At 35.8% G+C, this 72089-nt stretch overlaps 1 protein-coding gene across 1 annotated transcript; it reads left to right on the forward strand.

Annotated features, from left to right (window-relative positions):
• Positions 1-8848: 8848 nt before the first annotated feature.
• On the forward strand, positions 8849-36959 carry LOC132295399 (DExH-box ATP-dependent RNA helicase DExH5, mitochondrial-like). Its single transcript, XM_059793670.1, has 19 exons — positions 8849-9464; positions 10427-10581; positions 10677-10764; positions 11076-11321; positions 14220-14315; positions 14953-15141; positions 15254-15413; positions 15489-15619; positions 24726-24893; positions 24985-25257; positions 27217-27411; positions 30438-30641; positions 30832-30901; positions 30996-31144; positions 34389-34694; positions 35043-35102; positions 35358-35510; positions 35629-35739; positions 35961-36959. Exons 1-19 carry the CDS (start codon positions 9060-9062, stop codon positions 36420-36422), a joined length of 3621 nt encoding a protein of 1206 aa, XP_059649653.1. The 5' UTR covers positions 8849-9059; the 3' UTR covers positions 36423-36959.
• The last annotated feature ends 35130 nt before the right edge of the window (positions 36960-72089 follow it).

The raw sequence follows: 72089 nt of genomic DNA on the forward strand, positions 1-72089 counted from the left end.
GCATATTTAATTAATGCATTTATTGAGTTGCTTATATCTATGGGAATACAAGGTAAGGTTAGCTAGCTGAACAATGATTATGTTTAGCATTTCTTGCTGAACTTGTGAGCTCACCCCATTATCACATTTCAGGTGCTCGTAGAGTGGGAACGTGATGGAGACACATAACGGGGACGAATTTTAGCTCGTTGCTCATTAATTTATTTTAGCTCGGTTTTCCTTTATTATGATTAATGTAATAAAGTTAATGTTTTATGAAACTTTATGGAGTTAATTCAGTGGTCATAGATGTTTTGTTATGTTAGAGGGAATTTCACCTCTATCTATGGATTTGATTTATGTTTGTCAGACACTCATGTTTAATAGATTGGATGATGGAGATTCATTATAATTATATGTTATAATGGATGCATGTCGAGAATTGGTGGAAGTTGTACATCAGATTTTACATACAAGACAAAGAGTTTTTGTGTTAAAATTTGGGGTGTGACAGACATATTTTAAGACATTTCAAAATAGATGAACAAAAATTTTGGGACGAATGAGTACCTTTTTAGTATTATTTCATTTATTTAGGATATTTGTCAAAATTTTGTTGGGCCACATCACCTGTAAGAGGTCCATTCTTATAGGACAATACTTATCTACTCACTAGTGAGTTGGTGATCTCCCTAGTAAAGCTAATGTGTCCAATCACAAATAGTCAAGAACCTAGCAATGGTTAGTAGTTAGGGGGGGAGGGGAATCGAACTTTGGACCTTTAGGGTGTGGGACACTAAAGGTCTGACCCTTTACCACTCGGGCAATACCGTCACACCTCTAGAATAAATACACATACTACACTTTATATGGCCTAAGGCCTATGTAGCACGGACACGGGACACGATACGACACGGATATGTCGGCACGTCAAATTTTTAAAACGTAAGACACGGGTACGGCGTGGACACGGCTACATAATAATATAAATTTTTATTATTATACATCTATTCAATAATAGTATTATAAAACTTTAATTCATTTATAATTTATGTACTGAGGGTTGCTCTGAAATGAAATTATGTCATTATTGTAATAATTTTTATATCATATATACCAATTTTACTACTTTGTCATGATAGTATTCATATTATTTTCAAGATTACTGGGTAAACTTTTGTTAGAAATGTCTGAGAAGTGTCGACAAAGTGTTCGCAAAGTGTCAATGGAGTGTCCAGGAAGTGTCCGCGAAGTATCCGAAATAATAAAATTAATTTTTATTTATGGACACGTATATGAAGTGTCGGACACGTATCCGAGGAGTATCGGTGTTCGACACCAGTACGATAAGGGGATGGCTCCTTCGTAGAAATATTCGTGCTTCCTAGCTTAAGACAAATTATGCAACGACCAAAATTCGAAGGACTGAATCACTAATAGGGTTTTAACCCGAGGACACTCAGGGCAAAATGGTCATTATGCACCTCATTATGCATTAGGGGTCATAATGAGTCGTACTGATCGTCTTTAATTACATCAGATCATAAAAGAATAATAATGATAACTTCGGGACCCTAAGATTGACAATGACAAAATGGTCATTTTAGGTTAGAACTATAGGATGAGACCCATACCATTGGAAAAATGACTCAAAAACATGCAATTTAGACTAAAAAAGACTCCGTTCGGGTTTGAAATGAGCGAGTTATGTTTATTTGAGGTTCGGTTTGAAAAGTGTAAGAAAAATGGGGAAAATGGCTAAAGCGGTGGGCTTTGTCCGGACGTTGGGGTGTTACATCCCAGCGCGCACAAGGTGCCGCACGCTGTCGCCCAACGTGACAAGCTACGTCCGAGCATAGGGATCTACTTCCAGTCGTAAAATCCTCAACTTACTGTGCTACAGTAATTAAAAAAAAAAAAAATTTAATTTTAGCAACATGGATAACCGGTCGTAGGTTCTTACATCCAATTGTAGAACCTAAAAATGCATTTTTTTTGACCCTTTGGAAAAGACTCCTTTTACAACCAAACATTGTCACTTATGTAGTTAATATATTCCAATTACAATCAAATTGTGATAACCCTGTGGGCGGGTGCGAGACACTGACAGGCTATCACATTGGCGAGTTACGGGTGCACAATCCCACATCGCCTGGGAAAGGGAAAGGTGAAGTGCTTATATGTAGGTGTGTTACTCCGATTGGTATAAGGCTGTTTGGGGTAAAGCCCAAGAGCAAAACCGTGCGGGCTCAGGCTCAAAGCAAACAATATCATACCATGTAGTGGAGTTGGTCGTTACAAATGATATCAGAGCCCGACACCGCTGAAAGTGTGTCGACAGGGACATCGGGCCTCCAAGGGGGGTGGATTGTGATGACCCTGTGGGCGGGTGTGCCGTGGGCAGATGCAAGACACTAACAGGCTACCACATTGGCGAGCTACGGGTGCACAATCCCACATTGCCTGGGAAAGGGAAAGATAAAGTGCTTATATGTAGATGTGTCACTCCAATTGGTATGAGGCCTTTTGGGGTAAAGTTTAAGAGCAAAACCGTGCGGGTTTGGGCCCAAAGCGGACAATATCATATCATGTGGTCGAGTGGGTCGTTACACAAATTTGTCCAAAACCCAACCATATAATAATCAAATGTCACGTGTAAATGTTCTATATATATATAAGTGAAATAACAATTTAGGATATAAAATAATAAACGTAGCTCATTCCCATTGTATATACAAAATATGCCAAATGGCTAAAAAGAATAAGGTCACAAGTTTTAGACACTTAAGGTCTTGATTACAATGCCTTTTACAATAATAAATGAATTATAGTCATGTTACAAAATCTGGGACATTATAGCAATTCAATTTTACAATATAGTTTATTTAATGTGTGATATTATTAATTTTTTTATTAGTTCATGACTAGTTTGTGTATTTAATACAACAAACAAGAATTGACTAGTCCAACTATGTCGATACTCCCGATAATCATGAGAAAAAAGATATATGCTAGTGTCTAAGACGCGTATAACAATGAATGGGTTGAATAAGAAAAGATTTTTCGATAACTTGAAGAAATTTAATGAAAAATATTATGGATAAACTAAGCTAGTACATTAAGCTAAAAGTGACAAGCTAATTAAAGCTAGCAACTATAAAGTATAATTTAGTTAAAAGGTAAAATGTTACTGAGGTACAAGCTAGTTAGCAATGGAGTAAAAGTTATACAACTATAAGCTAAAACGATTATTGAGGTGCACAACATCAAAGAGGTAGATTAAGATATGTTAGCTGGTTCTATTCCTAACTTGGTAGAAAAAACAAGAGTATGATGAGTGGCCATTTTAGCTATAAGCTACTCCCTCTGTACCAAAAAGAATGTCTCTTTTGGGACAGGGGTAGTATTTAAGTTATACATCATATCTAATCCTGTAGGAGGGAAGAATACTACTTGTTAAGTAGTAGTTTTTTTGAAGAATATTCTTCAAAATAAATTCCTTTACTACCAAGGTAGACTACTTAGATAAGTGTGTACTAAAGTTAAGAGCTACTAGAAATGATAACTGAACAAACTTAAATTCAAGCTAGTGGTAATAGCTGAGAAGTGAGTGCTTACTATGATTGAGTTATTTGCTTAATAATAAGTGAATTATTTGCTTAAATGATTGAGTTATGTGATATGTGACACATGAAATATTATGACATGTTAATATGACTGACTTAACATGAACCTAAACATGAATAACTCAATTCATAAATACGAGTAATGTAAAAGTAAATTTTAATTAGAGCTTATTATTATTAGTATCTCTGGCATTAATTTACATTAACATTTGTGACAATTATAAGAATAAGCTAGAGATAAAGTGAGAATATATGCATTATAGACTGTTATACATGTTTGTTGAGAAACAAATATATAGAACCTTGAAAAAGGTAGATGAGGTGAAATATTTAGTATATGGTATCTCAAGAGTTAGAAAACCATAATAAATACGTCATAAATAAAATTTTAGGATTATCCCAATGTTGTGGGGGAATATTATCCATAGATGAAATTTGTTACGAGTTATCTCGTCAGATAAGAAATACTTATAAATGTGGGGATTATTAATCCTAAGAGATTTTGGATATGACCAAAAATCATTTATAATATTGGTTATAACAGTACTGCATCTTGCTTCTTGTGAGGAAAATATTTAATGGGACAAGTTCATTGTTCCAAGTTAAAAGTTAAGTGTGCAAGCTTATAAGTCCTTAAATGGATTAAAGCTAATACCGAAATAATGACATAAATGTAATGCATAAGTCATTGTATGCCTTAAAATATTATACTAATTAGTATATTTGATATGGAAGATTTAACGTCTGATAACATAGTATACTCAATAGACTGAGATTGAGATAATACTAGTTATGATAACAAAAGTCTAACTAACTTTTATAGATATAAATCTCAAATACAAATACTTGTCAAAGTATATCACTGGTTGAGATTGCAAGGCATCTTAATAACTGTGATTAATTGCACACTTTCAATCCAGGATATGATCACTGAAAAGCAATAAATTGGGTAGTTAAGATATACCCTAAGTCTATTATCATATAGATCGAGGTATCTAACTAAATTGGAGGTATAACAGTGATGCAATCTAGATGTGGGATATTAAAGACTTTAGATCCAATAGTGGATATGTCTTTAATATTAATGGTGTAGTTATATGTTTTTTTAGAGAATCAAAGGTAGAAATTTTGAATAAATCAAATAGAAAAATTAATAGACTCCACCTAGAGGACATTTCAAAGTAAATCTACACTTGTGCCACTAAAGAAAATGATATTGCTAATAATAAGCAATTTTATGGCAAAAAGTATACAATTGCTCTCGACTAGTGAAATCTCTGCAGAGTATAATATTTCTACATACAACTTTGTAGCCATATATAAAATTGAGGATTGTACTAGAGAGTAATTGTACAGATCATAGAGAGGAATGGGGTTAAAGCCGAAAACTAATGAATCATCTTAATGAAAACCCAACTTAGCTGACTGGAGATCCCAAGATCTAGGTTCAAAGGGACAACAGAAATTCTGAATGACTCACCAGAAGCACTGGAAAGATAGGAATCTTCTACCCATTTCTATGATAAGATAGTGTTACCTACATAGAGAATTAGAATAAGCTACACTTTTAATGACTATTATACCTTGAAAATTCAAGTGGAGGTATGGTAGAATACTTTTAATAAGAAGTTACCTATATGAGTGTGAAGTGTGGCCACTTCTATTAGAACTATAAATGCTAAGTTTTCTGGAGCACTCATGAATGCCAGGAGTTGTTCGGGGCCAAAATGAACACAATAATGAGAACCAACTTTGTGAGGAAGGGCATTGTGTGTTTGCTATTGTCTTGGTTTACATCAATGGTTGAACAGTTCCAGACATCACGTTCATTAGTTAACCAGTAAATCCGAGAGTAATACACTAGGGAAGGTTTAATGCCAAAAACTATCCCGATGTAGTAACTTTCCGTCTATATTCTCTCTAGTGTATGCATGATCATCTTTTGCATTTAAGAAGCTAATTTTCATTCATGTGGGGGATTGTTAGAATTTGTGAATGAAAATTATTTCATAAGTCATCAACTGATGCCTTGGACTGAACATGTGTGATCACTGATTAGTTGTTCGATGAAAAGATGTAACTCAAAACCAATAGATATAACCTATTGAATGTGAACCATTGCAACCTATTGCAGTGGGTGTGTCTGGTGATGAATAGACACATATAAATGGTTGTGTTCAATAATGAAGAGACACACCCAATCCGAAAAAAGGCACTTCTATTTTTATAAATACCCCCTTGGGCTGCCATTTGCAATTCGTTTAATTCATTTTCTGGTGTAATTGGCAAATTTCGATGTCAAAACAAGTCATGATCGAGTTGTAATTTCAAGTTACCATATCAAGATCGATATCGGATGCGGAATTGAAAGGTTGTTTGAAGATGGTAAATTGAGATCATCGAAACAGGAAAGAAAAACACTTTTAGGAAGTCATTTCCCACTTACATAATACCTCCATGGTATGAGTTTCAAAGTTACCAAAAACAGAGTTTTCCAAGTTCTATTTGAATTCTGTCAAGTGGGAATCGGTACCAACATTTGGGAGCCCGTTCAAGAAGCTTTCCTTCTAAGAAAACCATTATGTCCATTGGGAACTAGTTCCACACATTGGTTACCGGTACCACTGCTATTTCAGAATAAGGTAACTTCATCTTATTCTGTTTCAAACTTCCTAGTTGGTTTAGAATAATACCAAAGTCCTCTGCACAAATTTTCCTTTGTTTTATGAAGGATTAAGTCTTTGAAAATTATATATAAACCCTTATATACATCTAGGTTTAGTACGACTTTTGCTTTACAACTTCATATTTCATAAAAGCCTTAGGAACATTATTTTTGCAAAAAATCCAAGTTGATTTCTCTATTAGTCTTTCTAGAACATACACATAAACACAAGAGTGAGTTTAGAGTGTTGTTCAAATCATAATCGTGATTAGAGTCTTGCATCTACAACGATAAGAAAAAAACAGATCTACTTCTACATCGAATTAAGATACTGAAGAATAGAAGTAAAAGTGATCACACTTTGAAAGGGTCAAAGCATTCGAGGAGTGTTATTTGATTTACCTGCAACCCTTCTACAGAGATCAAGAATAATCCTGAGGTTAAGTGCTATTGGATGAGACGTCGCAAAGTCAAGGATTGTCTGCGATTGGTTTTTGGTAGAACGATAGGGTGTGAGCCTGAGTCAAAATTCAATGTACTTTGTTTCAAACATAGTTGATCAGTTTACTTTGGACTGCATAGTCCACGAGGTTTTTCCCAAGCAAATGATTGGTCTATTTTACCAATTGGGGTTTCCTCGCTAACAATACTAGTGTCATTTCGAAGTAAAGATTAGAAAGACACAGATCTATTTTTAAAAAATACAAAACTTTCTAAATATTCTGTTGCGTATCACTCACATTTTCTTCTCTCTCCCTCTCTAGACTTGAACTCAACTTAAGTGAGTTCAAACCATAGGTCAAGTGGTTCAAGTCACTTAGACCTAATCCAATTTCATCGAGCCATATTAAGATTGGTTCGAACCATTTGGTTCGGATTACATCCAATTTAGCATTTATATAGTATAGATGCATTTTTAAGTCAGAGAGAGTATGACATAGAGGAGGTTCGCCGTATTCACGAGTTTGTAATGCTGCTACTGGTGGATGTAGATCGTTATATCCTGAGAGACAAGCGCCACAGAATTCGTGAGCACCATGCGGGGCGTAAATTGTCTTAAAGATATAATATTCAATACTAGCATCAGTACATGTTCTTTATTTATTATTATTTTATTAATGTGTTTTTACATCATTCATTCATACATATTATTTGATACACCGGATAAGTCGGAGAAATTAAAAGGCTTGGTAGGAGTCGAACACTGGCCAATTGTATGTCAGCCCCGAACCCTTACCATCACTGCGAAGCCCCCGGGGGCATATCATTATGCATTGATTATGAAGTTATTGTTTTGTTTGAGACAAAATCTGCGGTACTTGCTTATAAAGTCGACATTAACACAAATTCAAAAGTGATAAAAAGGCCAAGCCAAACCAAATCTGAAGGTGAACAAATTGGTGTTAGAAGGATTCTGAAGTGAAGAAGTAGTGCATAACTGGGATTGATGGACATCAATTTCACTATGTAGTTGTTAGATGTATCAACTGGAGGGCTACTGAAGAGATCTTTTCAAGTACGCTGAAGTAAGGCAATTGAATTGAAACTGAATGTGGCGTAAATCAATTGGTCGTGAAACATTTATTCAAGACTTGTTGTCTAACTAAGTTAGGGGTAAACTGATGCTCATCGTGTTAAATTAGGTTAATTGTATTCTTTTTCTTCACAATAAATTTCTTGACCAAACTAAGTCCCGTGGTTTTTTGATCTACCATTGGGGCAAGGTTTTACACCTATAAATCTGGTGTACAAACTCTAAATTTTATTTATATTTGTTGCACTTTATTATTGCTTTAAATGTTTTGAATGATTATAATTATTATATATCAAACGTGTATATCAAGATAAATTAATCATCTGAATGTGCATTTGAGCAAATAAACAGATTTATTTTATCTCAGACTTGGTAAATATATTTAATATATGTCCAAACTCTTTTATTTAAAAAGTGTTTATACATGTGTTTGTCTAATATGGTCTTTGACATTTCAAAATGATTATGAAAAAATCAAAATTGGATTTGGTAATAGAAGCCCTCAATAAAAATTTACAAATAGGTTAAGAGATATAGATCATTTTAACAAATGATATATCTTGTTGCCCTTAATTGTTTAATTATCGCGTCAATTTTTCAAAAGGCTAGAATACAAAGGTTGAGCTATTTACCCCATTTCGATCAACTGTGATATAACAGTTTGCATGCTAAGTTTTTGTTTGTGACAGGCTACAATTATTTTTATAGTAAAAATACTGTTCTTGTTATAACCAAAATTAAAACACTAAAAAATTATTTCTTCTTATTTTGATATTTATTCATGATCCAAAATTATAACAATAACGCAACAAGCCTAAAATATGATTTTCAAAGCTTCCTATGTTTTTTGTTTTCAAAACACTCATGTAATAAAAACAGTTAAACCCATGTCAAACGGACCAAGTGATTTGTTTGGATCAGATTCGTGGATCAAACCTCCCCATGCACGTGGCTTCACGTGTCGATTTGCGCGTTGAACGAACATTTCGTTTCAGAACTACAGTAGAGATCATCCCACTGTCCTCACGAGCAACAGTACTTAGAAGACTTTTCTGCGTATCTTTCTATTCATTTCTCCTGCGTATCTTTCTATTCATTTCTTCCTTTGCCTTCAAAACCCTCCCTCCAAACACCCAAAATCACAGGAATCGCCCAAAAGCAACCTGAAAACCACCATTTCCGCCCCCGCCGCCACCACAGTCGCCGCCGTCTCCGCCGCTTGCATGAGGCTCGTAGCATCAGAAACGACCCTTGCATGAACGCCACTTTCCTTCAATTCCCTATCTACATTTCGTACCCCAAAACTCTAGTAACATCGAGAAACCACCGTTCTACAGCAATGAAGGATCGGCCTCCGTCATCGTACGGCTCGGTCTACGTGCCACCGCACCACCGTCTGCGCTCCGTCATCACTTCCTCTGCTTCCCCCAATCTCTCCTCTGCTCCTGTGGACTCCAAGACTGTCAACAATCACAACAACAAGTTAGGAAACCCTAAAGTCAACAATCCATACCCTTACATGTCCCATCACCAATACCAGTACCAACACCAGCAGCATCAGCAACAGCAGCAGAAGAAGAATTCACAGTTCGATTCTGCAGTATCCGACGATTTATCTGAAGAAGGTTCCGATCGTGAAATTGAGCCGTTCTCCCATCCAGTGAGTGTTATATGTGTGTGTGTATATATATATATATATATTATTTGTTTATTTAAAATTAAGCTCTTCTTTGGGACTTCACAGTGAAATTATTTTTGAATTGGTTATGTTGAAGCGATATCTTCCTTGTTTTGAAGTCTGAAATATGAGTGGAGTGGATCAAAATGGGCTGTCTATGCACAGACTTACATATTATATTCAAGCAAACAAATATTCTGTCTCTCTCTCTTGGTAGCATTCATGTTCTGTCGTAAAATTGGAGAAGATGTCTATTATAGTGCACTATAAATAGTTTCGGTGAAAGGCTGTAGCCTATCTCCTATACCTCCCAAAGTGGAAGGTGAGGGTTGCAGTCCTCGTAGGGGCAAATGGTTTCTTGCCAAGGAAAAAGAAAAAAAGGTTTTGGTGGAATTAGTTTTATGGGTAGCAGTGCTAACAACCCACTAATGGTAATATTGCTTTAACTCTATTATATGAAGCATTTGTGCTATTCACTCAATCTAGGAGACTGGATTATAACCAAGATTTGTTTTTTTTTTTTTTTTTACCATCTCTCAGACCCATGTTGTTTCTGGTTTTCAATTGCCCTTAGAAACGTTCGACTCAAACCACGTGACTTCTTTTAATTGGGGCAGTTGCTAATCGTTTTGAAATGTTCAAGTTACATTAATGATCTTATCCCCATTTTTCATTACCTTCAACTTGTTATGAATGTTTCATCCTCAATTTTTGTGTTCCTTTGTCTTGCTGCCTATCTGTCCAAAAATGTATGCTTTGTGTAAGCATTAGTACTGCATTGAGAGGATTTAACTTTTTGTTTGCGTCTATGAATGAATTTGGAAATGTTTGCTTTCTGTAAGCATCTCATATCTGATTGATACCTAAATATTTGAGTAAATGTTTGTACGTGCTTGTTCGGGTACTGGTTGACTATTGTTTAAACTTTGTACTACTATCTCCAGGGTGCTTCAACGTCTGAGAACATTGATGGGTGGAAATGGAAGCTAAATACGCTTTTACACAACAAGGATAAGCAGGAATTGGTGTCAAGGGAGAAAAAGGACAGGCGTGATTTTGAGGAAATAGCAGCTTTGGCAGGCAGGATGAGTTTATATAGGTAATCTTCAACTTAAGGAATGGATATACTCATGTTTGTGTTGTATTTTCTACTGACTACCAAAGTGATATTTGAATTGTAATTATATGTGGCAGCCGTCTATATGTAAAAGTTGTCGTCGTCAGTAAGGTGCCACTGCCAAACTACAGATTCGATCTGGATGATAAGCGTCCCCAGAGGGAGGTACTTTCTTGTGATTCTATTTAGTTGACACACTCCATAAGGGCAAGTGTATCTTAAGATTCTGTTCAGTTTATGCTTTCAGACTGTTTTACATAGAATTTGATTCACATATAATACTAGGAATTCCCACTTTAGTTTTATTGTATTCTTTTGTTAAGTTGGCTGCTAAAGTGCCTCCGTCATTGGCACATGATAATTTTTTCCCATTACTTACCTTGTAAGTTTCTCTTGAAGAACTTGATATTCATGCACATTTACTGAATTCTATGCTGTTCGTTATTTCCAGCTAAGGAAGTTAACTTGATTGACAGGTGATTTTACCTCCTGGTTTGCAAAGGAGAGTTCATGACTATCTTGGGGAGTACCTTTCTCAAAAGTCAGGAAGCATGGACAGTTTTCGAAGCGTTGATTTTTCGAGATCAAGCAGTAATGGTAGTATTGCAACTGATGAGGGGCTCTTCGAGCAACCAGAGCCACTGCCACACAGTAAGGTTGCCATGGAGAGAATCATCTGTCGAAGAAGTTTGCAATTGCGCAATCAGCAACAAGCATGGCAGGTTCAAATTACCTTGACATATATAGAACATAATCCTGTTTTGCAGTTATCTCAATGCAGTTCGTTTGCTATGTCCTTGTGTCAAAACTTGTAGATGAGCCTTTTTTAGGCATCTTTCCCATTTTTGCATGTAAGCCTTCTCAAGGTCAAGCTTACACAAAACACCTGGGACTCCACTACACAGTCTTGAGTTCACACACTCGCCAGCAATAAGAACAGGATCCAAAATCTGACAGCCTCCAACAAAAGAGTTTTGAGAATCCGCATTGACCTCATCCAAAACCTCAAAAGCGTTTTGAGAATCCGAGATGACCTCATCCAAAACCTCCCTCAATCTCAAGACAAGGACCTTAGCTATTAGTTTATAGATCACCAACTAATAGGTCTAAAGTCCCTAACATCGAATGCATGTCCTCCCCCTAGGGGTGCACACGGTTCGGTTCTGCACGGTTCCATCTGGAATCGGAACCGATCCCAACAGTTCTTTAAAAATGGAACCGGAACTAGAACCGTTGAATATGGAACCGGGCCAGAACCGAACCGTGAACGGTTCCAAAACTATTTTTCTTCCTGCAATTCCCAAACTGATTTGAGCCATACTTAAAACAAAATTCAATAGCAAAAAAATAAAAATTTGGAGCCAGTTAGAAGCCCTAGCCACGGTGAATTTGTCTTTAGCAATCTCTCGTCTCATGCTTGAGGCGAAGGTCAGTCTTGCAGATACCTAAGGGGAAAGATCCAGGTGTAGGACTGCTCACAAGGAAAGGAAAAGCGATTCCCATCTTGCATCTACTAAAAGAAAATGAAAGCCTCATATTCACATTGAAAACCTGATGAGCACACAACTTCAAAAGAGAATTCTTGCTTTGCAATGCAATAGCACAACAGTAGGGCTCCCGTCGAACCAGTCTCAGATCAGATGAGAGGTTGAGATGAGAGATTGAGATGGTGAGAGGCGTGTCTCTGTGATACAGAAGAAGATGAGACTTGAGAGGAGGGGAGGCGGCCTGATGCAAGATTGAGAGGTTAGGTTTAGGTTTAAAGTTTACAACTTTTTTTTTTTTTCTTCTGCTGTACACTTTAGTCTTTACATTGGTTTAAATTTTTAATGGTTTTCAAGATAAGGTGGACCACATGGTTTGTCAGTCTTTGTCTCCTAATTTTAGTGCTATGGACCACGTGGTGTTGTATGTAATTAACTAATTTTATATACAATTCAATATATAATCAAATATATATATATGCGGTTCGGTTCTTCCCCGTTCCCACGGGTCTGGAACCGGAACCGTTGGCAACGGTTCCAGATTTTTGGAACCGGGACCGGAACCGGAACCGGAACCGGAACCGTGAGAACCGGAACCAAAGCCCTGGTTCCGGTTCGGTTCCACAGTTCTTTTGTGCACCCCTACCTCCCCCCCACTCCCCCTCTCAGCAATGAAAGTGGCGTTCGAACTTTTCTTGAAGCGGCCCTAGGAGGGAGATGCATGAAAAGTTCCCATCACCTTTCCCCTAACCACCTCCCAAGGAGGAAAGTCATAGAGAAATCATCGCCTTCAGCACTTCCTCTTTAGAAAATGGCGTTTCCAACCTGTCACTATACGTTCCAGAAATCGAATTGAACTGGAGCCCCCCAAGCAAAGGTCTCGAACTCAATGTCTGTGTGAACAAATTCTGATAAAAAGAGGCAATCTCCCTACCAACCTCCTCATCCTTGCACAACAACTCCCCATCCACCCGAATCTTCCCAATATGATTACCCCTTCAATGGGCATTTCAAAGTCTATGGAAGAACTTCGTGTTTCTATCCCCCTTCTTGAGCCACAAGGCTCTAGTGTTGGAATTCCCTCTCCGCAGTAAGTAGATTCTGAAAAAATCTCTTCCAAAATGGCAATTTCCGCAATCTGCGCTTGGTACTTTACCCTCCTATGCCTAATAGTCTCCAGAAGGTCGCTCAATCCCTCCAATTGATCAATCTCTGCAATCTCAGAAAAGCTCGGTTCTTCCTCCATTTCAGGTTCCCGAACTCCTTATTCGATTACTTAATTAAACGCTTGATCTTTCTTTGAAGTCCTACATTATAATCCCTTTTTGTCTAGGTTGGGGTTGGGGAGCATCCTCCAAATTGTTTAGGGGACACAATTCCTCTCAGTTTTCTTCCTGAAGCTGGCATCTGAATTCCACTTCTAGTTGTATAAACAAATCAAAATTCCTAAATGAAATGCTCATGGCCGTGGCCATGAGCGACCACTCTTCATCCAACCTATAAGAAGCGATCAATTGCCTCTACTAACAACTTCTTTGAACCTATGACTTGAGCTTCCCGGAGTTGTTGCAGAATTTATATGTAATTTAATGCCGGCTGGCTTCAATTAGAAAAAAGACAGTGGTCCCTTAGTGATTCCTTATGACGCCCCTAAATCTTAATTGCACTGGCTTTTCATGAGAAGTAATATAAAAGGGATACAGTTTAGGGCTCAAAACTAATACGTTTTTTCAAATGACGTGTTTAGAATTGTTTTGGTGGGTTGCACTAAGTAGGTAAATTAGCTCAACATTTATTAACGTCTATTAGTTGTGTTCTTTTTGCTATTTAATTTTTTGTACTCTTCGGGGGAATTTTTTATTTTTTATTGGTTTTGGTAGCTTGATTAAGGTTGGGTTTACTTCACTTGTTTATAAACAGTGGGACATAGGTGGACTTCTCTTTTTTGAGATGTGTACTTATTTTATGAATGATTTATGCTGTACACTCATCTCACTTAATTTTATTTTTATTCCATGTTAGCTACTTTTGTGGCTTTTCTTTATTTTCATGCAAATGTTTACAATATCTCGTCTTGATTCTAAACTTTCAAAACTTAATGGTATAAATGTTTTGATAATCATTGATTTGTGATAGGAATCTCCAGAAGGTAGAAAGATGCTGGAATTTCGTAGAAGTCTCCCTGTTTATAAAGAGAAGGATGCATTATTAGTGGCCATTTCACAGAATCAGGTTTTTCAGGATTTTAGGATCTTGCTTTGTTTTGTTGATTGACTGTCTTGCTCAAACATGCTGTAAAAGTTACTTTTATTTGAAGTGATAGGTAGAAATTTATTCTCATGAGAAGAAAATAATACACACACATATTTGTTTTCTAATTAAAAGTTAATGCTAATCAATTTTTTAATGAAGATTCTTTATGCTCTGAAGGATATTGAGTCTGCTTTTATCATTTCACTCTCAATGGATAACTTAATTTCTTTGGGTTTTCCATGCTTTAAAATTTTCTAAGGGAGCTGTTATTTATGAAATAATGTGAAACTCACTTTCTTTGGAGCTCAACACTTAATAATGATGTAGTAATTTATTTACTGTGTCTCACGGTCTCACCATTGCTTATAGGAATAAATGCAACATTTTCATTTTCCTGGAGAAAAAAGATGAACCTGAAATATAATTGAAGATGTAATCCCCCCTACGTATTTTGTTGGCCCTAAATTCCAGCAAGTTTTGTGACTTTACTACAATAAATTATACACAAGTATATAATACTTAGAAAGACGAACTCAGTTGTTTTATTATTTTTTTTCTTCCTCTTGCAATTTATTTGCCGCAATTTTATAATAGATAGAATTTTGTATTTTTACAGGTTGTTATCATCTCAGGTGAAACTGGTTGTGGGAAGACCACACAGATACCCCAATTCATTTTGGAATCTGAGATTGAATCAGTTTGTGGAGCCCAATGTAGTATTATATGTACTCAGCCTAGACGAATATCTGCTATGTCTGTCTCTGAAAGAGTTGCTGCAGAGAGGGGAGAGAAATTGGGTGAAACAGTGAGTTATTTCTCTGAAAACGATTACATTAGCACACTTACTTCCACCATGCTTCAGTGGTTTTATCCGGAATGAAGTAATATTTCTTTGTTTTTTGGTTTATCACTATAAGGTTGGATATAAAGTTCGGCTGGAAGGTATGAAAGGAAGGGATACCCACCTTCTCTTCTGCACCACGGGTATCTTGTTGAGAAAATTATTGGGTGATAGAAATTTGAAGGGTGTAACTCATGTTATTGTGGATGAGATTCATGAGCGTGGAATGAATGAAGGTAAGATGTTGTCTTTATGGAGGCTATATCCTTGGAAATATGTTGATTTCTGACTTTCATGCACATTTGGTTCAGATTTTCTGCTTATTGTCCTAAAGGATCTCCTTCCTCGTCGGCCAGAGTTGAGGGTGATCTTGATGAGTGCAACCTTAGATGCAGAGCTTTTCTCATCCTATTTTGGTGGGGCCCCGATGGTCCATGTTCCGGTGAGATGCTAGTTAATAGTATTATTTCTATCCCCAGATGATTTCAGTCACCTGCTTCCATAATTGTCTTTTATATTTTGGCTGTTCCACCTGCCTCGTTTTCAATAGTTCTTTACCAGTAATTGGCATTGTCACAGTTGAAATGAACGTTATAGTTAACTTGGCTCCAAGTTGTGGTTCTCCATATCTGGTTTTTGATGGATGCCATAGATTTTTTATAATATGATACTTGCTGATGGTGTCACTGTTCTGATTCACCTTATGCTTGTTACTACATATCATATTCTATTGTACTCGATACCAATTCAGATGTGAATTTTGTTTTAGAAGTTTATCTGCTTCTTATATTGTTTTATGAGAAATTTCTTTTCTAACTTAAGTACTTATTAGGCCTCCTTTAGTAATTTTGTGGTTTTCTTTAAGCCTTATTTTGGTTTGTTCCATGTTTCCTTTCTCAGTGCATCTATAGGATAATGATTGGATTTGGTAATTGTTGGGAAAATGGGATTTCAAAACTTTTGGAAGCATGATTTAAACCCAAAGTCAATGTTTATGTGTAGAGACCCATTTGTATAGGAACATGGATGATGAATACATGCATAAGGATATAGAGCCTTATACCTATGAGATTTGAAATCTCAAACCCACCAACTCTATAGAGATGTAGGAACTTCAAGCTTTAATCCACAAGTCTCCTTTCCTCCTTGCTCCAATGGTTTACTTGCCTTCAAGAATCACTCCTATTACATTGATCATGTAAAATATTTATTGGATAAAATAATATATAGATATATATATATATTTTGATAAGTAAAAATATATTAGAAAAGCGTTCAAAAGGGAAATGTGTTCCTAATACAAGAAGAAAAAAGATCTAAGGACCAATAATATCCAAAAGATCAAAGAAATCATCAATCGAGGAGCATGCGCTTCCTCTTACATAACTGAACAGAGAACGAAGAATATGAATTTTTAGATTAGCTAAAGACAATTCTTTTCCTTCAAAGGTTTTGTTATTCCTCTCGCGCCATAAACACCACCAGACACAGTGTGGAACAATCCTCCAATAATCACGAGCTTGTTCTTTAACAGGACATCTTCTCAAAGCATTAATCAATTGTGAGGAGTGCTTAGGCATTAACCAAAAAACGCCAAACATGCAAAAAATAAAACTCCAACAATCATACGCCACAGGACAATGCAAAAGAATATGATCCACAGATTCACTATTTGCTTTACATAAGCAACACCAATTAACAATGATGTTGCCTCTCTTTCTCAAATTGTCCAATGTCAAAATCTTTCCCAATGTGGCAGTCCAAATGAAGAATGCGATTCTAAGAGGAGCTTTAGAACGCCAAACAGACTTCCATGGGAAATCGTGACCAACGAAGTTGGATAAACACAAGAACATGGATTGGACACCATACCTACCATAAGCTAAAGGAACCCATAAAATATCATCATATCCTCTGCCAACATCCTTCTGCGTATACAACGTATCAAAAAAAACACAAGCTTCCTCCATTTCCTAGTCCTAAAAGGGGCGCCTAAAATGCACATCCCATGTAACTCCATTGTTATCAAGTTGATAACAATCAATTACGTAGACATGCTTATTGTCTGCAATACTGTAAAGTTTAGAAAAGGAGTGAGACAGCAGCTGATCTCCGCACCAAAGGTCCTCCCAAAAACGGACATGTCTGCCATTACGAACTTTGAATCTAATGTGTGAGGAGAAAACATCCCAGCCCTTCCGAATGAATTTTCACTCACCAACGCCTCCCGTAATAGTGACTGGGAGAGAGGACCAGCCCCCATTCTCCTCACTAAAACGACACGTGACAACTCTTCTCCACTGGCGATGGCGTTCCTTTCCAAATCTCCATAACCACTTTCCCAAGAGAGCACGATTAAAAAGGACCATTTTTCGAATGCCTAACCCGCCTAACCTCAACGGTTGGCAGACTTGATCCCAATTAACGAGATAATACTTAAACTCCTCTCCCTTTCCACCCCAAAGAAAATCCCTCTGAATTTTTTTAATCCTTTCAGCAACAGAGCATGGAATTTGAAACAAAGATAAGAAGTAGGTAGGAAGGGACGAGAGATTACTCTTAATGAGTGTGACTCCCCCCCCGGTCGATAGATACTGTTTTTTCCAACTTGCTAATCTTTTCTCATATCTATTAATCATTGGGGTCCCAATTCCCAACTCACGTAGAAGAAACTCCCAAAGGCAATCCAAAGTAAGGAAGAGGAAAAACACCAACTCCACACCCTAGGACAGCAGCTAAGGAGGAAATATCTGGAACATCCCCCACTGGAACAAGCACACTCTTTCCAACGTTAATCTTTAGCCCAGAAACCGCTTGGAAGCAAGCAAGAATGTACCTCAGATATTTGAGTTGAGAGACTTCGGCATCACAAAAAACCAAAGTATCATCCGCGAACAACAAATGGGATATCTGCATCTGATGTTCAACATCTCTGCCAACTCTGAACCCCCTGATGTAACCCAAATCTTCCGTTTTTCTCAGTAATCTGCTCAGACCTTCCATGACAATAAGGAAAAGAAAAGACGATAATGGGTCTCCTTGTCTCAAACCACACGAGCTAGCAAAAAAACCAGCAGGTGAACCATTCACAAGCACAGAGAACATAACTGACGAGATACAAGTTTCAATCCATTTTATCCACCTGTCTCCAAACCCCATCATTCGAAGCAGATACAGAACAAAATTCCAATTAACACGATCATAAGCTTTCTCAACATCAAGCTTACAAAAAACGCCAAGAACCCACTTTTCAATCTAGAGTCAACACATTTCCCTGCGATAAGAATAGAGTCCAAAATCTGCCTTCCACCAACAAAAGCATTCTGTGATTCTGAAATGAGACCATCCAAAACATTACTCATCCTGGAGACAAGAACCTTGGCAATAAGCTTATACAAACATCCAATTAAGCTAATTGGCCGAAAGTCCTTAATATTAGTCTATTAGAGGCACCGCCCTTCTTGGGAATGAGAGCAATAAAAGATGCGTTCAGTGATCTCAAATGTGCCACCAGAATAAAAATCCTGAAAGGGGCCTATCACCTCAGCTCGCACCACCTCCTAACTCTCCTTAAGAAACCGCATAGTAAACCCATCTGGCCCTGGAGCTTTGTCCCCATTACAACTAGTAAGTGCCTTAAGCACTTCCTCCTCTGCGAATGGAATCTCAATCCTATCACTATCCAACGCAGAAATAGAATTAAAAGGAAGACCATCAAGAGTAGGTCTCCAACCCAAAGTCTCAGTGTAGAGCTGTTGATAAAAAGAAACGATTCCCCCGCACACCTCATCCTCTCTCCACAACTTAGAACCATTGACCCGGATACGCCCGATGTGATTACATCTTCTGTGAGTGTTGGCAAGTCTATGAAAGAATTTTGTATTACAATCCCCATATTTTAACCACAATGCCCGAGACTTCTTATGCCACAAAATCTCCTCCATAAGAGCAATCTCAACAAAAATCGCTCGGCAAGAGGCTCTTTTAGAGCGTAATGACTCCCCATTCTGCCCCACCTCATCAAGACGATCGAGCTCAGCAATATCAGCAAGAACTCTATTCTTCTTCCATTCAAGATTCCCAAACACTTCTTTATTCCATCTCTTAAACTCAGTTTTAAGAAACTGAAACTTTCTAGCTAACACATAACTAGCATAGCCTTTAAGCCTGAACTTTCCCTTGGAAGTCCTCGGATCTCAGCCACATATTTTCAAAGCGGAAAGGTGTGCATCTAGAACTTAAACCACCACAATCAAGAACTAAAGGCACATAATCAGATGTCACTCTAACCAGAACAGCCTGAGAGACATTCTGGAAATGCTCTTCCCACGCCCCAGAAATCAGAAATCTATCCAACCGGGAAAAAGGAACCGTTTCCCTACCATTAGACCAAGTAAAGGCTGCTCCTTCCAATGGTAGGTCAATGAGAAAATGACTATCAATGAATTCTGAAAACATGGTCATTTCAGAGGACCACCTACCCCCGTGGACCTCTCAAACGAGGACCTAACAGAATTAAAATCCCCGCCTAAACGCCAAGGCAATGACCACAATTCCTTAACATAGCAAACCTCTTCCCACAGGACTGGTCTATCACTATCAATAACAGGTCCTTAAACACCTGAAAACACCCATCTGAAATTGTCTTCCTCCATCTGAAACAGACATGACACAGAGAAAATACCCTTCCAACAATTCAAACTTGACAACCACCTTCGATCCCACATGAGACGAATACCACCTGAAGTGCCAGAGGCGTTCAACACTTCCCATTCCACAAATCTTCCTCCCCAAAGACTGCTAACAATCTCAATGGTGATAGAAGCCATCTTAGTTTCCTGTAAACAAACGACTTGAGCACTCCACTTCATCAAAGCTACCTTGACAACCCTTCTTCTGTTCGGATCATTTAGACCACGAACATTCTATGTTATAAGTCGTAGCTTCATGAAGAACCAAAAACGATCAACTCCCCTCCTCCTCCCCATTTACCACTTCTGGTTTTTACCCTTTCTTTGGTCGGCCCATTCTTCCCGTCATAATTAACACAAGAAATCAGATTCTTCACTTCCTGTTCGCCTTCCGATGCGAAAAATGTTTTCTGGCTTTGACTTCTTTTGTGCCACGATTAGGTTCAGTACTATTATTTCCTGCAACTATTTCGTGAAGAATAGACAAGGTTCGATCATCATAACCTTCTGAAGAGACACCCAAGGCTTCATTTACTGCTCCAATGTTCTCGATAACCCATTCCATACCCAGATCATTGGTCCTCTCCAAACAATCTGGCTGCACAACTGCCAGAGGTTCCATTAAATCCACTTCAGATTGATCAAAATCCATCCAGGAAAAAGAATCATTAGAACAGTGCTACTGAGAAGGAAAATCAACCACTCCTAATTGCATATTCCCCTCTGTTTCCGAATTATCTTGTTCAGTTGACATAGTCACCTCATTCGCAGATGGTTGACTGTTCAAACCTTCAAACGCAGCAAAGAGCCGAAGCTCTTTAAGCAGAGCTACAGCTGAGTCATTAGTCAATTTGAAGTGTAGGTCTTTCCCCACGCAAACTGTCACTCCATTGAAACAACCTACACTCCCAGTTGTGGCTTTTGAGACATCCAACACTGACCCATTACACCATGAACCTGAAGACCCAAGACCTCTGTTGATTCGATACATCCTCCACAACATCCCTAGTTCTCACCACTCCACCCGAAGAAGGATATATTTAATAAATAAATATATATAAAACCATTTTATCAAAGCACACAGAGGCCCCCTAATTTCCCGTCATCAAATTAATTAAGTCAAAATAAATACAATAGCATAGATGCAACTATTGAGAGTATATTCCCAACCTATTAATCAATAATTAGCCAAATTACCGGATATTAGACCCTACGGCCCCACTGAGGAGATTCCACTGTAATGATGAGTGGATATTACAATTTGTAGAGAATTACTAACACCGTAACAACTTGTGCACTCATTCTCACCTAGAGTTTTCCTGTGTTACTGGCTGCCTGGGCAGAGGAGGAATACATGAGCCTTACATCGTGTACTGCGAGACACCCTCTTGCTACGAGACACTCTCGTCTTCAGTGTTCACTCTACAAAACCTAATACTCTCTACCCATCCTTTCATAACTCACTCCCTCACGAGTCGCTACATGTCTCTCCACTCATACTTCTCAACAATAACCTAGTTGTCTATTTATAGAGTCCCAAACCCAATTCCTTGGTGGACAAGGATTACAATTTATTAGAGCCCAAGACATGTCTCTACAAGAATTCACCATAATAAACTAACTCTAAAATATAAACCAATAATAATAGGAATTATGAGCCACAATTCCTAACAGCTTCCTCTGTTGGTGAACTTGTGCAATGTCTATCACATATCCTCTCAACCCCTTCACTTATCCATCCTTCACGATCATGATCAAAATATGAGCACATGAATGAATACGGATTTTTTTTTTTCGGAAGGTGAATATGGAATACTTTCCTAGCAAGTAAAAGTGAGGTTGCATCAAGTTTTTCTAAGAGGATGTCCCATTCAATTATTGAAGATACAATTATCCATGGTAATTGTGGACAATTTCCGATCTACATTCCAACACAACAATTTATCAACAGGCAGTTTCTAAAGAGTTTTCTTATTATGAAGAGCAAGTACATAGACTAATTTTTACGCGTTCCCCTATTGAACGCCTTTTTTCAATTTATTATTACTTATCAAAAAAAAGTACATAGACTAATCTTAAAAATTAATCATATAAAAAACATATTATCGTTAAAAATTATTTCCAGTAGCAAGCAACATATTAGAGAACACATATAGTAAATAAACAACTATCAGATAGCCATTAACCTAGAAAAATCTTAAATATACATTGCTGATGAAAAATTAAATACAAGTTGTAGGAAAATATAAGCATAATGAAGAAGATAATTTTATAAAGTTACCTCAAAATTTGACCTTGCAACCTCCAAGACTGGTCAATGAAATGTGCTGTCAGTGCCATGAATTCTTTCATGGTTTGATTTGAAGTCCACATGTCTGTGTTGATGGCAAGTTTCTCTAAAGACTTGTAGGTTTTTGCTTTCTCATAATCATAAATTTTCAATTTTTCGATTTTGATTGTATTTTGTGAGACAATCTTAAACATAGGTTGCACGCTGCTAACAAATTTCCTAAACCTGAGATGATGAACAATGTTGAGAAGATGCTCGTGCAATATAATCATGTTCGTGAGCTCCCTTTGTGCTATTTCTTGATCAAAGACAATATTACAATATGCTACTTTTCCAACATTCTTTCTTTCATTGGCTAAAAAAATTTGTCGCCTTATGTCCATATTTTCCTGTTTCACCCTTCTCCAAGTGGATATGCAGATGCGTAGACCCATATGTACTAAGTGCCTTAAGACCTTGATTATAAGTTTATAACTGTTATATCTTGCCATACCAATCCCATCTATTTTCATCTTCTTGAAACCACTCCAAACAGATGATGTCAACTTCTTTTTCTGTGATGTGAAAGCTGGTATTGGAGCAGGTTCTGGTCCTCCACTTTCATTATTATCTTCTTGTTCTAAACTGAGCATTGTAAGGATGAAAGCAAGGATACCAATACAAACCAAACAAAGAACAAATACATTCAAATACAGCCATGAATATAATTTATTTAATACGAGAAAGAGCATATTGATATATATACATAATATAGATAAATATCACATCATAACCAAATTTAGGGTTTCTTCTCCTTGAATGCATGCTTGGAGAGAAAATGTCGTCCAGATTACGAAGAATAACTGTGATAGGGGAGGGCTTGAACAAAAAGAAGAAAAGAAAAAAAAAAACAAGACAAATGACAGGAAATAAAAGACACCTCCAGCTGGATGATGGATCGGAATCTAAAACTCGAGGGGAGGGGCTGACCTTTGCGTGCCAATTTTTTAAACAATCAAACATCAAATATTTAAGCGAATGCTCCAAAATATATTATATATAGAAGTTGTTTTAACCCTAAATAGATAGATGAAGAGAGAAATAGAACACTATATATGTAGATGAAAAGAGGTAGATGGCTTACCTTAAACCCTAATGACATAATCAAAGAGAGGAGATGGAGACGAGAGAGGGAGAGGCAGTCTTCCGTCTTTGACTCTTCGTCCTTTCTCTTGAAGTGAAGGACTGAAAGTTGAAGCATAAGAAAGAAGGGTAGTGTGATAATATATATGCAAGGCTATTTTAGGAATAGTATAATAAAAAGGGTACTGTAGTAACTGAATATAATAATTGGTGCGGGACAAGGCGAAGCAGAAGATTCTAAAACCTTACCCAGTGAACCTGCTTTGGGTTTAGCTTTATTTTACCATACCATCCCTACTCATTTATACATCATTCCATACCCCTTTCATTAGGTTTGGGGTGGGGCAGGTAAAATTGACATCGCTTTTGATGGGCTGAGCTTGAAAACAAGAAGGCTAGCCCAGTGCATGAACCTCCCACCATTGTGGGATCTAGGGAGGGTCATATGTATGTAGTCTTACTTTCACATGTAGAGAGACCGTTTCCCGTTTCGAACCCGTGATCTCTAGGTCACAATGGAGTAACCTTATTGCTGCACCAAGGCCCATCAGTTGATCTTATATTACTTAAAAAATTGAAACATATTTGGTTTATAAGGCTATGACCATATAAGTTTATATTTCTTGTTTATGGCTTTATGCCTATATGGGTTGAGCGCGACATTGTTATAGATTTTGTTCATTATTTAAACGAGCCTTGATTATGAGCTGAGGGTTGGCTCATTTAGTTAACGAATCTAGCTTGAGCTGATATTGAAATTTTATTAATAGCTCGGGTGATTTGCAGTCCTATCAGCAACAAGCAACCCCCCTTGTGTTTGGTGGTGCATTTGGAAAGAGCGGAATAGAAGATCTTTTGATGGGGAGGAATCCTCTATTGGGGCGCTGAAAATTTCTATTCTTAATTCTCTTTTTAGTTGGGTAACGGGGAGAAATTGTATATCTTTAGATGAATTCATGGATTTTTTGGGTTCTTTGGGTCCATAGGACTTTCTTTTTGGCTTCGGCCCTTGTATAGCTCTTGGGATGCATTCCCCTTTTGAACGCTTTCTAATACACTTTTATTTATCAAAAAAAAAAAAAGTAGTGGAGGAGAATGTCAATAGTGCTATATCCTGCCTTCTTGAACATACAATACCAGTTGGGAGGCATCTTCAGTTTCTGTCCCAACTTTTGTGTACTCAAAAGGATCTTCTCCCGGCGTAGGAAACTAAGTGACAAATGAAATTAAAAAAGGAGTTACCAACACCAAGTTTCTGAACTCAGCAGTTTTATTTAATTTTTATGATTTGAGTTTCATTTTTTGTAGGATCGCAATGTGAAGAATTTACTATTTTGTGTAATGTAGAGAACTTTATCCACATTTTAAACATTATGATTTGATTTTATAACTTAAATTTTTGTACGAGCTTGAACCTAACCTAACTATTGTTTCTGGTTTAATAGGGCTTTACATACCCGGTTCGAACTCATTTCCTGGAAAATATTCTGGAAATGACTGGATATCGGTTGACCCCATACAATCAAATTGATGATTATGGTCAGGAAAAGATTTGGAAAATGAACAAACAAGCTCCAGGAAAGAGGAAGAGCCAAATTGCTACTGTTGTCGAGGTAGACAAAAGTTCAGGCAGCTAATTCTACAGCAATCATATTTTAGTATTTCCTTTGCTAATATTTTTTTCTTTTGCAAAAATGTAATTAGGATGCACTCAGAGCTGCTGATTTTAAGGAGTGTAGCCCACAAACACAAGAATCTTTGTCTTGTTGGAATCCTGATTGTATCGGTTTCAACCTCATAGAACATCTTTTATGCAACATATGTGAGGATGAAAGACCTGGTGCTGTTTTAGTTTTCATGACTGGGTGGGATGACATAAACTCTCTAAAGGAAAAGCTCCAAGCTCATCATATTCTTGGAGATACAAGTCGGGTTTTGTTGCTTGCATGCCATGGTTCTATGGCCAGTTCGGAGCAGGTCATTTGACATCTATTCATTGTTTGTATGTGCCTTAGTTATGTTAAATTATTCCACTGTGTTCTCATGTATTTCAGAACTATATATCAGTCAATTGTGATTATCACATTCATGAAGCTGGATAGGTTAGTGCCAATCAGTTGGTCCTTGAGGTGTCCCAATATCTTTTCAATCCATATGGTCTTTTAACTGTTCTCCCCTTTCATTTTTCAGTTCTCTACCGATTCAGACATTCTCACTGTTGCAATCATACGTTCATACCACAATAATTTTTATTTTTGCTCCAATACCTTGTCCTTTGTGTAGGTTTTCAAACTTTGGACTTTTAGTTCCCTCCCATGATCTATAGATGTGTAGAAGCACAAACACAACTAGACTACAAAACTGATTCCAGGATTTCATAGAGCCATATATTTTTTATTAAAAGTATTTCACAGAGCCATCTTGGATCCTTACATTGCAGCATTAACTGTCATGTGAGCCCCTTGCTTCGTTCAACAAGCTGAAACAGAATGTTATGCGACTTGCTGATGTCAACTAGCTCGATTGCTTTTCTTTCACGCAAATAATAATCATATTTTTCTCCATCAGGTTTTTCTGTCCCTTTTTATTGTCAGTTTTCTGGGAAGCATTTCAATAGAGCAAGTTTTGTTTCATGAAAAGCAACAATTGCATTGTCACAATGGCGTATGAAATGCTCCCTGTTTCTAATTGATTTGTCTTCTCATTGCACAACCATCAGAATTAACCTTAATTTTCCCTTTTAGAGTACCCATCCTTCTAAATTTGAGAGGTTTGATCAAGATTTTAAAGGTACTCCTCTGAACTTTGCTTATCTATGAAAATTCAACTTCCCTTTCACTCCGAATGACCCATATTATAGCTAAGAAAGCTATTATAGGGAATTTTAGCTCTTTGCTCCTCACCAAAACCATGACAAGAGATCTCGATCAATTGTTTATTAATTTTTCAAAGAAACAATCCAACAAAGCATTATCATGGCAATGAACCTTTGCCATAATGCATGGTAGAGCTGCAGTAAATGAATGGATGACTTGAGGTCTCTTTCTAGCTTTAGACTATTTCTTTTTAATTTTGGGTAAATCTTTCTAGCTCAGAGTATTTCATTGGTATTGAATTTGATTTGGCTATTAACCATGCCAACTGTAGCATGCCAACTGTAGCAAATTAGATTAATACAAGTAGCATTGTTCTATCTTCAGGATTGTATTTTATTGTGGACATCCGTTAATCCCCTACCAGTGTCGAGACAAATTTGACTTCTTGACGTCCCAGATGACGTCCTTTTTATAAAGAAAAATAACAACATTTAGGGGGACTTCGCTAATCCTAGTAAGGAGGGAAAAGGGGAAAAAAGATGTGGAGACTTCATTCTAGTTGATATAGAATATTTTCTTTTAACTTCTACGCAAATTATAGTGTGTCCAGTTAATTCTTTTTTATTGAGTAGTATCATTAGAAGGCATTCAAATGGGGAACGCAGCTTGCAAAAAATACACAAGGACCAAATAGTGCCCCTAAATTCTCAAACTATCCAAAAAATCGACCATCTCCCCCAAAGATATGCAATTTCTCTCATAAACCTAACAAAAAAGAGAACTAATGACTGTCCAGTTTAATTAGTAGAGGTTGCAATGAAGTAACAATTTTTTAGGCACTCTGAATTGTTATTGTCACCTCATCAATTTTTCTCTTTTACATTTTTACTTGCATCTATTTAATTTTGAGGTCAAAAAATCTTTCTTCATCTTCATTAAGAAAAGGAAGAAGTCAATTATATTTAGGTCCATCTAAATTTCATCTGCTTTTACTTTGTCATCAAATATAAACATGGGAATTATTCATTGTGATAGCCACTTAATTTTTGTTGTATCCTTTTCTGTTCCTGATGCATAATTTTTTTTCCAAAAAAGTAAAAAATAAATTGAATGCTTGCAGAGGTTGATATTTGATGGGCCTGAAGATGGAGTAAGGAAAATAGTGCTAGCTACCAATATTGCTGAAACAAGTATCACAATCAATGATGTGGTTTTTGTTATTGACTGTGGGAAGGCAAAAGAGACATCCTATGATGCACTGAATAACACACCTTGTTTGCTTCCTTCGTGGATTTCTAAGGTTTCTGCTCGACAAGTAAGTTTATTCTCTGGTTGAAAATTTGATTGGGACTAGTATTATTTGGCATTTGTAGCTTACCTTCAATGAGTTTGTGATTCTTTGTTTTTCTTTCCCCTAATTTACTATTGCCATCTGTGTTGTTACTTCTTTTAGTTGTCCGCTCTACAAACTTTCCTTCATTTTGAATGAGTTTTGTGGCGGGCTCTTAGGATATATTTTATTATTGGCAATGCTTAATCCCATCATTGTTCAACTGCAAAAGGCCAAAGGCAGGAGCAAGCACAAAACCTTTATGAACAAAGTGAAGGCCAAAATGTTGTTGGTTGAAACAATGGAAATAATTTTTATAGCTTTTTAATGTTGTCACAAGCATAATTAAGGACCCATAAAAGTCCGGACAAAGTTGAGATGCAACTGAAGGCTCTCCTTGGGAGTCTGAGTGGCTGCCAACTACATGATTACACATGGTCCTTATGAATGTAGGCCTGCAAGCACCAACTGCATCAAAGGAAATCAGGCATGTCACTACATGAAGTGTCTGCAGTGCGCAGTCTCAACTGCAAAAACAACTCCTAACTACATACAGTTATCAAAAAACAAGGGACTATGGAAAAGATTAACTTGATATCCACAAGAACTACAAACATAGCTGCCCACATGGAGAAAACACAGACTATAAACCCCTGGGATTTGTTTGGTAACAACACCTCAGGCCATGAAGGTGGCATGGTGTGGCAATAATGAACCTAATTAATAGAACAATAATGATGGGACTTCTCATTCCTTGTATGATCTTCTATTAAAAGGAGGCTTTGTATTATTCTCTGGTGGATTTTTTCAGATCAGTCATCTTGTTACACCGGAAGTCTTATTATTTTATGCTTTTAGAAGCTTTACCATTCTCCACACTTTAGATTTCTTGTTTAGTAAACCTGCACAGAGTTGGAATTGTAGTGTGCCCCAACTCCCTGTTGCCCAAAATTGTCATTAAATCAGTCTGAGAGTCAAAATCATGTAAACAAGGAGTTAAGTGACCCATATGAAAGAAATATATCTATTCTATTTGCATTATTTTCCAGTCATCAAAAATTGTAATTTGACAGTCATTTCTGAGAATTCTCACTGAAATGGTTTCATGATAAGCCATTATAACATTGATTTTTTAAAAAAATTATTAAGAATAATTTTTCTCACCCGAGAAAAAAAAAAAAAAAAAAAAAAAACAAAACAAAACAAATTTTCATAGTTTTGAGTTGATGATGAGAGGATTGGTTGATGTAATTAATTAAACTTCATGTCAAGATCTATCCAAGGTAGGCCAACCGTTGTTCTATGACACATTATTCTCCACTCTCTCGAAAGTTGGAAAATTTTGAGATTACATGAAATTGCATTATCATTAACAAATCCATAGCATAATACATGTTCATCCCACCTCTTTGCATAATACACCTCCAATCGAGTTTTTCTTTTTCTGCAAATAAAATAAGCCACCCATTCTTCCAAAAGTGCCTCATTTTTAGCCTTTACAATGCCCACATTTCTCTAGTTTTTTCTGTTTACACTAATGGTTTCATTTTCTTTAAGTAATTGAGCATTTTGACACTAATGTTATCACAAGTCAAACATCTCTTCAAGGACCCTACGAAATCCATATCAAACCTTTTTTTGATCTTTAAGTTCTCCATAATCCATTCCATAATTTTATTTGAATTTTAAAAAACTTTTTCAATCTACCTTGAGTTCCATACCATGTTGCCATAATGCCAAAATGTCACTAATTACCTAATATACTATTTTTATTTTCGCATCCATTTAATAATTTCAACCTCTTCTTTCTTTTTTCAAGAATCATTTGGTTCTAAATCATTCTTTAGGTATTTTGCTCCACCTTGATATACTGTTATTTCCATTTTCAAAAGTAATTTTTCGTCTAATCCTATGTTTTTTATGCGCTTCGGCTTTCAAACTCATCATCATTTTTCATCCTCACCAAGTGCATGTCCAGATACCTGTTCTCTAAAACCTAATAATTTTTCGCTTTTGCATAGATCAATATGGATTACTAATTAAATTGGGCATTTTCTTTATATTTGGAAACTAACTCTTGGAATTGTATTCTCAAAATTGTTTGAGGTGACTTGGCACACGTTGATGTTATTGGCGGTGACTCAATTTTTATCTAATTAGGGCCTTCTTCAATATAAGTATTGATTTTCATCGCATCAAGCCTAGTTCTCATGTCACATCTCACATGCACAAGGGTTGGGCCAAAAGCAGGGTATGACAAGCTATAAGAAGAAAGTATGTGTTTCAGGACCCTATTTTGGTAATCTAGGTAATAGTCTCAAATGAAGTCTTCATTAGGGGGTAGAGTAATTCCATAGTTTGCGAGCTTAAAACCCCGTTAACCTACTGTGACCTCTGGCAAACTGAGTACTGGAATAATTTTGCATGGACTTTCAGTCTTCTCCATTTATTCTTTCTTGTATAAATATTAAGTCATGTTTTGCCTGGTATGGCCTATCAGTTTCTCATTGAGATGGGCCGTTTTGAGAATAATTCTAGCCTGGTATTACCATTAAAAATAAAGCCTTTTCCTGTCCCTTAAAAATGGCATTAGAACCATTTGGATGCAGAGTCTCCTACTTGTAGGTGACAGCTGCAGTTGTATGTTTTCAAGTTTACCTTGTTTCCATGAAGTTGATTGGGTATTTCTCAAGAATCAGTAAGATATAAAGATGAAGAAGAGACAAAAGAAAAACATGTCTTTGGATGTTTATTTAATATTAAAAGATACGTTATCACTAATAGAGTTCCAATAGTTTTGTTGAGATTTTTCTTTTTCTCTGCACAGAGTTAAGAGAGTTATGCCAGCCATTTTTGCTTTTGATAGAATTATTTTTATTTGCTCCGTAGAAAGATACAATTTGGTTATGGTAAATGTTTAGTAGTAGGGGTGTCTTGTAATCTCCTGACATTTCATTTTACTAATTTGGATTTGTTGTATTTTCCTTTTATGTGCTTTATGGAATAAATAGAGAAGAGGAAGAGCTGGCCGTGTTCAGCCAGGAGAGTGTTACCATCTCTATCCTCGATGCGTATATGATGCTTTTGCAGATTATCAATTACCTGAAATTTTAAGGACACCTTTACAGTCACTTTGTCTGCAAATCAAAAGTTTAAAACTCGGGAGTATCTCTGAGTTTCTATCAAGGGCCTTGCAGTCACCAGAGTTACTAGCGGTAATGCTCACTCAGATATCTTATTGCAATTGTTCAAATATCTTATTACAATCGTTCAAATATCTTATTACAAACTCCATATACATCTTCTTTCTTGGGTGTTTCTCTTCATTGCCGTAGTTTTTAATGCATGCATGTTTAATAATTTATGTCTACAATTGACGCATAACACAATTTGTTTTGTTGGTAGGTTCAAAATGCTATTGAATATTTAAAAATCATTGGGGCTTTAGATGAGGATGAAAATCTGACTGCTTTAGGTATGTAGACATGCTTTATCTTTCTTTTCATTCCTCATAATTAATATGAAGGTTCATTTGTAGAGTTATTAGCCTTATGGAGTCGTCTTGACAGGTCGCCACCTGACAATGCTTCCAGTGGAGCCTAAACTTGGAAAGATGCTTATACTTGGGGCTATATTCAAATGCCTGGACCCAATATTGACTGTTGTTGCTGGTCTTAGTGTCCGGGATCCTTTCTTAACACCATTGGACAAGAAGGATGTAAGTGAACCACTATATGTTATTGGATAATGATCACATGCTCCTATTGATTAGTGTCAAGAGGCGAAAATTTAATCTTTTATTTTGATGCTCTTCGTTGCCATACTGTAGCCTTGCTGTTGTATAAATGAATTTTTGCTATTAGATATTTGTCTAGGGTAATTTGTACTACATTTTTTTTAATCTTTGTCTGATTCTGCAATTAGGTATTGCTTAATTTGAGCAATTTTACTTTGTTGCCTTAATTATCATTATCTTTAGTTCAAAGGTTCTGCATTATTTGACTAAATAGGGTTCTTGTGAAGCATGATGTTAATCGATGGCCTTATTATTCCTAGAGACAATTGCATTGTGCGTATCAGTTATCATTCCTAAGGTTATGTTTGGTACAACAGGGGGGAAAGTAAAAGAAAGGATATCATTAGTTACGAGAGAAAAGAAAAGAAAGGAAAGGAAAGGATAGCGTTAACCTCTCATTGTGTGTTTGATTGATGAAGAAGGAAAAGAAAATAAATGATAGTCTTAGTGCTTTAATTATGTTTGGGGAAAGAAGAAAGGGAAACTAGTTTAATGAATTTACCACTATATCCTTTCACATTTAAAAGACTAATATATAGGTAGGGAGTGGTAAGACAAATATAAAGATCTTGCTAAATATCATTCATGCCAAAGCGACCGCCAACTTGACAATTTGAACACAGAAAGGATTAAAGAGAATAAAAACTTGTCCTAGGACTCATATGGTATTTTAATTGCCTTTTATAAAAATAAGAGCAAAATCAGTATTAGAAAACTTTCGTTAAACATTGTAGTCCTTTCCTTCCATTTCCTCTCATTTTTGGGAGGATAGAAAACTTACTCATCATCCCTCCAATCCCTCCATTTCCTTCCTTTTACTTCCACAATTTTATACCAAACAGAATATAACATTTCCCTTCATTAACTTTTTTTTTTTTTGTTTTCCTTCCACTTCTCTCTAACCAAACTGGGCCTAAGAGTGTGGCTTTGTTTTGCACCCTCGGCTGGCCTAAAAATTTGAGTTTTTTTGGGATATAGTAGACAGTGAGGGAGGGAGGTGTTAGAGAATTATTTTGATTTTGAGGGTGGAAATGATATTCAGGCCCACTTGTCTCACCGAGTACCTTGACCATAGGACTTTACAGCCTTAGATTAGATGGAAGTGGGACAAAACATGGTCCCACATGCATGTAATAAATGGTTGTAAAGCCTTTGGTCAAGATACTCGGTGAGACAAGTGAGCCTGAGTATCAAGGTCCTTCTGAGGGTAGTGTTGCCTTTTCCCTCTATTAGATAGTCAGCCTTCCTTTAGGGCATATTTTATTCATTTTTTGTAATCTATACTTTTTTAGTACTTTTATTGTATTACACACAACTGAATAAGATCGAAAACCTTATTTTGTCTCTTCTCACCTCTCTCTCATTGCGCAAACTTTATCATGGTATCAGAGCACTTGTGATTGTATCGCGTTGCATCACTCTTTTCTCCACTCGCAATCTAATAGACAATCAACAATTGTGAACCCTTGACAATTGCGACCCCAAATTGCAACACAGCTCTCGCAACTCGAGATCACAGCACAGTCACAACTCTCGGCTTCATCGCAACACTAGTCGCAGCCCATCCCAGCATCATCACAACATAGTCACTGACTTTTCTTCTCTTCCTGTTTGAATCACATCTCGACTTTGGTTTTGGGATCCCAACTTTGGGCCTTCCTTAAGTGTAGTGTTGTCTTTTTCCTCTTTAAGCTGGTCAGCCTTCCATGAGGGCTTTATTATTCGCAATCTGTATAGATATATATATATATTTTATTCTACACAACTGAATAAGTTGAATATCTTATCTGCTCTTCTCCTCCTCTCTCTCCCATTGCACTAACTTTATTTTTATTGTTGTGTGGAGGGGAATGGGGATAAGTTTTAATTCACTTTTAAGACTTTTAAGTCAAAAATACTAAGGTTGGTTTGTTTTTTTTTTTTTTTTGTTTTGTTTTATTTACAGTTTTTTTTTGGGTGGAAAAATAAGACAGTATGCTGGTGGTTTCAGAGGGTACATCTGTCAATGCAGAAGAGTTTTTACCATCAATTTAACATGGCAATACGCTATTTGTATATTAACCAATTTGTTTGTTTTAACATTAAAAAAAATCCTCTTCTGTATGGTTAATGCAAGAATAAGAACCAGTTCATACACGATAAAGGTCAGGATGATAATGACGAAACACCTTAAATAGCTCTTTATTCTCTCTCTAAATCTTCCCATTAGTTGTTTCATGCCGATATTCTCTTTGGCCTCTTGCCTGGGAACCAACTCAAAGAGGCTATTTGAGGTTGGTTACATGAATTTATTTTTTTCATTCTCCTCTAAGGCTATAGGTTGTTCAGTCAAACCACATTCTATCATATCTTTCCTAACCATCTTGATCCATTTTTATTTTGGCCTTCCCTTCCCCTAGTAATATACTCAGTAAGGACATTGTCACTTGGCTGCCGATGCACATGGCCAAACCATCTTAATCTATTCTATTATTTTATTTCAAGTAAGTGCTACTTCAACTATCTCGCAGTTGTGTCCTTGTCTAATTTTGTCCTTTTTTTTCCCCAGTGTAATCATGGCTAATGCTAGCAAATCATTTCTTAAAAAATAATGATGTAGTAGTAGGTTTGCAGCCAAGAAGCATAGACACGGGACACGGACACGATACAAGAAGGATTCATTGACATGTCAAATTCGAAAACGTAGGACATGGACACAGCTAATATAAATATAAATTTCCATTTATATTTATTTATCTATTGAGTACGCAAGATAATTATATTTTTAAATAATTTATAATTTCTATACTAAAGTTTCTGAGGCTATTCGAATATCAAAAATAATATATTATATTATATACGATATTAATCTCCTGTCATGTCATTATAAATATGTTTTTGTTCAATACATACTTTGACATGTTTAATGCCAAACATCGCAAGAAAAAGAGGTTGGACATTTTGATGTATATTCATAATATTGTGTTCACGAGTGTAATGTGTTTGTTTTATACAAGTCGAATAGTGTAGGATGTGTTGGTCGATTGTGCAGATTGTGTTGACCAAGTGTCCAAAATAATAAAAATATTTTTAAATTATTGACACGGCCATGAAGTGTTGGACATGTCTCCCTACTTGTAATGCTTTGCAATTGATTGTATCACTGCACATGTCTCCCTACTTGCAGCTAGCAGAAGCTGCCAAAGCTCAGTTTTCCCGTGATTACAGTGACCATCTTGCTCTGGTCCGGGCATATGAGGGCTGGAAAGATGCAGACAGAGACCTCTCTGGATATGAATACTGCTGGAAAAATTTTCTTTCTGCACAATCAATGAAAGTAATTGATGCTCTTCGAAGGGAGTTTAACTCTTTGCTTAATGATACTGGCCTCGTTGATAGTAACGTAACCATCTGCAATGCATGGAGTTACGATGAGCATCTCCTTCGTGCAGTTATTTGCTATGGCCTGTATCCTGGAATTTGCTCTGTTGTGGTAAGCCATGGCACTCATATCTATTCTAAAGTTCATTATTTCTTTTGACCTTCCATATCTCTTTGGGGCCTAACATAAAAACTGCTTTAGCGTCTATCTCCTTCACTTGTGTCCTGAAGATAATTTCTTACTATACAAGAATGAGTCCATTTGTTCTCATAAATTTAGTAAATTGAAGAGTAAATAGAGTGCTTTGGACCAGAATTTTACTCCTTCAATTTCAAACTTAGTAGATGAAATGATTTTGCCAGAATTGTCTTTTTTGTTACTGCATTATTCAATTCTAACAGTTTTGAGTTATTTTAACTTCATCTAATCTTTTTGAGCACTATATGAATGCATTAACAGCACAATGAAAAGTCATTCTCATTGAAAACAATGGAGGACGGCCAGGTGCTTCTGTACTCTGTAAGTTTGTCCCTGCAAGTACCATTTATTTTTTTTTCCTAGTTGGTACTCACACACACGTCTCTTACGAGATTTGAACCCCTGACCTCCCTTTGGGAGGTAAGAAGTTGATATCGCTAGGCCACTGGCCCGTTGGTGCAAGTACCATTTAATTCTCCAACTCTCCCTCATTTTTTTTAGTTTATTTGCTTCTTTTTTTTTTTTTTTTCTTTTTCATTTTGTTTAATTGCTTGTTTTTCATTTCATCATTGCTAGAACTCAGTTAATGCTCGAGAATGTAAAATCCCTTATCCATGGCTAGTTTTCAATGAGAAGATCAAAGTAAACTCTGTTTTCCTCCGGGATTCGACAGCTGTGTCTGATTCAGTGCTGCTCCTATTTGGTGGAAGTATTTTGAGAGGGGATAGTGTAAGTTAATTGCTCTATGGTTGCTTCCCCCGGGCCCGGGAAAAAAAGGTTTCCCGATTTTCTATGTATTTATTCTTTATGATGATTAAGTGGAATCGTCATTTCCTTTATGTAACAGGATGGCCACTTAAAAATGTTGGGGGGCTACTTGGAATTCTTTATGAAACCTGCAACAGCCGAAATGTACCAAACCTTAAGGAGAGAGCTGGATGAGTTAATTCAGACTAAAGTGAGTGAATCCTTTTATAGAAGCTATTCTATGTGAATTAACTGTTTTATGTTCACGTTAGTTCTACTGTAATATCTTTGGGCGCCAACTATATGGATAGGCACTTATTCTCCTACATACATTGTAGAAAGTATGGACTTGTCCACTCGGACTGAATTTCAACACATGACCAACCTTGAATATTTGACGAATGTTTATTGATGCTGAATCTCTTTGAGCAGCTACTCAATCCCAGGATGGACATACAAAGCCATCATGAACTTCTCACTGCAGTACGGTTGGTGATCTCGGGGGATCAATGCGATGGCAGATTTGTGTTCAACCGTCAGGTGCTACAGCCTTCCAAGCCATCTTTTACAGCTGCACCCCAGGCCTTGATTTCAAGAACAGAAAGTGGACCTGGTGGTGATAATTCTAAAAGTCAACTCCAAACGTTGCTCACACGGGCAGGCTATTCTGCGCCTACCTACAAGACAAAGCTACTGAAGAATAACCAGTTTCGAGCTACTGTAGAGTTCAATGGTATGCAGATCATTGGGCAGCCTTGCAACAACAAGAAGCAAGCAGAAAAAGATGCAGCTGCCGAGGCTCTAGAATGGCTAATGGGTGGAACCCAAAAAGGCCATGATTATATAGAACACATGTCAATGTTCTTGAAGAAGAGCAAGACGGATCATAACTGAACTTGAATGAGAATAGAACTACCAGTGCTTTGGGAAAAATTTTGGAGGCACTACCAAATGGTCTCATAACCAAGTGCATCGTAACTTGGAGTTAAGAGTCTCGGTTGGCAGGTTTGACCGCGATATCAAATTCCCGATAGCCATAAGCAAATCAGATTGATACCCAACACCTATAATAAAGTCACTGGTCCTAGGTATATTTTGTGGGGAATATAGAATGCTGATTTCGGTCGTTTGGACATGGACTTGCACTCAACTAATTGGTTAACAGTTGGAAGGAACTCAGACATAACTGGAGCTAGGCAATTGGTGGCTAATCATTTTTTTTCTGAGGGAGGCAAGGAAACTGGAATTGTTGAAGAAGGTGAAATGGAAATCGAACGATGTTTAGAGAGAAGATTGTGATTGTACTGTGTTTGGGCTCAAAAGGTCAAATTGATCATGAGTTTTCACTCTTTGTATATATACACTATCATTGCCTGAAAAGGCACTATAATGCACAAAGCTTGTGGGAAAATGATGCTTTCTTAGCTTCAACATGTTAATATCAATGACGCTTTTGCTCGCTTACATTGATCTTGAGTTTTTTTTTTTCCTAGTTGATACTCACTTACACATGCTTTTACCGAGGTTCGAACCCTTTATCTCTCTCTGGAAAATAGGAGCTTGGTACTGCGAGGCGATTGGTCCGTTGGTGATCTTGGGCTTGTTTGTCTTGCTCTGAGACCCGTTTTCAGTCCAAGCCCAAATCTTTAGCTGCAGGTGAAGTGTTGTTGGTCAGCTTCAGCAAACCATGATACAATGATATTCTTTGCCAGAAACGTTTTCAATCGCTAGATGAGGATTTGAATCCGTTTCATCCGATGGCTGGACTGGCTGCTAAGGATTGTTGCGGCTGTCGTCGGTAACGTTGAATGTCATCAGAAAACATACTTGGGTGGGTGAAAATGTCATCAGAAGCACTTAAAAATGGTGATTAAATGGATCTCTCCATTTATTCCACAAAAAAGTGAGAGCGTTGAAATTCGGAACTTGTCATTTTTAGTCGTTCTTCAACTTTCTTTTGGCACATTTTCGTACTTTTTTATTTTTTATTTTTCTTGAGACGGTGATGTTGTCAAATTCCTTAAATAAGATCAACAATAACTATTGTCTTATAAGGTCCCTTAATAAGTATGATATTGTCTCGGGGTGGCAAATCCTTAAATAAGTATGATCAATAATAACTATTGTCTTATGAGGTCCCTTAATAAGTATGATATTGTTTCGGGGTGACAAACGGAAGGGTTGAGTTAAAAGTGGACGGAATAAATATGAGTGTCAACCCATAATGACCTGGTAACCCCTTTTTTTTACCCTTTTTAATTTTTGTTTTTGTTTTTTGAACATGACTCCTAATCGTTATAATTAAGAACGTATTTCCTTAGAAAGGAAAAGTTTATTTTATAAAAGTCCCATTTTTATATCTTCCACTAGGAAAATAGACAATATGTTTTTTCTCATGTACTCTTTGGGTATTGAGTAATTTACCAGGACCTTGTGGTCTAACGGGAAAGTCCAAAAAGGCAAATAGATGTATGAGCTAAGTCACATAAAGTGGATGCGAAAGCGAATTTAAGAGCGGGAACGTGAGAGCGGCAGAATTAAGTCATAAACAGTGAGAATTTGAGCGAGAGCGCGCGCAGAGCGTGAGAACGACACCTGTTGAGAATGATTGTGTGACTTAGTATATGAGTGGCTGAGTATTTTTTGCCGACGGAAATAAAAAAATCGAAAAAAAGTTCTTTTAATTGGAGTGTATGTGGTGGAAATTGGGCCCATGGGAGGGTTTCACGAGGCATGGCTCATAGTTAAGCCCAAGTCTATTCTACATAATATGAGTGCCTAACCCAAACCACATGCATAGCCTTTTGTAGGTGGTTGTTGTTGATGGTATTTGAATAGAAAGGCTTCTCTTGTGAGCTAAAAACATCATCCCTTGTTATTATTATTATTTCTTTTTTGAAAAAGAAATAATAATAAAGGACTCATAATATACTCTTGAAAAGACTCAACTTTTTATCTTGAAGAGACGTCGCTAATCGATCAATGACACACTTTCTTTTATTCACTGAAAATGATAGAGAGTCTAAATTCGAACTCATCGAAACTCACAAACACCTTGTGAGCCCACACCTGTGGAATTAAGGGCTTGTGAGATCTATCCGATAGTCTGAATCAGACTCTCTATCACTGATTTGTATACACCTGAATTATTTACGAATTATTTACAGATGTTGGTCCACATCATTATTCACAATTTATGCAAACACACACATACACATGCATAAATATATATAAATTTATCATAAATATCATGTGATTGCTTTGACCATGAATTCATACCCAACCCTATCACATGAAAACGAACCTCTACGACCATACTCTATAACTTCTTACTAATATATATATATATACACACACACACACACACACATACACACATATACATACACAAACGCTCCTCGAACTTCGACATGGATCTGGCTGTCGGGATCATCTTCTTATTGATTAGGTAAATAATGTTGAAAGGAGAAGAATCTGAGCATATGAGTTCGAGACAGCCAGGGAAGCTCTGTTCCTTCCTGTCTTAAATTGTTGGACGAAATTTTTTGTAATCCATTGGGGATTAAAAGTTGTGTTGGGCATTTAAAGAGAAAGAGGAACCTTTTTATTTTTTTACTAATTTTTTTTTTTTTTTTATTCTTTAAAAAGTTGTGAATTGTGTGGTTGTGTGTGAATTGTGTGTAGGTTTGTGTGATTAAGATTGAAGAAGACAATATAGCCCAAAAGTGACCAACCCAACCCACCCATGCTGCAACCATATATACTCGTCGCTATGTAGTATGTCTGCTGGGTTGTTGCCCATTATGGGTTCAGTCACAATCTTGCAAGTGACACAAAGTGAACTTAGGGGTCCCTCTATATATATATATATATATATATATATATATATATATATATGTATTATATACACAATAATGTATACATACATATATGTTTATATAAATGAGTAATATTATCATAAGTTGAACCTCATGGTAGTTATCATGAACTCTGATTTAAACTAGCACAAAAAATGCCCCAGGTCATCCCAGCCCTTAGATGTCGTCATACCCACTATCCTATCCATAATCCAACGGCTCCCGCTGCCCCGGGTACCATATCCCGGGGGTATTTAATACTTTCTCGTAACTAATATTAAAACGATTTCACTATAAAAATAAAAGATAAAAAAAGTTAAAAATACAATAAAATTAATTTATAGGAAAAGGCAAGGATGATAGTTTAATTTGGTCGATTGAAGTCCAAAGAGAGAATAGCAAGTCTTATGGTTTATTAATCTAGCATTTTTGTTACAAAATTTAACTATCACAGGGTAAAGTGCAAAAAGAACCCTTTGAACTATGTTTAAATTTGCAAATGACTTCTTTGAACTATATTTTGTACATAAAACCCCTTAAACTATCTCATTTGTTACAACATACCCCAAGGACTATTATATTTCATTAAATGACCATAATGCCCTTTCTTATTGAATTACATCTAATATATTTTTCTTATCTAAATAAATTATGAAAAAATTCATACTAATTTGATGAGATATTTTCTATTAAATTTACATAATTTACTTTTAATTTCTTTAATTATTTATTTAAATAAAAAAATTTAGTAGAAATTTTTTTTAAAATTAATTAATTAATTATTTTTTTAATGAATTTATTCCATGAAAAGAAGGTATTTTTTTCAAAATTATTTTATTAATTTTTCATCAATATATTGTATGAAAAAGATATTTTTTTTACCATAAAAATGTTTAAATTGGTTATAATACGTTTTATTATAAATAATAAAGTTTTAATAATATGTTAATCAATTTAGAAAATGATAGTTACACATCTATTTATCTATTTTTTTTTCATTTTTGTGATAAATTGATACTAAAAATAAAATTAAGGTAATATTTACATAAGAGAAATGATAGTAAAAATAATTTATTTATAAGAAATGAAAATTTTAATAAGAAAGGGTAAAATAGTCTTTTGTGATTGATTTGTCCTTAATTGCAATAAATCAATATTTCAGGAACTGTTTTTAATTTAAGGGGGTTATTTGCAAAAGGACAATAGTTTAGAAGGTTTTTTTGCACTTAACCCATTATTATATAACTATCTTTTACACGATTAGATGTGCGTCTCAATATTTATATATGATTACAAAAAATAATCAAATAAATAAAAAAAACTCCGTCTTTACCCTTTACATAGACAGATTCAAACTCGGAGGAAGGTTGCATCAAATACCTTAACAGTTTACGTAAAATTTTATAACAACCAATATGAACATGAATCTTAGACTTGATTGTTGCTGTAAGAAGTGCTCATGATAATTACCATGAGGTCCATCTCATGGTAGCATCATTCTCTCTCTCTCTCTCTATATATATATATACATATATACACACAGTAATATTATATGTTTTTGAAAGGTGTAGGTAATTTGCAAGGGGAGCCCCCCTCCTAGGGCTACTTAGGTTTTTTTTCTAAATATTTATTTATTTTTCCTTTTGGGACATTGGGCCACTATGCTGATTGAATCTCATGTTTGTGATTCCCATGGCAATTTAAAATAATAATAATAATAATAATGGCTCAAATCTCAACATATGGAGGGTGTGGGAAGATTGGGTTGTCAATCATATAAATTGTTGACTAATTTGATCTAATATGATGCAGACAAGTTAAATGTTTTTAAATTAATTCAAAATTGAGCCCAAGACAACTCATGGACAAGCCCTATTATCAAACTTCTTTGTCTTTTTCTTTGTGGGCATTTTTGCTTAGCTGTAGGGTTGGTTATAGATACATGTATCAATCATTCTTTGTTGTGGTCATGGTCTCACTTACATTAAGTATTTATTTAATTAATTGAGAATTCGGAAAAAAAAAAAAATTAAACATAAAAATTAAATAAATCCAAAAAATCACTTAAAAAGCTTTAGTTCTATAGTCTAAACAACAATCAATCATAAAAGAATGATTGAACACCATCGAGGCCATTGCATGTCCAATAATTTATACCTGTAATGATATAGGAGAAACAACTTTAAATGAGGAGAGGAAGGGAAAAAAAACATGTGAACTAATAGAAGATGGAATGAAAATCTTTAGAATGAATTAAATTCCCCCACTATTGAATCTCCACTATTAGTTGGAGAAATAAAAAATTTAGAAAGTCTAATAATGAAAGGAAATTAAAAATTTAGAAAGTCTAACTTCCAAAAAAAAAAAATTATGGGCATTGCTATTTGTTAGTTGGAGTCTAATAAATTAATAATAAAAGAAAATAAAAAATTTAGAAAGTCTAATAATCTAAAGAAATAATTTTAGGGGGCTTAATTTTAGGACAGAGGAAGTAATAATTTTAGGAATCTTGCTATTGGTTAGTTGGAGTCTAATTAAAATGAAATAAAATTTATAGAATAATTTTAGGGGCCATTTATTGGTGGAGCCTTAAGTCTTTTATTATTTTTTTTTATTATTTTTTTTTTTAATGAAGAAGTGGAGAATTTCAAGATAAATGAATTTTTTTCCCTAGAGGGGTAACCACATGTCAAAATATACTCCGAAAGTATTGTATAATTTGTCTTAGAATTGAACAACTCTAGTTGTGGTTAGTTTAGAATTTTATTTTTTTTTCCAATAAGTTAGTGGGTGCAAAGGCTCAAAATCGGGCTCCTTAGAACAACGGAAAACAACCTAACCGCTGGGTTACGAAGACGTTTGGTGTGATTAGTTTAGATTGAGATACTACTTTTACTATCCTTATATAGAAACTGGTCTTAGACCATTGTTTAATACTTTAATTTTTATTTATGGACAATGGTTGTGTCCAACCCAGGTTGACGTAACCCAATAGATTTAAAACAAGTGTCTGAAAGCAAAAGTTATGAATAAGTTGGGTATTACCCAACTATTCAGGTTTAACCCATTTTTGTTACTTTGTAATCAAGCAGCATAAACAGTTTTTGCAAACCTTCATTAACTCCGGTGCCAAGTTTCAAACAGGTGATAGTTTAGAACTCCAGCAATTCAATCCGACGAACGAACAAAGCTTCAAGTAATGAAACCCAACTCGAAAACTATGTGAATCAAATCCAGTGGTGGTGAAGAAATAAACGACGGCGGATCTGTGGTCGGCAAATTTGAGCAAGCAAGAATGGATAATTGAATGGAACGACGGATGGTGGGCATAAACCAGTGATGAAGAGGTGAGCAAAGATTGGCGGCAATGGCGATGCAGCACCGGCGTTGAACAGAACCTGCGAGAAACAAGGTTGCTTTTATCGGCGTGCAAGAACGACGCGATGAGCTCGGCAAGGACGGTAGGCAACTGTGGAGTGAGCTTGGTGATGATGAGCTCGAAGTTAGGCCTGCAAGCTCGGATGATGGAGGTGAAGAAATGGAGATGAACAATACAGATGGTCTTTCTTGGAGAGAGAAAAATGATAGAAAGGAAAAAAAAAATTAAATAAATAAATAAATAAAATCTCACAGTAATGGGTTAAACCGGAATAGTTGAGCAATACCCAACTTAATCCTCCCTTTTACTGTTGGAGACTTGTTTTAAATCTATTGGGCAGCAACCTGGGTTGCACACAAGCATTGTCATTTATTTATTTGTTTATTTAGTTAAGAAACTAATTAACTCCAATTGTTTCGGTAGGGAGTTGAACCTTACACTTTCTATTTTGGAAGGCGAAAAATTATTAATTAAGAAGTATTTTTTTGGATAAGACTTGCCTACCCACTAGTGAATAGGTCATTCATACTTCCTGTTGACGTGGTCTAATCACAAATGTACAAATAATTTGTAATTACAAAATCTAGAAAGTGATAAATTAGGAAATTAGAGAGAGTGACCGAATTTATTCCAAAAAAAAATTATTATCCTTATTTATCGCTTTATTAATTTTATAATTACAAATTATTTGTACATTTGTGATTGGACAAAATTAGAGGGAAGTATGAATGACCTACTCAGTTATTAGTAGGCAAGTCTTATCCTTATCTTTTTATTTTACCCAAAATTTGAGCGGTCATTAACTAGGCCTCATTTATGGCAACTTATAAGAAAAGTAAGAATAAGATTAAAATATAATACCCAGGAAAAAAAAGTTTAAAATTGTAATGAATATTGATAATCAAGAAAAAAAAAATTAATTAAAACAAATAACAGTTTTATAATTTCATTATCTAGTTTCGAGTTTTATTAAGAAACCGATAAATTATGACATTGTTTGCTAAAATAATTATAGACCATTTATGCTTAAATGAAACATAATGTTGGATGGCTGAGTGTGACAAACGCAAACATTGAAATAGTATCTGTTCAGATAACTGAGGATGATAATATTATTAGACCATATTGTCGAGAATTAAAGTTATGTTAAGTTTGGGAGTCACGAATTAATGTTTTGAATTTAGAATTAAGAAAAAAAAAACTTAAGACAAATTTTAAACTAAATTTTATTCAATTCCAAATTTAACCGCTGATTCGATACTTCTAACATAATATTAGAGAAATTAATCATGGGTTGATCATGTGTAATGTAGACATTATCATCCTAAGTTATGAAATCTTGAATTTACCATGCCAGTGGCCCAGCGGTACTAGACTCTTACTTTTCAAAGGAAAGTCAATGATTCGAGTATCAGTGAAGGCATATGTGTATGAGTGTCAATTAAGAAAAAAAAAATTCTTGAATTCAAATTCTTGATTTGAAGCTTAATGCTGTTAGATATTTAACCAATTGAATCTTTGGCATGTATGATAAGTATGGAATTCGGATTTTTGTGCCTTGGTCTTGTGTTGATATAGATTGTCAGTGCAACACACTACATCATAGTGCGATATAATATTTGTTACGTATAAAATAAAATAAAAAAGGAAAGAAAATGAAAAAGAGTTGTTGCAGAACTGATGTAATGTAATTGTTGAATAAATAATGTAAAATTGTTGCATTAAATATGTGAAGTTGTTGCTTATGCAATGCAAGTAAGTCATTGTATATGCGATTTAAATAACACATACCGCAACACAAAATGAAATGACACATGAAATGATACGAGTTCGATAAGCATAACGACCAAGACATGATTATAACCTCAATTGAACTAGTTCAAGAAAAGTTGTAGCAGTTGGACGTGTAAGTCAGAAGACTACTATTTTAGTATTGAAGACTAATATAGTAACTCCTTGTAGACAAGTTAGGAAATACTTGTCCAACAAAGAATTGAGTTTGAAGACTTTAAATTGAGATGGATTGAGAGGTGTAGAGAGAGAAGAGAGAAATGATGGAAGAGGTTAAAGGGGTGCGTGTTGTGGGAAGAGAACGAGTATACGTAATTTCCAAGTGTATAGATGTAGCCTAAAAAGAAATGAGTGAGTGAGCGGATTTTTGACATCTGATTGTATATTCTCTTTCTTGATTCATAATAGTGGAAATCTCTTTATCCATGGATGTAGCTCTAGAGTTGTGTGAACCATGTAAAAAATTGTGTTGTGCGTGGCTGTGTATGATTGTTATCTTCTTATATGCTTATGTGATGATATGATGATGATGCTTTCATTGTGTGCGATGAATGAGGGATTTAACTCTCAATAGTAGCCAACCGTGGAGTAGGTTGGAGGGAGTTGATTTTCTCTAACAATTGGTATCAAAGTCGATGGTGGGTCAGAGCCTATGGTTGGTCCTGAAAATCAGTAATAGAAGATTGGTGTGAAGTCTGTCAAAGTAAAAGATTAATTGTGAGGTGCTATAAACATTCAATCAGAGTTAATGAAGATACGAATGTATGTTGGTGTAAAGCCGATGAGGAACAAGTTTTGGGGACAAGCTAGAAAGTGGCTGTTAGTTCGCAAGATGGGACAAGAATGATGTGAAGAATAAAGGGATTTGCTCTAAACCCGATAAAGAGCAATGAAGAGTGAAGAACAGAGGTTTATTGCTTTAGGCCAAAAAAACAATTGATGAATATGAGTTGATTGATTGGTAGGTTGCCACACATGAGCATTTGATCACCAATAGGATGGATGGAGTCTTGTTTGAGGTGCAAAGATCTTTATTCGAGGTGGAGCTATGGAAGATCATGTGAAAACTGAATTCAAGCCAAGGTGAAGATTGTTAGGTTTTGGACTCGAATACGGTGTGTAAGTAGTGTTTTGGGAGAGATTCACGTTATTTGGAACCAGATCAACTGTTTCTTGAACCAGTTGGACATGATTGTAATCCCAATTGAACTAGTTCAAGAAAAGTTAAACCAGTTGGATGTGTAAGCCAAATGACTGCTATCTTAGAATTGAAGATTGATATGGCAACTCCTTGTAGGCAAATTAGAGAATACTTGTCAAACAAGAAATTGGGTTTGAAGACTTTATAAATGGAGATGGGTTGAGAGGTATAGAGAGAGAAGAGAGAAAAGATGTAAGGGGTTTAATGGTGAGTATTGTAAGGAGAGGGGAGACTATATTTAATTCCGGAGTGTATAGATGTAACATCAAAAGAGATGAGTGAGTAAGTGAGATTTTGACATATGATTGTATATTCTCTTCATTGATTTATAATAGTGGAAATCTTTCATTATGAACATAGTCCTTGAGTTGAGTGAACGTGCGTGGATGTGTATGACTGATATTTTCATACATATTTGTGTGATGATATAGTAATTATTTTTTTACTGTGTGTAATGAAGAAAGAATTTAACTTTCAACAACTGACCGTGAGCTAGTCGGAGAAAGTTAATTTTTCCTAATGATTAACTTTAAACTCCGAGGAAAAAAGAAGAAAAAAAAAAAAAAAACAAAAAACAGAGGTCCATTTAAATTGGCGAACTGCGCAGTCAGTCCTTGAGCAAGGGCAGGCACTCACATGGGAGGATCATGGTCACGAGTTCATTAAGTAGATATAGATCCTTGCTTGGGTACATCATACATGTATGTTTCATGTATTTATTACTATATAATGATATAGTCCAGTGAAGTGGTCAGGAATTTAGTAAGGGGCACATTATTATTATTATTATTATTATTTTCAACTAACATTACCATAGTGCAGAAAAAGAGCAAACTGCAAAATAAATGTGAAATAACAAAACAGTAATCAGCATTCAAATACTATGCAAGAAATAAAAATAACGGAAAATTCAAATATATATATATATATATATATATACACACACACACACATACATATACACATATAATATAGACTTAAGTAGATAACATTGCAGCAATAAAAGGGAAAATAATAATAAGAGATTAAAAAAAAAAGAAAAAAAAAAAAGGTTACAACATATACATCATACACGAGTAAGAAAAAAATTTAAGAAAAAGAAAAAAAATGAAGAATAAAAGTAAATAAATAAAAATGAGAAAAGTTTAAAAGAAAAAAACACTGAAGAAAAGTTCACAAATATACATGCTAAATAAATGAATTAAAAAAACTATTTTTTCTGTGGATATGGCACCGTCCATATATATATATAATAGTCCATTTATATTATACCAATAATTTAGGGAGGGAACTTTGGTAGCAATGAACAAAAATCCATTTAGCACAGTGAGAACTATACAGACATTAATAACTTATATTATTAAATTGTAACATACCTCAGTGTCTATAATAAATATTAAACTGCACCTGTTATTACTTCAGAGACATTATGATGTATCCCTCTCTTTCTCTCTCTAGGTTGGTGACTTGATGCGGTGGAAAGTGCAGTGACTGTTTATTGTCGACGACATTGTACGTTATCAATGGGGTTATCTTAGTTTAATAAATATTTGGGACGGCCAATTCTGGTCGACTGAGTTTACTGGGCCCAACTTGCATTTAAAATTTAGAGCCTAACAATGTTTTCCAAAAGTGCCCCTTTCACATAAATTGACAAATGTTTTTGTATGCTTTTAAAAAATTTAAAACTTAAAATAATCTTCAAAGATGTGTGTTCTGAAATAGGATTTTATTTTATTTTTTCATTTTTAATTCTTGTGAGAAATTAAACATGAACATATAACGAGTGCAGAAGCGTAATCAGGTTACCCTTACAATATTTTTGCCTTAAACGAAAAATGAACTGTCGAATGCTTCACGTGCCTCCAATAGCCTCCTTAAGATCTTGCGGTGGAAATGCACTATGAATATGAACGCAATCCTCGAATCCACAGTCTAAAAACTTTTTCTTGGTCTCGAAGAATAATTGACATAGAAAAAGAATGATATTGTGTGCTAGAAGTATGATTGTTTGTTGGCTACCCTAAAAGCATTAGGGGTGGATTATTTTATGATCTCAAGGATAAAAAGGTAATTATTAAAACTCTCATGCTATTTACCTAAAGGTGGATCATATTATGAATCACAAACCTAATAGCATGATAGTGTTAGAGGAGATGATTGGTACACCAATTGAACCACGGGTGAACACACCTGTTATAGAGGTTAAGAATGATGTGACACTGGAAGTCCCTGTTGATATATCGTCATCATCTAGTACAAAAATTCCTACAATGGTAATCCGTAGTAATGGGAGGACCATCATCCAATTCAACAGAGTTGTGTTCTTAGGTGAGACCTTAGAGGACGTCCTTGATAAACATAAGTCAAGCCTAATAAGCTACAAGAAAACGTTAACCGATGTAGATGATAATCGTTTGGTGACTTGCTATGAAATCAGAGTTGGTTAGAAAATGGATGTCAAGATGGCATTCTTCAATGGCCATTGGGAAGAGGACATCTATATGCAACAACTAAATAGTTTCGTAGTGAAAGGCCGAGATGATCATGTGTGTAAGTTGTAGAGTTCCATCTACGAACACAAGTAAGCTTTTTACAGTTAAAGCATTCATTTTTATTAGACAATCAATCTATTTAACTTTAAACAAAACATTGATGAGCCATGTATGTAAAAGAATATACAGCATAATGTCATTGTTTTTCTCAATCTATATGTTGATGACATCATATTCATTAGTAATGATGTGGAAGCATTATCATCAGTTAAAAGGTGGTTGGTCAACCAGTTTGAGATGAAGGATCTTGGAGAAACAAGCTACTCCCTCTGTCCCAAAATAAGTGTCATGCTTTCCTTTTTTGTCTGTCCCAAAATAATAGTCCACGTTCTTTTTTCAAACAATATATTTCATATCTTTCCATATATGTCCTTTAAATTTAAAATTTCAAACTTGAATATTCAAAACTTAAAAGGGCAAGTTAGTAACTTTTCAGGCAGACAATGCATGTTCCACATGTCCCCTTAAAAATTACTACTACCCATAAGTAACACTTAAATTGGGACAGAGGGAGTATATTCTTGAGATCAAGCTTTTGCAAGATCAATGAGAATAGGCTTATCTCAAGCATCCTATATCGACCAGGTTTGGTATGCAGGACTCATACAGAGGATTCTTGCCATTCAGACATGGATTGGCTCTCTTTAGTAAGAAGTTTCCCAAGACTGATGAGGAGATTGAGCAGATGAGACGGGTACTATATGCTTTAGTAATTGGGAGTCTTATGTATGCTATGGTCTGTACTAGACCGGACATTTACTACATTATAGGGATGGTCAGTAGGTATCAGTAGCTATGAATAATATTATGAAGTACCTCTGGAGAACCAAATATCTTATGCTCATTTATGGAGGTGATGATTTAGTCCTAATTAGGTATATAGACTCTGATTTTTAATTAGAGTTAAATACAGAAGGTCCATGTCTGAGTATGTGTTTACACTCAATAAAGGGGCAACTAAATGGTAAGTGTTAAGCATAATTCCACAACTGACTCAACCATGGAGGTGGAGTACGTTGCAGCCTCAGAGGCATCAAAGGAAGCCTTTTTTACTTGATTTCACTGATTTGGAGGTTATGGAGCGTACTAGCCTTCCTATCAAGCTATACTGCGATAATAGTATGGTAGTAACCAAAACCAAGGACCCTAGGTTCCATAAAGGAATAATGCATATTGAGAGGAAGTATCATGTTGAACATTATATTGTCTGGCAAGGAGATGTACTTGTGGCCTAGATTACATCAGAACACGACATTAGTGATCCATTCACAAAGCAAGGGAGTTAGATGTGATTCAAAATGGCTATGTGGGCAAGTGGGAGATTGTTGGTATTTGTGCTCCCTGGCATTACGAATTCTATTTGGATTATAAAGACATATGTTCCTTGCTTATATGAAATTATATTTATACTTTATACAATTGGTGAATGTAATGTATAAAGGTTCAATTCATTATGGAAGTGATTTGTCTACTTGATTGCATGAGAGATTTATATGTATGTGATAGAGTTCAATACAAGTATATAAATATCAATCATAAATGGTTCATAGTCGGTAATTAAGGATGGACTCTTATATTAACTAATACATGATCGAACCGATTTTGTGATAGGTTTAGATATATTATACGAGTTGTCATATACAATTGTTCCTTATCACTGTCATGACATTTGACTCTAAAGAATGAGAGAAGCATATAATCTTTTATTAATTAATAATTACTTTGATTTATTCGAGTGAGTCTTTAGGATCCTATAACTGGTGTTGACCCTAAAATTTTTATCCAAGGGCAATCTAGTAATTTTGATGATTACAAACCATTAATAATGTTTAAGGACTAATGTTTATATTGAGTTTTTCTATGCTATAAATATCATACTTCTAAGATTAACCTCAATGAAGCAAAGAAGATCAAAATTCAAAGCTAGAAGTATCAAAGTTGACTTGGACTTCAAAGACCAAGAATGAACATGAAGACTCAAAGAAGGAAATAAGAAAGCCTAAAGCTTTAATGATCATGGCCAAAACATGAAGAAAGGGGTAGATAGGTTGGTGAGTGTTTTAGGATTTTTGTCAAAGTATTTATGAATTGATTTGAAGTTGGAATTGGTTTAACATTTGAGCAAGTGCGCCTTAATGAGATCAAGATGTACAAATCAAGTTTGAGTCCTAATTGAAGTTGGAATTGGTTTTGTCTATTCAAACCTTAATTTTTATAGAAATTACTATGGTATGAACATTGTTTTATGATTTGAGCTGGAGCTTGATTTTTGAGAAGACCTGTCCCTTTTCTATTTTTCAGTTTTTTTTTTTTTTTTTGGGGATCAGGTTAGGTCAGACCAGATCGAGTCAAGTGCTCAGGAATAGTTTCCGACACTTCTTTTATTTCATACTTGTGTGTTTGATCCTCGTGTCAAATCGGATTTCTGTTGTATTTGTTATACTTTACCTTTTGGTTTTAGGGGTATTTGTGTGATTTCGTTTGGTTGACAAATTTTTTTTTTTGGGTCTTTGTGCGAATATCTTTTGGAGATATTTTTATTTTGGGATTTTAGTAGATATTTTTATTTTGAGGTTTTAGTGCGATTATCTTTTGGAGATATGCATTTCGGACATTTTCCCCAGTTTTAGGGTTTTTAACCTCGGGAGTCGCGCCGGTGTGGGTCCGGGACGGATATTTCTGCTTGGGACTTATTTTTCGACATCATTTCTTTTGTTGTTCATTATTTTTGATAGCGGTGCTTTTACGATTACGGTTTTATTCCGTTTGAGCATGTTTCGACGACTTTCACTTTTCAGGGTCGCGTAGGGTTGGCTCGGGCGATATTTTTGGAAAGTATAAAAGAGAGATAAATCTGATTTCTCTCCCTCTTTGCTAATTTTTTCTTTCTTTTTAGATGTTGTCATTCTCTCCTCCATTTGATCTTTACTACTTTGATTCAGTCTTTGCTGTAGGAGGGTTTTGTGATGGCCTTGGTACGACCTTACTTTTCATCTGATTAGATTTCCATTTTGCCCGTTTTTGAGTTTTGGGTTTGAGCTCGGGTTTGGATTTTGGAGTTCTCGTTTTCCCTGACATAACCCCGAAGTTTCGTCGCATTCAAAATAGTTCCATTTTAGTGTTGAGATTTTCATCTTAAATTGAGGTAGGGGTAACTTATGCTTGTAATTTGTATTTTCGTTGGGTATTTTGGGATGTAGGGAGTTGTAAAGCTTGTATATTTGCTAAATGGATATATGAGCCTAATTTTTTACCTAGTATATGTTTGATATTTATAATGTTTAAGGTGTATAATTGTTATCATCTTGCCTTGGGCTTACATTGGGTATTAAAAATGTCAAGCATGATAGGAAGAGGTAAATTTTGAGTATTTGATTGATATATATATATTTGCCTAATCATGCCTTGTGTATAGATGATATCATTGTGGATATTTTTGTGCATATGTTTTTATATGCATTTACAGAATTTGGTTAAATGTCTACTTGTGTAGTTAAACATCCTTGTTGAATTGAGATTATCTTCATTATGTGTGAGTCATGGTGTGTGGCACACTTTGGCCATGAGTTCATTGTGGTTATCATTGGGTTCATAGGTGCATTGGGTGCGTAACACGCCATTCATGATATATATATACACACACACGCACACATTTGATGGATAAATGTTATCCATAAGGTGCGTAAGGGCACTCAATTATTTGATGAATAGATGCTATCCATAGGGTGCGGAAGGGCACTCATTTGTTTCTAGGTGCAGAATTTGATTCCGGCACAATATCATTTTGCATCATAGAATTACATGTGTGAGCTGCATTATAGTGAGGTTTATGGGTTTTGTTGAGTTCATAATTCATGGGATCATATGGATTTCGCTATGGTTACAGTTTCATGGTAGCCATTATGTGATAATGTGTAATACCCCTAATTTAACAAAGATAGTTCTGGAATTTATTTAATTATTTAAAATGTGTTTTTATTTATTTAGTTGTGAATTTGTTGATTTAATTGTGAATTATTTAAATGACTTGTTTTGTTTGGTTGTTTTATTTTAATTGTTTTATTTAATTGTTTATTAATTGGGTTTTAAGTATTTGATGTAATTGTTTTATTTCAAAAGAATTAATTATTTTTAATAAAAATTATTATTTTCCTGAAATTGAATTAATTGTTAAATGATTTAATTAAGTATTAATTGATTTTCTATAATTGGGTTATTACGTTAGTGGGATTAATTAGGGTTTTGTTTTAGTGTCCTTGTTGTAGCCGACTTAGTATCCGTCTCATATTACACTTAGAATTAGGGTTGGAAGGAAACCTTTAAATACATCATTAGGGGTTTGCTTAGGGTTTAGAACCCTATTCACAACATACTAAAGCAAAGAGATGTAGAGAAGTCTGGGAGAGAACAGAGATGGAAAACTAAAGGGTTACTAGAACAACTTAGGAGAAAGACGTTGAGATTTTTGAACCGAGTCTCACAGGCAAGTTTTATAACTAACTCTATGTGATACCCCCGGATTTCCGAATGCGGGTTGACTAGGCCCACGCCCGAATACCCGAGGATATCAAAACAAATTAATAATAAATGAACACAGAGTACAAAAGAATAAAGAAGAATAAATAAAATGCTGACAAGAAACTAAAATGATAATCTAAGAATAAACCTCAGAATGTATTTCCATTAATTAATAAACTCTTCTGATACAACTGAAACTCTAAAATACAACTCGGGAATCCATACTGTGTGGACCCCTAGAAAATCCAAACTAAACAAATGACAGCAATAACTGTCTAAATCAGGAAACTGGATCATAAAGGAACTCCTATAGAGCATCGGAAGAATGAAGTAGACTGATCCCCGCTCAGCACGAACAACCTCTACTCCTGACGAACACCTGAAAAATAATGGTGGGTCAGGCCCACAAACAAGTTCTACTTTACTACAGTCCAAGTAGAGATCCGATACACGTATACATCCTAGTCAATCCAACAATAATTAGTAGTCCGTATATATATATATATACACACTAAAGGAACCTCACTAGACTATAGGGTTGTCTCAACCTGAATAGTAGGCAACATGCAAAACGCACATATAATGGGCATGAGTACCTAGACCTACCAGGGTACACAACTACACTATATCTACCTACACATCCCTGGCGATATACGCGTCCTAACCACTGATCCTGAGACTCGAGCTCATATCATGGCACCATACTTATATATATAAAATCTAGTAACCATCCTATCCAGTATAAATTAATCCTCCATAAGTCATTCAACTTGTTCAGCTGACCTGACTTGAATATAAGTAGGACTTAACATTTTAGTTAATCCATTCCCTTATATAATAAATTAACCCTCCATAAGTCATTCAACTTGTTCAGCTGACCTGATTTGAATATAAGTAAGACTTAACATTTTAGTTAATCCATTCCCTTATATAAAATAGGTAGGACTTAACTGATAAGTTAATCCATCCCTAAAATGCCACCGTCCCATACCGGTGCATTAAACCACACAATCCAATAATTGATGTAACGATTAAGGAAATACATCAAACAATCCAGAAATAACTATGATAATATGATATCAAGTTATTACAAAATAGGAATGACTTATTATTTATTTAAGCTTGCTATATCATATGTCCCACACAAATTGAATCTTATACATGATGATATTTTATTATACCGTCAAATAAGCATTCTCCCTATCCAATTTATCCTACACATTTAATCTTAATTGTTAAAACATTTTAAAAGTTTAAATCCATTCGTTTGTTTAAAACATTCAAATACCAAACATTATTATGATTGAGTCTATTTAAATTTATTTAAACCCAAACCTAGTTCCTATTTAATGTTCAGGAATCCTAGGCATGTTTCTACGTTTCATCATTCCACAGATATGAAAAATACATAATGTAAACATACAAAAATTCACACCGAAAATCAAATCAAAATCATGCATTTATCAATTCATAACACAAGAACATATATGAACTAATTTCATAAAACCTATGTTCTAATCCAATTAAACATGCATATCATGAAGCATATAAACATATAGAGTATGGCAACACAAGTATGATATGCACCTAAAACCCGTCGTCCAAGGTATTCAAACCTAGGAGCTCTGATACCACTTGTGACGGCTTAAGTTTTTCAACCCGGTGCGTCAGTGATGAATCGAAAGTTGACCCGATAACAGATCCGAAATGCGGAAGCGAAACCTAAAATAAATAGGGTCAAATGGTACCCCATGGCACCAATGACAACCAAAGGAACAAAATCTAGTTCAAACTAGACCAGGTGAGCCATTAAATGGCTTAAATAGATTACCAAGGTCTTGTGGGAACAAACAAGCGGAGTTAACCTGCCTAGGCAATAAACCAAACAAAAGCCACAAGGCAGCTTCATTTCGATCGTCCGAAATGATGCTTCGGTCGACATAAGTGAGCCCAAAAAAGAAAGGAATTAACCTTTATTTCGGTCGACCGAAAAAACAAACCGGTCGACCGGTTTGTGGCTCAGAAGGGAAAAAGGCTATTAGAATTGGACTTTTTCTGTTCAATTACAATAAAAATATGCACCGGTCGACCGAAACAAGCCATCGGTCGACTGAAACAGGTCAAAAATGTGAAGAATGAACCTGTTATGCACCAAAACTGAAAAAAGACTTTAAGTCTCATTTGAATCCCCATAGCATGATCAATTTACATTATATGCTATTGTGTGATGATGTGAATATACACGCAAGTGTAAGATGGCATTTTAAACAAGCTACAAAGGCCTATGGCCTTATTACAATTCATTCACAACATTTGGCATATCAAACCTCCAAGTTAGAAAAATTACATTTCCAAGGCAAAACTCAAACATGCTAACACTTGCATGTGAACAAGAATGCATTAAAAGAAACTTCAAATCTCCAAATCACCCAAGGCAAGTGCAAATCTCCAAATCTCAAATCCGGTACCTGAAAAATGTCCCCACTACGTGGGTGAGTAACATAAAGCTACTAGTAGGAGATGAGCATGCATAGACTTAGCGTTTTACTGTTCATTAAATTGATGTGCATCAATACATATGGTCTATGCCACCTAGTGTAATGACCCGATCATTTTCATTTCTTTCCCTTTCTCAGATTTTCACAGATATATTTTTTTTCCGTTGAGCTTTTCCTTTCTGGGTTCAATCCTTCGTCACTTAGTGTCATCTCGAGTGCTCTGGAGTGATTTCCGAGACTCTTTTCTGAGAATTGACAAATTCCTTTGAGGATCAAGTCGTTTCCACATTTTTCGTTTTTCGACACTATTCACTATTTCATCTTTTTCCCTATTTTGTCTTTTCCCCGTTTGTCACTTTGTTGGCATAACCACACTTCTTGCGTTTGGAGTTGATTTTTGACTTAACATATCTTCATCTTGAGTAATTTTTAAGAAATACGTATCTTTACTTTTGCAAGAAAGTACTCTGGTTGCTCCTGGTGTCCATAGGGGCATGGATGCAAAGTTCTTTGGGAACTTTTTCTTTTCTTGGGGTGTTTTTAGTAAATATATTTTGAAGATATTTTATTTCAGGGGTTTTTAAGAAAATATTTTTTTGGAAGATATTTTCATTCTGGGCCATTAGTGCAATTTTCACTTTTTGGAGGGGCCATTGTCCAATTAATAAAAGTTTTTACTAAATGCCTTGTTTTGAGCCTGGATCCTCGTACGGGATTCATTTTCACTTTTCGTCGAGTCGTGTACTCTTAGATTTCCCTTCTGGTCGATGTTTTCCAGTTTCAAGGTTTCTTGCCCTAGTTAGGCCCAAACTTGTTTGGGGTATAACTTTCTGCTCGGGACTCAGTTTTTTATGTTGTTTATTCCATTGTTCATATTTTCTCATTTTGAATCTTTTTCGTTCATAGAGTTTTGGTGTTTGAGGGCGTCTGCGCGAATTTGACTTTTCCTGACCTAGCGGGGCCCATTCGGGGCACTTTTAGAGTTTTTCTATAAATAGGAGCACTTAAGAGAAAATATCAGATTTTTCTCTTTCTCTCCTCTCTCTTGGTTGGCCATCCATGGCAACCATGGCTGCCAGTCTTCTTCTTCATTTTTCGGCCACTTCCCTTGGTTGAAAAGGTGTAGTACCTTTATGTTTTTTGTTCCCCTCGACGTGCCCTTCCATTCCCCCTTATTAGAATTCGTTTTTGGCCATCTCTTGAGTTCGGGTTTGAAGTCAAGATGTGAATTTGACGGGGCTTCCTTGGGGGTTATGTTCACGGTGTTGTCCCCGACAAAACGTAGAAGTTTCGTCGGATTCGGAGCACATTCCTTTTGGTGGGAATTTGAGATTTCATCTCAAATGGAGGTAGGGAATGTTTTAGGATTAATTGAGTGTTGTATTATGTGTTTCCCATGATTATACAACTCATATGTATGCCTTGTATCAAATCTAGAAAGTTAGTAATAATTAATTTCTTTGTACAAGATTTAATTCACATGATGATGTATAACGTCGATTTGAATTGTGGCATGCTAGAAAGCTTATTTTTAATATGTTTGTTAACATATATTTAATTGGGATTATTTGAATAAAAGTTGCATCTTTTATTTAATATTTTTCTTTGTGAAAGATTAATTCCCATGGCCATACTTTACATGAAATGAACTTGTGTTATGCTTTTAAATTAAGTCTTGGCATGTTCTTTAACATACTTTAATTTGAGAGCATTTGGTTGAGTTGGAAATTCTAGAGACTTTAATTAAATGAATTAATTAAAATCTATTTTGTGATTTCATTGGCCTAATTAAGCTTTTGAATGCATATATGTAATGACCATGATTTGTCCTTTAACATATATCAAACTGAGGCCATTTGGAAATGATGTGAAATCTAAAGAGTTTAATTATTTTGATTTAATTAAATTCTATCTTGTTTATGTGACGACCCTGGTTTTTAGGCCAGCGTGTCCTGTGATGAACCGAAGGTTGACTTGATAACGGATCCAAATGCAGAAGCGAAAATAGAAAACAAGACTCTAAGAAGTCAAAGTGACGTTCCATGAGGTCGTGGAACTCAATAAGAACTAATGCGGGAACGAATGATCAGAAAAAAGACCAAACAGGCCCCCAAGGGCAAAATGGTTATTTCTGAAAACTGTAGATTCAGGTGCCACCGACCACACCGCTGGAAGGACAGCGAAAAACTAATCAAGATGGACTCAAGAATCGCATGATTTGGAGTCCGAACGAAGGAGAAATAGCATGACAAAGAAAAACAAGCACTTAAAGCAAAAAGGGTAAAATGGTAATTATCCAGGAAGAACTGGGTGTAACCGAGCACACCGTTGGAAAGACAGCGAAAAATTAGTCAAGTTCAAAAAAAAATTCACTTGAATCGGAGTCCGGACGAAGGAGAAAAGCCCAAAAGAAGAGTTGACGTCGCGGCGGCCCGACGAGGGGCCATGGTGCACATGGCGCCCATGCGCGAGCCCACCGGCGTGCATGCCGGCGCCCAAAGACATGGCTGGTGGCAGCCCTTGGCTGCTGCTACATGTTTTTTGATCTGCCCAGAACTGAGGCTTGAAACGGAGGTCAAAACGAGTTTTTCTGGAAAAAGACGAAGAAGAAACCCCCCTAAAATTGAGTTTTCTACCCGACATCATGGACGGAATCGAAAAAAACTCACTGTGAAATCCCCAAAATGCCCCTAGATCAGAACTGAACAAGAGGGTCATAAAGTTGCTAAATGAAAACTGGAAGCTGAAACTTCACGAGGGATTTCCGGTACCAAGACGACCTTTTCTGGAAAAATACGAAAAAGAAACCCCCCCTAAAATCACGTTTTCTAAGCGACCATGTCGAAAGAAGAAAATAAAATTGAGGTGAAAGGTCCATAATGCCCCTAGATCAGAATATGCAAAAAAAATGCGAAATGAATTCACAAGAGGCTCAAAACACAAACGATGAGGTTTTGCCAGGAAACGACTATGCACACAAACGTAACTTACCTATTTAGACGTGCTACAATGGTCCATGGCTTAAAAATATAGCCGACGCAAAATCCGACCCCCCAACGGGCAAAAAGGCAAAAATGGACTTGGAATGGAAAACATGGAATCCAAAAATGCAAAACGGGATCAAATGACCATTTGGTCCTTGGCCACACTTCATACAAGATTAATAAGACCCTATAAAAGAATAAAAATGGAATTCCCACACCCGATGCAACCGTGGTGAAGGAATGACTTGCGATTTTTCAAGATTTTCACAATATTTCATGAAGTTAAAAAGTTGCATAAAATACAATATACATGTCATTGGCCTCCGGCCTCATCTCATACATATCAAATACATTGAAAGGAGTGTACTTAAGTACACATTACATACATGGAATCAAATATACATATTTTGACATATAAGTCTACAAAATGACATTTCATGCTAACATTTGCATGAAATGGAAACTTGAAAGCTACTCGACATCCAAGGAATGCTAGGCTTCACGAACCAAGTCTTCGTACCTAAAATATGCCCCAGTATCGTAGGGGTGAGTAACATAAAGCTACTCGTAGGAGATGAGCATGTATCGACCTAGCATTTTACAAATTTATCACCTTAAGGTGAAACATGTTAAAGGGGTTCATGCCACCTAACGTCTATATCGAAATGAGACTTAGGGAGCATCCTAAGCTACCTTAGAGTGTTTCTAACATAAATCACATCATCTATGCCATTTAAACAATATGGAAGCACGTTATACAAAGCAACAAGATATAGGTTCTTAAAGGTATTAACTTGCAATCTCGAATACAGAAACAACTAAAGTGATCATGTCACCTAACGTCTATGTTCTAAATAAGTCTAAGGAATCATCCTAGACCATGCTGAACAATCAAAACGCAATTTACAACTTCAATGCAATCTAACCACATAAAAGCATATTATACAAGGCAACAAAATACAATTTCTTAAACCTATCAGCTTGAAATCTAAAGCACAAAAACAACAGAAGTGGGTCATGCCACCTAACGTCTAAGTTATAAATGAATCAATAGGATCAATCCTGAGCTTTATTAGAACGTCAAAACACGATTTTCAATATCGATGCAATTTAACCAACATTGGAACTTCCAATACAACGCATAAAGCACAATTTCGCAAAGTTAACATCCTGTAACTTAAAATGGAACGACAAATAAGAAACAACAAGTTACAACATCATCTAGTTATCAACTTGAAAATGAAATGCGAAATCAAACAAAGTGGATACTCGGACGTCACGCCGGATCAGACCGACAACATAGTTACTTTAGGGTTACTAGCCCATGGGTAACCTCCCTATGTGCGCACTAGACCATATAGAGGGACTATTCCCCGTACTAGAACCACGTCCTAGCCATAGACAAACAACGACATCCCCAAGTTTCCAAAATCAACAAGTTGTGCAACAACGCATATATCAACAGGAATATGCAAGATAATCAACTATCTACCAAGCACAACCAAATTTGGAAACCTATACAATACATGCTCTAAGTCCACAACTAATATGATGTGATGAATGTCGAATCTTCAGTGTGCGATTCGTTACACGCTATGCATAAATGATGTTAAATACAAAATGTGCAAATCATTACACAAGGCAACAGTATATTCAATAAGGAAAACATATTCTCATGAGTATAAACATAGCAACTATGTTATCCAATGCTCAAAACATAACCAAATGAATATACAATAAGTCCATGTCTAGGATTTTGATATAGAAACGACTTTCAAACACAATTAAATCCATGGCTCAATTCGATAGAATTTAATTAAATAAAAATAATTAAATTCCCTAGATTCTAATTCAATTCCAAATAACCTCAAATTAATACATATTAAATGGTCATTACCTATATCCATTCTAAAACTCAATTAGGTTATTGGAACAACAAAGTAAAACTCTAATTAAATCATGCTAATTTAATTACAAAGGTTCTAAAGCAACTTTAAATGGTCTACAATTAATATATACTAGTAAACAAGTCATGGCCAATACAAATATCAAGTTAAAACCTTCATTAAGCTAATGGGACCACAAAATAGATTTTAATTAATTCTTTTAATTAAAATCTCTAGATTTTCAAACTTAACCAAATGCTCTCAAATTAACCTATGTTGGAAAGCATGCCAAGAACTAATGTAATATCACATTACAAGTTTATTTCATTTAATTTAAGACCATGTGAATTAAACTTTCACTAAAGTTAAATATAAATTAAAAGTTGCAATTCTCATGCAATTAATCCCAATTTTATATATGTGAACAACTATACCTATGCTTAATTTTCTAGCATGCCACAATTCAATTCCAAGTTGTATATCACCATGAGGATTAAATCTTAAATATGGAATTTAATTAAATAAAAGGTTTCAAAACCTAACCGAATATTCTAAATCAAATATAGTGAATAGTGCACTCGGGGCAAATTAATTAATAATTACTACTTTTCAAAACACCTCCAATCACTTTCAAATTCAACTATGTTGGAGAGCATGCTAAGGCCTAATTTAATACACTAACACATATTGATTTTAAGCTAGTTAAGGCCATGTGAATTAATCTTTCATCTAAGATAAATATTAAATAAAATCTTTAATACTTATTCAAATATTCCAATTTTAATACACGACAATGAGCATATCAAGGGGCAATATAAAATCATGCTACATGTTTAAACCAAGTCATGAGCAACCGGAAAAATTAGATCCCGTACAAGAAAAATAAATAATAAAATCTCTAGATTTTATGTTTAATCATGCAAACAAGTAGTATAAGCGTCACAAGTATGCTATATAACAAGAATTTAAACCTAGAACATCTCCTACCTCAATTTGAGATGAAAATCCCAAAGGCCCACCAAAATAAAAGTGCTCCGAATTCGACGATACCGAGAGGTTTTGTCGGGGACAATACCGTGAACAAGAATCCGCAAGAAACCCCATGAAAATCATAACTTGACCTCAAAACCAAACTCAAGAAATGGTCAAAACTAAATTCTAATAAGGGGGAAAGGTAGAGCACGGCGAGGGGAACAACAAACGTCAAGGCCGAAGACTTTCCATCAAAGAAAAGTGAACCAAAAGAGGAGAGAGAAGATGGCAGCACCCCTTGGGATGCCATGGGAGCTCCAGGTCGTGCATGAAGAGGGGAGAAGATGAAAAATGAAATATCTCACCCCCCTTTTATAGAAATCTCAAAAAGTGCCCCGAACGGGCCCCGCCAGGTCCGAAAAAGTAAAATTTGAGTAGACGCACTCAAATGGCAAAACTTGGTGAATGAAAAAGATTCAAAATGATAAAATATGAATAACAGAAGAAACGGCGTCAAAAACTGAGTCCTGAGCAGAAAGTTATGCCCAAAACAAGTTTGGCGAAAACTGGGGCCAAAAACCCTGAAACTGGAAAACATTGACCAGGAGGAAATTCCAAGAGTACACAACTCGACAAAATGTGAAAATGAATCCTGTACGAGGATCCAGGCTCAAAACAATACATTTTGCAATAACTTTCATTAATTGCACAATGGCCCCTCCAAAAAGTGAAAACTGCACTTATGGCCCAGAATGAAAACATCTTCCAAAAATATTTTCTTAAAAACCCCTGAAATAAAATATCTTCAAAAGATATTTACGAAAAATACCCCAAGAAAAGAAAATAATTTCAAAGAACTTTGCATCCATGCCCCTATGGACACCGGGAGCAACCAGAGTACTTTCTTACAAAAGTAAAGATACGTATTTTGTGGAAACCACTCAAGATGAAGGCACGTGAAGTCAAAAACCAACTCCGAGCATGAGAAGTGAGGTTGTGCCAAAAACTAACAAACGGAGATAAGACAGAATAGGGAAAAGGCCGAATTAACGCATAGTGTCCAAAAACGAAAAATGTGAAAATGACTCGGTCCTCAAAGGAAGTTGTCAATCCACGGAAAAGAGTCTCAGGAACCAATTCTGAGCACTCGAGATGACACTAAGCGACACGAAACAGAGCTCAGAAAAGAAAATTAAACGAAAAAAATTCATTCGTAAAATTTCAAGAAAAAGGAAAGGAAGGCAAATGACCGGGTCGTTACAGTTTATCCATAGATTTAATCATGTTTTAGAAGTTGCTTCTATGTTGAAATCATGGATTTGGACTTCTCGTGAAGTCACTTGGTTATGTTTTAAGCATTGAGTATATTGTTGTTAAATTTATATTCATGAGAACTTGTTTCCAATATTAAATATATGATTGACTTGTGTAATGAATTGTACACTTCGTGTTGACATTATGTATGCCATTTTAGAATTTGAATCCTAAGACATGGACTGTGTGGTTTCAACCTACTTATGCATGGGAGGTGATTTCGTGCATTATATAAATTAAGTATAAGTTGTGAACTTGTTTGGTATATTTTGGATTCTCTTGGGACATTGTTGTTACATGTGACATGACTAGAGTTTGGCTCTAGTGCGGGAGGTATGAGTTCTCCCCAATTGAGATAGTGTGCACTTAGGGTGGTCTTCCCTGTGGGTTAGTGCCCGGAATAACCGTTGAGATCTCAGCAGAATTCCGAGCTTAGATGTCCAAGTCTTCCACTATTTGTTTTCGCATTCAATTCCAAGTTAACAATCATGTTTATATTATGACTTGTGGTTTTGGCTATTGGCGATTTTGATGTTGTTAAGTACATCTATGTTTATAATTTTAATGAATCATTTTGATGTTGTAAAGTACATCTATGTTTATTACTTTAATGAATCATTTTGATGTTGTTAAGTGCATCTATGTTTTATGATTTTAATGAATCATTTTGATGTTGTTAAGTACATCTATGTTTTATGATTTTAGTGAATCATTTTGATATTGTTAAGTACATCTATGTTTTATGATTTTAGTGAATCATTGTGAACTTTGATGTTGTTAAGTACATTATGCCTTATATGTTCAAATGTGGTTTAGGAATGATCCTATAGATTCATTTGGAACATAAACGTTAGGTGGCATGACCCACTTTAGTTATTTTAGCATTTTAGATTTCAAGTTGATAATTTTGAGAATCTACATCTTGTTGCTTTGTATAACATGTTCTTATGTTATTGAATTGCATGAATAATGTGATTTATGCTAGAAATGATCTAGGGTAGGTTAGGATGCTCCCTGAGTCTCATCTTGACATAGACGTTAGGTGGCATGAGCAACATGTTTCACCTTAAGGTGATGAAATTGTAAAATGTAGGTCGATGCATGCTCATTTCCTACGAGTAGCTTTATGTTGCTCACCCCAAAGTTACTGGGGCATATTTCAGGTGCAGGATTCAAGATATGGAGATTGGCATTTATCTTTGATGGTTTGGAGATTTGAAGTTTCTTTCAAAGCATTCTTGTTCACATGCAAGTGTTAGCATGTTTAAGTCTTACTTTTGATGTTGTAACACTTAGTCAGGTTCAACATGCTCTTTTTGTCTTACTACATGTAAAGTGTACTTGGATATACTATTTGGGACCTATTTGATATGTGTGATTTGTGGCCAAGGGTCACCAACCTTAAAGTTCAAGTGTATGCTTTTAAGTTTCAAGTTTTGTCATTGAAATGTATTACTTTCTAACTTGAGGTTTAGCATATGATTTTGAGCAAATGTCATGTAATGAGGCCATGGGCCATTGTAATACATTTCAATATGCAAAGTACACTTGTGGGCATGTTTGTATTGCTTAGAATAATGTTTTTGGACCAATTCAATGTTGGGGTTCAAGGCTTGGGTTAAGCCTTAATGTTTTTCGCATATAGCAGGTCATTCCTCAGCTTTTTGAGGTGTTTCGGTCGACCGAAACTCCATTTTGGTCGACCGATGTCAATTGGAATTCATTTGAGCTTCAAAACCATCTTTTCCAGTAGGCTTTTCTACTGTTTAGAGCCATTTCGGTCGACCGAAACAACCAACACTTTTCTTCATGTTTTCAGCTCTCAGCATGTTCATTTCAATCGTCCGAAACTCCATTTCGGTTGACCGAAATAGCCCCATTCAACCAGCTTCTTCAGTTCAGTTTTAGCACTGTTCTTCTTACTTTGAATTGTCTTAACTCCTTCGTTTTAAATCCAAATAGGGTGATTCTTGAGCCTAAATTCATGAATTTTGAGTCATCTTTCCAATGGTACTAATGTCATTCTCAGATTCCAATCAGAGTGAGAGTTATTTATGTTTTAGTGAGAGGGTGTCGGTTTTTGCTTAACTTGGGAAAGGGCATTTTGTGGGATTCTTGTCCAATGTTCTTAGAACCTCTTAGAATGTTGTGAAATGATTAGATTAAGTTGTATTCACCTTGTTTAACTTGTTTAGAGTCAATTTTCTCTTTTTTATTTGTGAATTGATCATTTTGCCCTTGGTTCACGGATTTGCCCGTTTTGACCTTTTGTTTCCGCTTTTGTTCTCTTTGAGCTTTGTGACTTCATGGAAGGTTACATTGGAGTCTTAAAGAGAGTTTATATCTCTAAAGACTTTGGTTTCATCTTTCGCTTCCGCATTTCGGACTCGTTACTGGGTTAACTTTTGGTTCATCACTAACGCACCGGGTTGAAAAAAAAACTTGGGCCGTCACAAGTGGTATCAGAGCTCCTTGGTTTGAATACCTTGGATGACGGGTTTTGGGTGCATATCATGCTTTTGTTACCATGCTTTATATGGTTATATGCTTCATGATAACATGTTTTGGTTTGATAACATGTTTATGTGCTTATGTGGTGTATGTAGTATGCGTAACGACCCGGTCATTTGCCTTCCTTTCCTTTTTCCTGAAATTTTACGAATGAATTTTTTTCGTTTAATTTTCTTTTCTGAGCTCTGTTTCGTGTCGCTTAGTGTCATCTCGAGTGCTCAGAATTGGTTTCTGAGACTCTTTCATGTGAATTGACAATTTCCTTTAAGGACCGAGTCATTTCTGCATTTTCACTTTTCGGACACTATGCTCCTTTCGTCCTTTTCCCTATTTCGTCTTTTTCCCTATTCTGCCTTTTCCCCATTTGTCACATTGTTGGCACAACCTCACTTCTCATGCTCGGAGTTGGTTTTTGACTTCACGTGCCTTCATCTTGAGTGGTTTTCTCGAAATACGTATCTTTACTTTTGTAAGAAAGTACTCTGGTTGCTCCCGGTGTCCATAGGGGAATGGATGTACTATTCTTCAGAATCTTTTTCATTTCCTGGGGTGTTCTTAGTAAATATCTTTTGAAGATATTTTATTTCAAGGGTTTTTAAGAAAATATTTTTGGAAGATATTTTCATTCTAGGCTATAAGTGTAGTTTTCACTTTTTGGAAGGGCCATTGTGCAATTAATGAAAGTTATTGCAAAATGTCTTGTTTTGAGCCTGGATCCTCGTACGGGATTCATTTTCATATTTCGTCGAGTTGTGTACTCTTGAAATTTCCTCCTGGTCGATGTTTTCCAGTTTCAGGGTTTCTGGCCCCGGTTTGCGCCAAACTTGTTTTAGGCATAACTTTCTGCTCGGGACTTGGTTTTTGAATCCATTTCTTTTGTTGTTCATATTTTATCATTTTGAATCTTTTTTGTTCACAAAGTTTTGCCATTTGAGCGCGTCTGCTCAAGTTTTACTTTTTAGGACCCGACGGGGCCCGTTCGGGGCACTTTTTGAGATTTCTATAAAAGGGGGGGTGAGATATTTCATTTTTCATCTTCTCCCCTCTTCATTCATGACCTGGAGCTCCCATGGCAGCCCAAGGGGTGCTGCCATCTTGTCTCTCCTCTTTTGGTTCACTTTTCCTTGATGGAAAGTCTTCGGCCTTAACGTTTGTTGTTCCCCTCGCCGTGCTCTACCTTTCCCCCTTATTAGAATTCGGTTTTGACCATTTCTTGAGTTTGGTTTTGAGGTCAAGTTATGATTTTGATGGGGCTTTCATGGTGGTTATGTTCACGGCGTTGTCTCTGACAAAACCGAGTAGTTTCGTCGGATTCGGAGCCGTTCCATTTTGATGGCTTTTGAGATTTTCATCTCAAATTGAGGTAGGAGATGTTCTAAGTTTAAATTCTTGTTATATAACATGCTTGTGATGCTTATACTACTTGTTTGCATGATTAAATATAAAATCTAGAGATTTTATTATTTATTTTTCTTGTACGGGATCTAATTTTCCCGGTTGCTCATGACTTGGTTTAAACATGTAGCATGATTTTATATTTTCCCTTGATATGCTCATTGTCGTGTATTAAAATTGGAACATTTGAATAAGTATTAAAGATTTTATTTAATATTTATCTTAGGTGAAAGATTAATTCACATGGCCTTAACTAGCTTGAAACCAATGTGTGTTAGCATATTATATTAGGCCTTAGCATGCTTTTCAACATAGTTGAATTTGAAATTAATTGGAGGTGTTTTGAAAATTAGTAATTATTAATTAATTTGATTAATTAATTTGCCCCGAGTGCACTATTCACTCTATTTGAATTCCGACTTGATATTCTTGATCTATATGCCATATAGCTTCACATATATTTGATTTAGAATATTCGGTGAGGTTTTGAAACATTTCATTTAATTAATTTCTTTGTTTAAGATTTAATCCTCTTGGTGATATACAACTTGGAATTGAATTGTAGCATGCTAGAAAATTAAGCTTTGGTGTGGTTGTTCACATATATTAAATTAGGATTAATTGAATGAGAATTGCAACCTTTATTTCATATTTAACTTTAGTGAAAGTTTAATTTACATAGGTGTAACTTGCATGAAATAAGCTTGTAATGTGATATTACATTAGTTCTTGGTATGTTCTCTAAGATATGTTAAATTGAGAGCATTTGGTTAAGTTTGAAAATCTAGAGATTTTAATTAAAAGAATTAATTAAAATCTATTTTGTGGTCCCATTAGCTTAATTAAGATTTTAACTTGATATTTGTATTAGCCATGACTTGTTTACTAGTATATATTAATTGTGGACCATTTGAAGTTGCTTTAGAACCTTGGTAATTAAATTAGCATGATTTAATTAGAGTTCTACTTTATTATTCCAATAACCTAATTGAGTTTTAGAATGGATAGGTGATGACCATGCCATGTTCTTTAATATGTATTAATTTGAGGTTATTTGGAATTGAATTAGAATTTAGGGAATTTAATTATTTTTATTTAATTAAATTCTATCGAATTGAGCCATGGATTTAATTGTGCTTGAAAGTCGTTTCTATATCAAAATCCTGGACATGGACTTGTTGTATATTCATTTAGTTATGTTTTGAGCATTGGATAACATAGTTGCTATGTTTATACTCATGAGAATATGTTTTCCTTATTGAATATATTGTTGCCTTGTGTAATGATTTGCACATTTCGTATTTAACATCATTCATACATAGCGTGTAACGAATCGCACACTAAAGATTCGACATTCATCACATTATATTAGTTGTGGACTTAGAGCATGTATTATATAGGTTTCCAAATTTGGTTGTGCTTGGTAAATAGTTGATTATCTTGCATATTTCTGTTGATATATGCGTTGTTGCACAACTTGTTGATTTTGGAAACTTGGGGATGTCGTTGTTTGGCTATGGCTAGGACGTGGTTCTAGTACGGGGGATAGTTCCTCTATATATAGTCTAGTGTGCATATAGGGAGGTTACCCATTGGCTAGTAACCCTAAAGTAACTATATTGTCGGTCTAATCCGGCGTGACGTCCGAGTATCCACTTTGTTTGATTTCGCATTTCATTTTCAAGTTGATAACTAGATAATGTTGTAACTTGTTGTTTCTTATTTGTCGTTCCATTTTAAGTTACAGGATGTTAACTTTGCGAAATTGTGCTTTATGCGTTGTATTGGAAGTTCCAATGTTGGTTAAATTGTATCGATATTGGAAATCGTGTTTTAACGTTCTAATAAAGCTTAGGATTGATCCTATTGATTCATTTATAACATAGACGTTAGGTGGCATGAACCACTACTGTTATTTTGTGCTTTAGATTCTAAGTTGATGGTTTTGAGAACTTAAACCTTGTTGCATTGTATAACATGCTCTTTAGTTGTTGAATTGCATGGATAATGTGATTCTTGTTAACTTGTATTCAAATATGCTTTTGTCATGTTGTATGGATTACTCTAGACCTAGTTCAATTGTATTGAAAATGCAATTCATGTTAATCTATGCTCAAGCATTCTTTTTGTCATGTTCTTTGGATTATCCCAACTATGATTCGTTTCATACACGTATGTATATCATGATTCTTATTGCTTAGACTCTAAGGTAGCTTAGGATGCTCCCCGAGTCTCACTTAGACATAGACGTTAGGTGGCATGAGCCCCTTTAACATGTTTCACCTTAAGGTGATAAATTTGTAAAATGCTAGGTCGATGTATGCTCATCTCCTATGAGTAGCTTTATGTTACTCACCCCTACGATAGTGGGGCATATTTCAGGTACGAAGACTTGGTTCATGACGCCTAGCATTCCTTGGATGTCGTGTAGCTTTCAAGTTTCCATTTCATGCAAATGTTAGCATGAAATGTCATTTTGTAGACTTATATGTCAAAATATATATATTTGATTCCATGTATGTAATGTGTACATAAGTGCAACCCTTTCAATGTATTTGACATGTATGAGATGAGGCCGGAGGCCAATGACATGTGTATTGTATTCTATACAACTTTTTAACTTCATGAAATATTATGAAAACCTTGAAAAATCGTAAGTCATTGCTTCACCACGGTTGCATCGGGTGTGGGAATTCCATTTTCATTCTTTTATAGGGTCTTATTAATCTTGTTTGAAGTGTGGCCAAGGGCCAAACGGTCATTTGATCCCGTTTTGTATTTTTGGATTCTGAGTTTTCATTCCAAGTTCCATTTTTGCCTTTTTGCCCGTTGGGGGGTCGGATTTTGTATCGGTGGTATATTTAAGTCGTGGACCATTGTAACACGTCCAAATAGGTAAGTTACGTTTGCGTGCATGGTCGTTTCCGGGCAAAACCTTATCGTTTGTGTTTTGAGCCTCTTGTGAATTCATTTCGCATTTTTTTTTGCATATTCTAATCTAAGGGCATTATGGACCTTTTACGGTAGTTTTATTTTCTTCTTTCAACATAGTTGAATAGAAAACATGATTTTAGGGGGGGTTTCTTTTCCGTATTTTTCCAGAAAATGTCGTCTTGATATCGAAAATCACTTACGAAGTTCAGCTCTCAGTTTTCCAACTTAGCAGCTTTTTGGACCTCCATGACCAGATTTCATGGAAGGGCATTTCAGGCATTTTACATTGCATTTTTTTTTTAATTCTCTCGTGAGTCACGTAGAAATGACTATTTTGCCCCTGGGGGCTTATTTGTCATATTTTCGATCTTTTGCTTCTGCATCAGTTCTTATTGAGTTCCACGACCTCATGGAAGGTCACTTTGACTTCTTAGAGTCTTGTTTTCTGTTTTCGCTTCCGCATTCGGATCTGTTATCGGATCATCCTTACGGTTCATCACAGGACACGCTGGTCTAAAAATCAGGGTCTTCACAGTATGTTATTTGTTTAAGCATGATTTTATTATAATGTTGAGAGCATGACATATAATGTATGCTAGATTAGAATTGCATATGCATAACTGTGTTGCATATTTGGCATGACACGGGATTGGTCATTGAGGCACGAGTTGAGATTAATGGTGATTATAGTCACAGTCTCGTTGTGGTATAGGTTGTTGTCGACCTAGCATTAGTTTTGAGGTAGGTGGATGGTCACCTTTTTGTTTAGGCTCTCGTGAGATGAGTCATTTGGTGTTGCCATAGTGGTGGATTTATTGGTTTTGGGCCATTATGAGGTTGTGGACCTCTTAGGATCCTTGATTGTTCAGGATGATTCCTCTGGAACTTGCGTTTTTCGTGGGTGGGTACGTTTGTGAGCAGGTGTATGGCACTGTCATGCTACCGTATTGGCTAGCTACGAGTGCAATTCGGATGGAATCAGTGTTGGTTTTGCTTTAATAGGCGTTGTCCTTTTGATCAATGATGATAATGGTTATTTTGGAGATCAGTCGTGGTGATTGATTTGGTTGTTGTTGGTATGGCTATAGTTGCCTTTTTCCTAGAGTTCTCCTTGCGTGATGACGCTTTTGAGATCAAGTCGATTGATTGATGTTTCGGGTAGAGAGAGCATTGCACTGTTAGTGTCACTTGTAGTGTCACCTTTAGATTCAAAGATGGATTGTTAGAGTCTTACCATTGTGGTAAGGGCTCACATTTGTTTTGAGACAGGTTGTTGTCGCATTGGTTTTTGGAGTCAGTTTATGGCTAGGAATTGTCCTTCTTTTTACCTAGACACTCTAGGACACGATATCCATAGGGTTCATTGTTGCATCATTTTTTTCTTTATCTTCTACAATTTCATTTACTACCATGTTAGTAGTATGATTTATGATATTGTAATGCATGAGTAGGTGGAGGTCTATCCACATTTGCCTTCTTGTTGTGTGCAACAGTATGCCTTTCTTATATGCTTAGAGATGCCATGTTGTTACTGCACTTTAATAACATGCTTTTGTGTTTATGTGGAGACGTGCAGCATGTATTTTTGATTTTTATCTATGTAAGTAGATTTTCTTTCTGGTAGTTGCATTCTTTGTCATATGCATGACTTCCAGGTTTGGTTTTCTCATTCGTTTCCCTCGGTCGCACGTAGTGTGTATTGTGTTGAAACCATTCGTTTCCACAATGGTTTTGTGTTTGTTCGTGTTAGGGACTTCACAAGGAGTGAGTCTCTTCCCTCCGTTGCGTTGTACACTGTTTTGGGGTTAGTTGGTCCATAAGGATTATCGTTGTTGTCTTGAGTCCTTAATGAGGATTTGATGGATTTTGGTCGACTTACTTCCATGTAGGGGGTGAAGTCTTTGACCTTGTTGTCTTTCATTTCAGAGATGGAGTTGTGGTGTTGTCCTTTTTAGGACTAGTGGTTCCCTTTCTTTCGTGTCTTCCCTTGGGGAGTTTCTGCCGTGGTTGTTGATGGTTGTGGTGCTCAGAGTGAGTTGATTGGTGTGAGATCATTTTACGGGTACTTGCGTCCATACAATTGAGGATTTATTTGATTCGAGAGCTGAGCTCGATGTTCTTTTGAGAATGTCTTTTGGAGACTTGTTACAGTTTTGGAGGCCTGGATGTGGTTGACTCTTAGGAGAAGTTTTGGAGGATCGTTGTTGGATATGGTTTATTGTGGAGTTTTCTCGTCCTAGTTATGACTAGGCGTGGTTTTGAGGAATCGTAGTTCCGATGATTGGTTGTGGATTGAAATTGAGGAATTTTGATTTAGCTTGGTGTTGCCAAGCATGGTTTTAAGAGATGCATTTTGTGACCTTGGTTGTTGGCATTTTGATGTGTGTGCCAATTGGTGGACTTGTATTTCGAGGATTTAGTTATCCGTGATAGGGATGTGGATCTGATGTTTGATCATGGTGATTGGTCTTGTAGTTGATTTATTTCAGGGAGAAATGTAGGACTTTCGATGAAATGTCTTGTGGTGTAGACATTAGAGATGTTGGTTTTACTGTTGATAAGCGCCAAATATTGTATATTCAAGCGCCCTAAATTGCATTAGTTAAGTCCATCGTTTGATTATTTAAGTAGATTATCTTCATTTGTGTGTATGTATATATTTTCAGGTCCATTTGCCAAAAAAAGGAGCAAAATCAAGGCTTTGTGGAGTTTTGGCCATCAAAAGGCACAATTCTGAATTTCTGGCAGCAGTGGAGTCAGGACTTT

Source organism: Cornus florida, unplaced genomic scaffold (genome assembly GCF_030987335.1).
Source record: "Cornus florida cultivar Cherokee Brave unplaced genomic scaffold, ASM3098733v1 CherokeeBrave_3.0.0_Hap2_Chr02, whole genome shotgun sequence".
NCBI classification, from domain to species: domain Eukaryota; kingdom Viridiplantae; phylum Streptophyta; class Magnoliopsida; order Cornales; family Cornaceae; genus Cornus; species Cornus florida.

Bases quoted from the DNA above. Each gene is read 5' to 3' on its own strand.
- LOC132295399 (XM_059793670.1), top strand. From the start codon at position 9,060: ATGAACGCCACTTTCCTTCAATTCCCTATCTACATTTCGTACCCCAAA. The intron at 9,465-10,426 runs GTGAGTGTTATA...TACTATCTCCAG, and splicing joins TTGAGCCGTTCTCCCATCCA to GGTGCTTCAACGTCTGAGAA. The intron at 30,642-30,831 runs GTAATGCTCACT...TTTTGTTGGTAG, and splicing joins AGTCACCAGAGTTACTAGCG to GTTCAAAATGCTATTGAATA.